The 53829-nt window shown below is 31.9% G+C and overlaps 2 protein-coding genes across 2 annotated transcripts; one reads left to right on the top strand and one right to left on the bottom strand.

Annotated features, from left to right (window-relative positions):
• The first annotated feature begins 1351 nt into the window (after positions 1-1351).
• On the top strand, positions 1352-38531 carry LOC130903611 (insulin-like growth factor-binding protein 7). Its single transcript, XM_057815825.1, has 4 exons — positions 1352-1508; positions 7037-7354; positions 29531-29718; positions 38200-38531. The coding sequence occupies exons 2-3, from the start codon at positions 7203-7205 to the stop codon at positions 29688-29690; spliced, it is 312 nt and encodes a 103-aa protein (XP_057671808.1). The 5' UTR covers positions 1352-1508; positions 7037-7202; the 3' UTR covers positions 29691-29718; positions 38200-38531.
• On the bottom strand, positions 21977-24191 carry LOC130903610 (uncharacterized). Its single transcript, XM_057815823.1, has 2 exons — positions 23023-24191; positions 21977-22242 (listed from the first exon to the last, which is right to left on the bottom strand). Exons 1-2 carry the CDS (start codon positions 24018-24020, stop codon positions 22029-22031), a joined length of 1212 nt encoding a protein of 403 aa, XP_057671806.1. The 5' UTR covers positions 24021-24191; the 3' UTR covers positions 21977-22028.
• Positions 38532-53829: the final 15298 nt, after the last annotated feature.

The raw sequence follows: 53829 nt of genomic DNA, 5'->3' as shown, positions 1-53829 counted from the left end.
GAATCAATAGATATACAAACCTCTGGATTAATTTTAAGGTACAAATAAACTACAAGGTTTTCTTTATTTCCAAAGCTATCAACACCTTAATAAACCAAAGCCTCCACAACTTAAGAGCTTAAAGAAAATCATATTTTATTAGATTGCTCTAAAAAGCTTGATTAATTGTTGTGAAACTTCGAACTACGTGAATATTTATTTACATTATCGAATAACTAGAAATTGCATATAGTTAAGTCAGATGGATAGGGTGGATGATCAATAACTATTGAACCGCTTCCTGTAAACGTTTTGTAGTGTTATATTTTGATGTAACTCCACGTGGATCTCAAGCTTAAACCTTTTCTCTAATCCTGTCCTACGAAAGAAACAGAAACAGATATTTGCTTTTTCGCCATTGCTATTTGTAAATGGGATACATTTACAACGGCTTTCACAAATTACGATATCTCTTTAACATGAAATAGATGTCGTAAGAAATCACATAGCCAAGAAGAGCTTCCTGGAGCTTCAAACTATCATCGGAATTTGTAATCATCTAATTGGTGGTAAATAGATAGTCAGTGTTAGCTAAAACACCACAAGCAGAAGTTATAGTTTGTTAATCACAATCTTCTTGTGGTTATCAGTGTTTATAATTTGATGTTGGATAGCTATTATAATACCTTCGGTCTCTTGAAAGAAGGTTCCGTTAGTTTCTTGGTGTCAATACTATGTCAATGTAGGTTTCTGATTTCTCGTGAAAAACTTTTCGAGAGTGTAGGTAGACAAGGTTAATCAACCCTCTTCCGCTCTATTTTCGGGGTAATGCTGTTCTAATAGTGGATGACTTCAGATGGTGGTTGTTATTTTTACTGCAAGTGCGCAAATCTTAAGATGGAATTAACCTCATCCTCATCGAAAGATATCTTGATACAAGAGAAAAGCTAAAAGTCAGTTAGTAGTAAATCTTCGTTACTCAGCTAGAAGATTTCATATTCCTTCTTGTTTAAACATGTCAGAACAAGTTTAAAACTGTTCCAGTTACGATTTGTATACATTGAGGTAACTTTTTGTGTTATTTGCAACGGTAATTTTATTTTTATGTGATGAACTTTATCAATTTTTTAAGAACGTTCAAAGCTTCAAGATTTCAATCAATTGAAGTCCTGGTATTATGTACAAAATAGTATTTTCCAAGACAATACAGTGTATTATCACTTTGTATGTTATAGATGTTGAAAAATGTAATAAACCATGATCCAGTGGGTTAAACTCATCATCAGCCATCACGTACGCACGCGCTTTTACCCATTCTCCTATAGAGCTTGAACCACACTCAATATTAGAACAAGAAAGTCCAGTAGAGCAACGTTTTTCTCGGCAAGCGCTTTACTGTGAAAATCTCCGGTCGAAAACACGTGAAAAACTATCAAAAATCGGCAACTCGGAGTGTACATGAATGTTTAAGATGTATTTTTAAAATAATTAATGTTTGGGGGGTATTTAGAGGATGAAATAGATATTAGGTGAGATCCATTAAGATATTATTTACATTTAAGGTATATAATGTGTCTCTAAAAAATTTCTTAAATTGATACAGTTCGTAGTATATATTTGACGCATGACAAATATCTTTTTTCTTTTTGAGGAAATTATTTGAAAAAAATACTTCATAAGTTTATATAAAACGAATACCTAGTAATAAATTTAACTTTATGCTATGTTGTCAAACTTAAATATACTTCAGAAATGTTTGGAAATAAATTTGTACAACAAAAGTTTTCCAATAAAATTTTGATTACAAAAAAATAATCGTGGAATGAGGACATTATAACACATAATCGAATGCAAATTAAACAATTTTTTTTTCTTAATAATTAATAATAAAATGTGTACAAAAAGTAGTATGTATGTAAAAATAAAGTTTTGATTTGCGATCTTATCAATTGGAAGTGAATTGTGCGTTTACCAAAGTAAAAAAAATGAGTCACCAAAGACATGTGTCATTGAATGAAGCATCAATTGTCTCTAATGAAGGTTGGGCTACATATGGTGATAAGATTTAATGAAACAAGATCATAAAATCTAAGACAAGATATAAAACGTTGTACCAATCAAATTATTGATTATTTTAAAGACATAGCTAGATAAATCATCAGCGATCTGTTGAAAAATAGATTTACTGATCATTGAATTGTTAAAAGAAGACTTGAAGCAGGATTAAGTGACAGGAGACAGGGGAAAAACCTTTATTTACCATACCATAATCTCTTGCACCATAAATATGCCACAAACCTTGATATTTGTTACCAAACCAAAGTCTATCTAACAAGGACACTTTTAAACGATCTTACCCTTAGCCTTAGAACGTGAGTGCGTCTCCTATAGTTGAAAGAAAAGATCTGTCACCTCTATTAATTCGTCTAAAGTGCCTTTTGGAGAGGAATTTACTTTGATACACGTACAGACTACATTAATGCACATTTGGTTATAATTTTTCATTCATACAAGATGTTTTTTCATAAGTAGATACGTAAATCCTGTTAATGTTTATTATAGAAGCCACCCAACAGCTCAGATTTGGATACTATGGAATATATTATGTAGAACGAGTTCAAAACTCTCTGATGTCAATCATATTTAATTCTTAACGGCCATAATTGAAGAGTGTTGTGAGTTTTCTTGAACCGTGTTGTTTTAGTTCAAACAATGAGCACATTGACCGCATGACAGAAGAACGAATTGTGAAAATATCAAGGGACAAATCACCAGCAGGACAAAGAAGCATTGGAAGACCTAGGAAAAGATGGAGTGACAACCTCCCAGGTGACTGAGCAAGGCAATGACGTGAAGAGAAACAGGCCATGATGCTTATACACAGCAGGAAGAAGAAGAAGAAATTTCGTAGATCAGCACAGAAAACATTTTTAATCTTAAAATAGGCTCAATTTCTTTGATCTTCATCGAGTGAAATTTATGTCCATCGATCATTATTTTGAGGTATGTTAACAGGAAAAAATCACTGGTGGCCTTATCTGAAGAATACGTTGGATTTACTTCCCAAAATACGTTTTGGAGTCGATTAATCACGTGCAGAGCTCTGTTGATTGAATTACTGTGTGACATTATAGAGCCAATACTTTCAAGCACTGCTCAGAATCGTCAATTTGTTCGCTCGTTCGGAAGCTACTTTGAACAGAGCTTTCGCATGCCCAAATATTCACTCCCGATATATCCAGCACGATCCTTTGATATTTTTAGGGTCTCAGCTATCTAAATCAGCTTCACAATTCAGTTATTCGATATTATTTTGTTAACTTTATTGATGTTTTTGTCAGTGATAACGTGCATCTTCCTCGGTGCTAATTTTAACTCATTTAAACTTGGTAAACGGTTGATTTTCATTGGCATAGTTCAAATAATGTTTATTAGACCAAGTTTTGTCTTCAATGGTATTTTTTTGTCTGCAATGTTTTATTCACTCACAAAGTTCTTGTTTAACCATTTTTTCAAATTTCCCTCAAAATTCTTAAACTGACAGGTGTCAAATTTATATACGTGTCTTTTGAAGGTTAGAGCGATCTTAAAATCATATGGATTCCATACTAGTAGGTTTATCTATGTGGCCTACGAGATTTTCAGTGGATTCATGATTTCTTTTAATTCTTATAATGATTAAAGACGCAATACCACAAAATTAATGCTAATGACGACTGATGCTCTGGTTTTCATTATAATTTCAGTGTAAATTATTTTCATTTCATATTCAATTTCGATTAATATTTAGTTTTCATGAAGTAGTGTATTAATTCTGTCCAAAAGTTTAGTTTCCAAGTCGATACAATGTTTTAATTTATTTTCTCAATTGAAAAGGCATAACAGGTATTTATGAAACTTCGAAAATTATTTTTGATCTTAATCTATGGCTGGACATTGAAGAAGGATGAAATTAATAAATTGAAGTACCTAACCTAACCTAACTTTCGATCGAGACACTTTATCTATACTGCTCATGCTTGAGAGTGCGCAGAATCTAGCTTGAGTCTCGGAGGATTGAAAAATCGTTGGCATTCTGTCTTCCTTTAATCGGAGCAGTTTCCACTTATAGAAACTGTTCAATCAACAACTGTTAACAAACAATGAGAACTCTTTGAAATGGATGGAAAGAAAAAAAATGCTGCGACATATCAATGGATATACAGTCTGTATACAGTGGTTACTGCACATAGCAAATAATGGAGAAATAATGGAAAATATGATAGAAAACTTCTATTAATAGATTGCATTAGAAGAAGAGGTTTATCATTTTTTTTTATTCGTTAAATAGTATAAAATTTTTCTAATATCTTTATCCTTTTGCAGGCTTCGTTTACTGCTTTATCAAATTAAAAATAAATCATTGTTTCGCTTCCAAATTAATTCTATTCAATTTTCTATTTGAAAAGTCTTTCATCCACTTCGTTTCTCATAAATTAATTTTTTTTTGTCACATTAATCATGGAAAGGACGAAAAAATATTTATAACGAAGTCCGAAATTAACCTCGGAAAAAAGAATAACGAATCTAATTATGAGTGAAGAAAAATGGACGCAATACTTTTCGAGCGAATTTTAGAATTAAAAATATATGAGGCTCCAGTGAAATAGCCAGACCCGTATTTATCTTCTTAAATAAAAACACGGAAAATACATTAAAGTTATATTTAAACCAATAAAATTCGAATCAGTTTTTAACAAGCTTTTATTTGTTTCACCTGTATATTTGGAACTGACTTTTTGGCTTCGAATTTGACCTTTATCTCCTATTTATTTATTTTGTTACCTTTTCAAATAGTTTTTGTTCTATTTATAAATATTACGTCATCTGCTATTTTAAATCATCCCCTTTTTAAGATCATTTCTAGTACAGGGTGGGCAACTAATAAATATCGTCAGCTATATCTCAGGAACGGATTATACATACATTGATAAATATAAAATTTAATCCTTTTTATAATAAGAATCGCCAAGCTTCTCAAAATAGTCGTTAATTGCCGATATTACCTCTTAATTGTTGAAAAATCTTTGACAAATAATTGTATATGAAGTTCACCCTCTAGGGGTCTTATCCCTTGATATAACTCTGGATTTATTAGAAGCTACGCATTTTTCATTGAAAGTAAATACTCGATTCCACGATTTATAATTGTTGTTTCTTAATTACTGATAACGAACTATTTGAAAAACATATTTATATTTTCAAAATTGAAATACTTGGATATTCTGTTTAAAAAACAATGTTTATATTTGTAAATATTTTGAATATCATTCATATTTCTTTATTAGATTCATTACTAAAACGAATTCGAAAAGAAATTTTCATAATTCTTGTTTTGTTGTATTAATAATAAAAATAGCAAAGAAAATATTGAAAACATTAGTAAATTGATGGAAAATTTAATTATAAAAAAGAAAAAACAATAAATGGGTATGGTAATTTTGAAAAATTCAATCTTCATCTTCTAGATTTAGTAAATTCACCCTCAAATAGATATAACTAAGTTGGGATTTCTGAAACCGTTGATGATGTTCATACTGAACACACTGTGTACTCTACCACTACACCAACACTCACAATAACACTGTCTGATATGAGTATTTCGATAACCAAGCTAACATCTTCAGAGACTGAAATTTACAGTCTACTTTCAGTCTCTGAAGACGATAACTTGGTTATGGAAGAACTCATGTCAAACAATGTAATTGTGAGTGTTGGTGAAGTGGTGGTGTATTATCATTTAGATTTCGTCGATTTTTTGTCTTCTTCTCTTCCTGTTCTCCTGTGTCCATACCTCACCATCTAACTTTGACGTTTTGAAGATCTTATCATTCAGATTTCGTCGGTTTTTTGTCTTCTTCTCTTCCTGTTCTCCTGTGCCCATACCTCACCATCTAATTTTGACGTTTTGAAGATCTTATAATTCAGATTTCGTCGGTTTTTTGTCTTCTTCTCTTCCTGTTCTCCTGTGCCCATACCTCACCATCTAACTTTGACGTTTTGAAGATCTTATAATTCAGATTTCGTCGATTGTTTGTCTTCTTCTCTTTCTGTTCTCCTGTGCCCATATCTCACCATCTAACTTTGACGTTTTGAAGATCTTATCATTCAGATTTCGTCGGTTTTTTGTCTTCTTCTCTTCCTGTTCTCCTGTGCCCATATCTCACCATCTAACTTTGACGTTCTGAAGATCTTATCATTCAGATTTCGTAGATTTTTTGTCTTCTTCTCTTCCTGTTCTCCTGTGTCCCTACCTTACCATCTAACTTTGACGTTTTATTTGTTCTATTTAAGGCGACGATTTCCGTTGCTCCTAATCATTGTATTGTAGAACCTCAATTTTCATTGTTTTCCAATTTCAGTATTCCATATCACTTTAATTTCGTTGTTTTTTAGTTGTATCCCCTCCTAAACACGAGAATTGTCTTTTATTTGTTCATCTGCAGCGGATTTTCCATATTCTTCGTCATTTCTGTCGTTTGCACATACAATCTGATCGTCTGCATTTTAGAAAATGTATAACCAGGTTTCATCGATTCGGATCCCCAACCCTTTGACGTTCTTTTTACAAATTATTAGAGCTTTAGAAAGATATATTTTGTATTGGGGGATTCAGCACCCTTAAGTCAGACCTTTATTGAACATTCGATACTTTATTTCCGATTATACGTTCTGGACAGCCTTTGTGAAAGTATGATTGATGCTGGTATTTTCCATTTTGATATTGGTATGTTATGATAAGCCTTTTAAGTTCACTGGTCTATTTCTTTCTGCTTTCTTCTCTATCAATTGCTTTGAATAGAATACTTTGTCTATAGAGGACCTTCCAGCTCTAAGCCTCTTTATCTACGTAATTAATAAACATATTTTCGATTGATCGATTGAAGAAATGATAGATGTCATTGCTCGTGTTTCTGTACAAACAGATCCCTGTCAAAAGAAACTGATAGTATTAAACAATATTAAAAATAAAACATACAAACATAGTTTACTAATTTTCATTGCTTTTTATTTTCAGCTTTACTTGTGTCGTATTTAATGTGTAGTAATTTAATGTGATTGTGATCAAGTGTTTGTGTGTACATTTCAAACATATCAATCGTGTTAACTTCAAAATTGTTGTGAAACCGAAAACATCGAGTCGAAATTATGTAAACTTCATCTGACAATCGCCCTAGGACAAGATGAATAGTGTATTTGCTTTGGCGTTTGTGGCTATCATCGCTTTTTGTGGCGGTCTGACCGCTCCCGCTTGCGTGTGCGACAAAAGAGAGTGTGAAATCATCAACGAAATTGACTGTCCTGGATTGGGAATTGTTGTATGGGATCCTTGCAAGTGAGTAGAAGTTTTTTTTATATGTCGACACAAAGATAATATAAATGCGAATTGATCAGTTGTAGAATTCGAAAAAAAGATGACAAAAAAGGCGTTTATTTTCTTAAAAAGTTTATATTTTTGCCAAATTATTATATACAATTAGTTCATCAAACTAAAAAGTTAAAAATATTCTATTATTGTAAAAAAAGCGTCGGGCGCTGATGTCTCATCTCGTCGAAACTTATATTGAGCCGTAACGGTGTAGTTGGTAAGGTTGTCGAAGTGCCCAGCACGGAGATCAGAGATTTGCATCCTCTGCCGAAAAATTTTTATTCGATAAGTCACTTGATCTTAACTATTAAGATTTTATAATTAAAAAGAGAGAAATTCTGAACTTGAATCAGTGGAAAAATCAACAACAGTGCTAGGGTGTTAAATGGGCCTGAAATGGGAAAGATAATTCAATAGGGATCTCTGTGGTAGATAATTACCTTTATAGATGGTTAATAGTTATATTCTATAACATAAAACAACTGAATATACTGGGTTTTATTTGTCTTTTATGTTCTAATAAAACCTAACCTAAAATTTACGTTGATATTTTCCGAATCGGGACTCGAAATCATGTAGAAATCGCGACCCCGTTTCGGTTTTTTCTGTCACTTTGTATAATACTTTATAAATATCACTACAAGGATACTTTGAGGTTATGTTCTGGAATAATCAATTGACAATCTAAAAAAACAGCTGATCTACATCAAAATGGTGGACGTGAGAGAAGCAATCGATTTTCTCGTTGGCTTTTCTTAGTTTTTCGAGAGAGTTATTTTGAATTGTTTTTTGCTTTGTGGTGTGAAAAAGTTTCAGTTTCAGCTAATACTGAGTGTTTGGGCAGTTTTTTAGTCAATCTGCTAGTAAATTTTACAAGCAGTGCACAAAATTTGGAACTCAAGTTTTATTATTATATTTCGAAACGTTTTCCGTGGTAATATTTTATTCTGTTTAAAAAGTACATCGCGTGTTTACGAACGACAAGAGGGCAATCACTCTTTTCCATTTATTTTCACAAAAATATCAAGAATATCTAACTTAGTGACTTTGTCGAACACAAACAATGAAAGGTAAATATATGAAAGCACGTAAAAGTTTGTTATTCAAAATTTTTTTTTTGTTTCTACGTCTTTTTAGAAATGTATTTATTAATCCTTTTTCTAAATCAATAAATCTAGACCTAAATAACTGTACAATCTATTAATTTCTTTAGAAGGTTTTTGGAAATTATTCTTTTTTCAAAGTATTTGACTTTATTCCTAAGTTTTTATTAGAATTTGCTTATTTATATTGATAATAGATCAACTTCATAGTGAATATGAAAATAAGAATAAAATCGCTGTTTACATAGGACAGACATCTCAGTATACAGAAAATAAACTAAGAGATCATCAATACGATAAAAAAAAATAGAACTGCATTAACGAACCTTGTAATATCAAAAAAACCTAAATAAAGATTCAAGGGAAAAGTCGAAACGTCAATTTTATCTATCTTTCAAAAATTATTTTAAAAAAATTTATTTTGAAACAGAACAGACCTGAAATCAAGATTAAGAAACATAAACATATCAAAAGGTCTAAGAAATAAAAAATTAAAGAAATTTATATTTGTAATATGGGGCCTTTTGACTAATTTCAAGCTGTTTGTATATTGGCCCAGAAAATCCTCTAAAGCCCGTAGTCTTTTCATCCAGATATTGAAATAGGTGCCTTGAAAGAAGTTAATTGGTATGTAGTAGACAAATTATTCATTACAGTGCAATTAATAATAAAATTATGTTATTTTCAGTGCTTTGCGATACCATTAGTTTTTATTTTAAAATTGATAATATTTTCGTTCTTAAATTCCAACCCACTGTGCCTTGGATGATAAAAACAATGAAAGGTTTTTTTTTATTTACCAAATTTAATTACAATCTGTGGATAAATAAGTAAATCGAAGGTGAATATGGTATTTAGAAGATATTGTAGTGGACCCAAAACGCTACATTGGGGATCACCTGTTTTGATTACACGAATGGTTAAATATTTGTTTTTGGTCCTGATTTACGTCGAGGAATAAAATATCCGGACCTCATACACCAATTTGGCCCTTTCTACTCAGTCCTGACTCAGATATTATCAATTTAAGTACTAATTTGAAAACATAAAATGATACTTAATTACGTTTACTTACTAATTGGCACCAAAGCTCGTAGTGACCCTTAACCTCAAACTATTTGTTTTAGTTATTAAATAATTCACTTAAAATTAATAATTCAACTTTCTTTTATTTTAAAAATTCGTATGTTGTGAATTTTTTCAACCGAGATGTTGTAACGAGCCTCATTCTTCAACTTTAGAATGACTGTCATCGACTCAAAAAGGAAATAGACCCTTGCAATTTTTCATCATATATAAACTTTCATTTTACATCATTTTTCCCGAAAGAAAATCTGGCGACGCTGAAGATTCCGAATGTTTTAGGATTCTAAGGAGTTCATTATTCACCGAGAGTCTCCATCCTGGAGTCCATTGTCTCTTTTTGATAAATGACCCTTACATCTATATACATCTATTAATCTGTGTTGAGGGGATACGTTCGATCTTAAGTACGAAGTATTTTTATCTACATACAGTGAAAAAAATTAAAAAATTGACAAATTCAGATAAAGAGTTAAGGTTCAAGTTCATCAGGAGTTTACTTTGAAGGGAATTTCTTACTAATTACCATAATATACACTACTGTGCCGAAACGAATTCTGTTTGATGCAGAAAATCCAACATCAGAGTCGTTGGTATGTAAATGTGCGGCGCGGTATTCTAGGCGGACAAATAGTTAGACCAAGAAACGAATTGCCACTCATTTTAGAAGACATACCATAAGCTACTCATCGTAATATGTTTTTACAATATGGCTGCCGAGACGGCTCAGTGCTTAGCGTCCCTCAGGGGGACAAAATCTGGAGCTGGCCGTGAGTCGAGCTGCTGGATTTTAGTGACTGCCACTTCGGTTGGTTAAGGATAGTCCAAATTCGTCAAAAAGTTCAAGCCAATAATCTCTTATACTATAATATAGCGTGGTAAACCATTATATATCTGATTCCATAATATTCGACATTCGTGATTAAGGGTTGTAGTCCCCTAGGAACCGATTGAGAACTATCGTGCCTGAGGGGACGAAACTTTCGTTCGTGCGTGTAGCGAGGCCAGACACGTAATATTGGGGGAATCACACTACCTTTTATGTAAGCTAATTGCCGACGTTCTCCTTTATAATGAAATAGTGTTTGGTTGGATAGATAACGAAAATCGGAGAAATGCGGAAACGGATATCTCGGTATTATATAATCGGCGAAGTAAGTTTTGTTCTTTTAAATATACAATTACATATACGACAGACAGCCGTCCGACATATTGATGTATATGTAAAAATCTTGTGTTTCCACTTGATAGTTGGTGTCAAATCCTAAATCCCTTAACACCAAGTGCTTCTTTGACAATGAATACGGAAGGTAGTGGATGCCAGCCAAAAGGTAGACCTTAAACACACTGGAAACAACAAGTTATGCAGGATATTGCATCGGTGGGGTCAGGAACTGAAGATAAATCGTGGAGGATAAAGAGGAGTGGATCAGAATAGTAAGAAAAGCTGTTACCTCATAGAAGGGCGAAGTTTTTACCATCAAACATTATGTTTGCCACTACGAAAGCACCTGGTGATAAATCTGGACTACAAGGTGGATGATCAAGTGTTTATTTTCATTCCAACAACGCTGTACTAGGTTGAGTTGATCCATACCTCTACGGTTTGATTAGAAGATGTAATGTCTCGAAATTTTATATAAAAAAGCTTCTCCTTTTTGTTTGAAGTATTTTTTCTCAATCTCAATCGCTCTCTGATGATCATTTGGATACTTCCATAACGAAATGAATTACTCTTCGGACACTTATACACAAAATTATATCAATCCTGAGTTCATAGAAGTGCTCTAGTCTCCAGAAGTCTGCGTCATATATTTCTCATATTGAGCTTGGTGCTTCCCTATTCCTACTATGGCATGCTCCAGGGTTAATATACGTCGCTACTGAATCTGTGTTATCTTTTTGATTTCCTCTTTATCACTATATTGTCCTTTAGTTTCTATTGAACTTCCTTTCCATGAATTTTGTTCCATTTGAGAATGATTTTGGATTTGCTAGTAAACTATTTGTCTTAACTTAATTATTGTCACCTTACTTTATGGAAATTGACTTTCAGTTGAGGTAGATGCGTTGAAAATACATGTTTTGGTAGTACCTCAAGCGGAATTGAAAAAATCAACTATATTTCTTTATATTTGTTAATCTTAAAACATGAGCAGCAACCTAAATCAATAAGTTAACAACAAAAAGCATTCCCTCGACTACATTGCTAATGGTATGTTCCTGAATTCTTCAAAAGCGAGTTTTCTCAAAGAGAAGAATCTAATTATAAAAAGCGGATACTAAAGCCTGGGTAGCTACGGCTATGAGACGTCTGAGATTGTGAATTATATTTATAAGGACTATTATGTTTGATACGTACTCACAGATCCATCCATCATTACTTTGAGTTAATCCCACTAAGGTTTTTGTTCCTTTTCCAATTAAATGGAGACTTATAAGGAGAAAAATGAGAAGAAAAGAGAACTCATACATCGATATTTTATAGAGCTTAAAGCTTGATGGATTGGTAAAATAAAGGATTAGAAAATATTTCAACCCTTATATTATAGATCAGTGGGAACTCAAGGTAAAAAAATTTAGGTATTTTGTAATGTTTTTATGAAATTTCCATTAATTTTTTCGACTTTTATGCTGAACAACTTCACGTCTTTACAAGTTCTTTAATATACTTTTTTAACAATGTTTCAATTTTCAAAAATGTCAACGACATATTCCATAATCATTTTTATTTTTTGACTTAGTCTTCTTGTTGGATAGAAATATCTCTCTTGTAAGTTAAACTTTGAGGTTATGAAACAGAAAAAAGTCGCTGGGGGTCAGATCTGGGCAGGTTGTCGACCAATTCGAAGCGCCATTCGTCAATTACTTTTTCAGCGTTTCAAATCGATTTTGTCTTTTTCAGAGAAGGTTCTCTCTTTGAAATACATTGTCTTGAACGTGTTTTTATATCAGGAGTCTAATGGTGGATCCAGATTTCATCTACAGTATGAATCGATACCAAAAGCCCAGCAAGGAATCTAGGCGAATAAGGTAGAATTTCATTCAAGTTTGGCCATTGCAATAACGGATTGGAATGACTACTATGTCTGATTTTTTCCATGTTTATAAATTCACTTTTGATGGTTGCCAAACAAATACTATGCAATGTGATATAGATTGTGTACTTTCTAATATTGGGATATTTTCCAAGCAACTACCGCCATCTCTAGGTCAGCTCAGGTACTTCTAGGACCATCCTCGAGCATTTGTTTTACTAATTTCGTAGGAAACTTTAACTAGAAATTTGAAAAATTGAATTAATGTATCAAAATGTTGTTTTCATTTAGTTTGAGCATTTTATTTAGAGTTGAGTTGAATTCTAATTTAATGATGGAAGTGGAGATTTCAGTGAATATATATCGGGTCAAAAAATTATACACTGATTATTTGATAATGTTGTAAATTGAAATTTGTTTCAATCATTCGAGATACCTCCCAATGAACAAGACGCTATGCCTAAGCTAAACTTTCAATTCCACATTTTCTTTTTTCGAGTTATTTGGAAAATGATACTCGAAATTTCATTTATTTCTTAACAGTTGTTTCTAATTCGTGAGAATTTCAAGTAATCACTCATTTACTTAATTTGATTCCTTTAGAAATGTCAATAATTCCTGAAGGATTCAAGCTTTTATGAGTATACAATTCGAATTTTGAAAATTCGGGTAATGAATTCGATATTTCGTTTAAAAGCATTGTATAAAAAAACGTTTTTCAAAAGAGAAATTTTTGTTTAAAGAGGATAAAGAAAACTTGAATAAAACTCGATCTGACATGTCCGACAAAAGATATTTTAGGTTTTAAACAAAGAGGATTCTATCAGTAAAAATCCACTTTGAACTAGAAGATAATACATAAAAACACGTTTTTTGCCTCGACGTTGTTTCAAAAGAAAATTGACGAGAAATAACATCAACAAAAATAAATCAATTTCAATCACTATCTACAGAGTGAGTTATCTAAACTTATTATCATTCCAAATTGGTTACCACGCAATGTACGTATAAATAATTGACTTTTTGAACGATAAGTTTTTATTTAAACTTTTGAAACTTGTCAACGACCGACTTTAATGCAATAATTCGATCAAAAGATCTAATTATCCTGATTAGATTCCACAGGATTTAGAAATTCAGATACAATCATTAACACATTTGATTACATTAAAATAACAAAAAATTAAACAGAAAAGTCCATGAAAATGATGATTCAATTTTCGATATTTCCTAGAATTAATTACGAGGGGAGAAAAAAATATTTATGAATATTCAACGTAAATATTTAATATATAAACAAAGTCGATAGAATTTTTTATAGATTTTAAAAAGCTTATGATTTTGTAACTAGTAGAAAAATAAATAGATTAAAGAACAATGTTTTTAAGAAGTGAAAATTGATTTAAACTACAATAAAACAAGTAATATCCGAAAAAAAACTTATCGTGCTATTTTTAAATTAATTGCACCTATTACAATTAGGGGGATCCATTTTAGGTAAGTATTTTAAGTAAAAAAAGGATTTGAGGTATTTCAATACAGTATTTCTAAGATTATGAGAAATAATTTTTACTCTTGGAACCTAAGGGGAAGATTTGGGGTGAAATGGTAAGGCAAACAGTCATAAGCCGTCCGAGATCCGAGTTTACAATGGAGCGTTGGACGGGGGAGCATCGCGGTTACGCAATTAAGGCTTATTATTAAAATACCGAGAGTTTAGCAATAAACAGCCTCGAGCAACTGGATCGATGAATAGAAGTCTTCCTCCTGAACTTCACCGCTTCACTGCAATAATTTCAATGAATGCTTTGTTTCCAAGGCGTGTAGTTTCTCGAAACGTGGGTATCTCTTGGTCCCCTCGGTCTCCTTATCTTAATGTCTACGACTTCTTTTTATTGGGTTATCTAAAAACGAAGTGATCCATCCAGGACAATTCTCAAACAAACGAATTCGTGAGGAGATTGCACTCATACCTGTTGATATGTTGCGAAGAGTTTTGCTGAACATTCAGGCTCGACTCGACTCGACATTTGATTTACGAAATCTTCCAGTTTCATTGCCGATATTCAGATAATTCTATCTGAATATAAGACTCAATAGTCTTAATAGTTTTTGTATAATTCCAAGCTACTTGCTGTATATTTATCACTAGTTTCTTCGTCTAGCTGTTTATTAGTTCAAATTGATACGTTCAAGTTAATTCTGTGTTTTTATTTTTTTCAAAACTTTCCTAATCAGGCCCGTTCTTAATGAGAGACTTTAACTTTAACTTTAACCCGATGTTATACAACAAGATCGAGTGAAATACTTTAAGAATGCCCTTGTACATTCTTTCATTGATTTTTTTTGAAACAAAAAGTGTATTTAAAACTTAATTATAAATAATTTCAACTGATGAATTAATTAATGTGAAGATAATGTCATCCCGAGAAACCGATTCTGTACATTAGAGCAATTGTGATCAAAGCAAAACGAGAAATGTACCTAAAACCTCAACCCTGCATTTTTCATGAGGTTTGCACATTTTACTACTATACATCTAGTTTGAAATAATGCGTCTCTCTGCTTTCAGAGAAAATACCTGCAACTTGTTTCTGTAACAGGCAAAATTTGCATATGAATTCACAGAGAATACAGAGTGAGTTTTAAATGTAAAACGCGACGTTAGCACGAATTTTGTGAATCTTTATTTATTTATATATTTGCATTTATACAATGTTGTCATGTTTTCAATTTCAAGGACAAAAAAACTGTCAAAATCTTCAAGGTAACGAATTTCATTCGAAAAAACAAGACTAACGGTCAATAAATCCTGTAAGCATTGAAATTTGTTACAACTTAGTGCTAAACGAATTCAAAAATCAGTCTAGTAGGAACTTAGGACAAAAATGACCCAAAGAAAGACGAAAGAAGTGCTAAAATTTCCGAGAAAACGATTTGCAATTTCAAAAAACGAGACAAACGGCAAAGAAACCCTGTTAGGATGGATAGGTATTTCTATGCAGGTGGATCCTCAAAATCAATGAAGTAGGGATTTAGGACAACAACGACTCCAGAAAATACGAAAAAAGTGCTAATATCTTCTGGGAAACGAGCTTAGATTCCAAAGAAAAAAACAAGATAAACAGTCAAAAAACCTTGCCGAGATGTAAAATGATTGTAACTTAAATCGATGTAAAAAATCAGTTGAGTGACGATTTAGGACAAAAAAGTCCCCAAGAAGGATGAAAGAAGTGCTAAAATTTCCGAGGAAACAATTTTCAATTTGAAAAAACGATACAAACGGTCAAAAAACCTTGTCGGGATGTAAAATGATTGTAGCTTACTTCGAATCGATTTAAAAAATCAGTAGAGTGATGATTTAGGACAAAAAAGACCCCAAGAAGGACGAAAAAAGTGTCAAAATCTTCGAGGTAACTAATTTCATCACAAAAAAACGAGACAAACGGTCAATGAATCTTGTAAGCATTGAAAATTGTTACAACTTAGTCCTAATCGAATTCAAAACTGAGTCTAGTAGAAATTTAGAATAAAAATGACCCCAACAGAGACGAAAGAAGTGCTAAAATTTCCGAGAAAAAGATTTTTAATTTTAAAAAAAGAGACGATTTCAGCTTCTGCTCCTATTTGTGTTCTTCTACGCCAATCGTTTTTGTCAATCCTTCAGAAGCAACAATTGTACGAAAATACATATTCTCCAAGATTTTCCTTGGAAATTTACATCAAAACATATAGCAAACGTTTTGTTTTCAAGCTCACAAAGCAATAGTTTCAACAATAAGTAATTAAATCAATGCAATTACGCAGTGTATGACCTCTTTGAGTTTTAATCTACGCCGTTTTCTCTAAACGACCTACCCGACGTAATTAATGATTTTCAAAAGGCTATTGAAACATTCCCTTTTATGTAGCTACTATAAAAATGAAATTTTCATAGGGATACTATACCTTAACGGTATATTCACTTTCAGGGAGTGTTTTTTTAAAGCTGTTTTGACAAGATGAGTGATTAAGAGCTAATTTCCTTAAAGTATACTTTTTTAAGACACTCGTATCGGTACTTATCGTTATTAAGCGTTGAAGATAATCTAAAATGTCCGAGAAAGTTTTATAGATTTAGTTCTTTTAAAAATTTTTCACAGCTTGTTGCTTCTTTACCTTCCCAATTCATCAAACGTGTATTATAATGTTTTTCGTATTTATTTACACTCTTTCTGTTATTGGGGTGAATGAATAAACACAGTCTCTTACATTTTCAGTATATTTACACAGTATAATTACACTAAACTTATTATAATTCACTTGTCACTATCACTTAAGTAATTTATTTAAACCCTATTTTGCTAATTCGTTTACACAAATCATTTATATACCTAAATAAAATTCTACAAAGTTCTAGAACCAAAAGAAACATAAGAAAATAAATAAATAGCTTTTCCTAGAAATTATTTGGAAGAAATACTGTAAATAAACCGTTTGCTGTTAGAAAAAAACATCAAACGAATTTCGCCATTTATAAAAAATGAGAAAGACGCCGCCCAAAAAGCGCCGCGCGGATTCTATAGTAGCTGAACAGGGCACCCCTAGGGAACCATTGTTAGTAACAGTATAAATATAACAGGAAGGGAGTTTACCCTTAAACATGGTGATTTTAGATAACAAAGCTCCGAATTACCATAAACAGGAGATAGAACATTCACCAGTGGTTCGAAAAAATGTTTGACGAGAAAGGATATGAATTTTTTTTCGTTCTTGATTCATGAAATATTCATGGTAATTCAAAAATAAGGATTTACATATAAAAAAATTGATTCATTATATTTTTTATTTCTTAAACGTCGAAATAAGTGATACTGACGAAGCCGAATATATCCATGATGAAATTACAAATTTATGATGATACGAAATTACGAAACTAGGAATATTTAAACTGGATTCTAATTGAACTGGATGTTTAGAATTTCAGCCATGTACCCGGGCGTTTATTGAGGATATTTCATGGGCCGAAGGACAATTTATGAAGATACATTTCATGTTTTAAGCGAAAAATTCTACATATATCTGGTCCATTGGTTTCGCACTACTCGCAAAAAACGCAGTTGAATAATATAATGTTTGGAGTTTCATACTGAAATTTGTACCTTGGACATTAAACCTTTTGTATGATGCCCAAGGAACCTTGTTAGAATGGACAATGATTGCTATGCTGCCCATATGGATCCTGAAAATTAATGAAGTAGGGATTTTGGACAAAAACGACACCAAGAAAGACAAAAAAAGGGCTAAAATCTTCGAGTTCACGAATTTCATTCCAAAAAACGGTCGATAAATCCTGTAAGCATTGAAAATTGTTACAACTCAGTCCTGATCGAGTTCAAAAATGAATCTAGAAGTAACTTAGGACAAAAATGACCAAAAAAAAACGAAAAAAGTGTTAATGTTTTCTAGGAAACGAACTTAGATTTCAAAAAACGATACAAACGGTCATAAAACCTTGTCGGGATGTAAAATGATTGTAACTTAGTTCTAATTGATCTAAAAAATCAGTTGAGTGAGGATTTAGGACAAAAAGACCCCAAGAAGAACGAAAAAAGTGCTAATATCTTCGAGGTAACGAATTTCATTCCAAAAAATGAGACAAACGGTCAATAAATCCTGTATGCATAGAAAATCATTACAACTTGGCCCTAATCGAATTCAAAAATAAATCTAGTAGGAACTTAAGACAAAAATGACCCCAAGAAAAACGAAAAAAGTGCTAATGTTTTCTAGGAAATGAACTTAGATTTCAAAAAACGAGTCAAACGGTTAAAAAGCCTTGTCAGGATGAAAAATGATTGTAGCTTAGTTCGAATTGATTTAGAAAATCAGTTGAGTGATGTTTAGGACAAAAAAGACCTCAAGAAGGATAATAAAACTGTCAAAATCTTCAAGGCAACTATTTTTATTTCCAAAAAACGATACAAACGTTTAATAAATCCTATATGCATAGAAAATGATTAAAAGTTAGCCCTAATCGAATTCAAAAATAAATCTAGTAGGAACTTAAGACAAAAATGTCTCCAAGAAAAACGAAAAAAGTGCTAATACGAACTTAGATTCCAAAAAACGAGTCAAACGGTCAAAAAACCTTGTCAGGATGTAAAATGATTGTAACTTAGCACGAATCGATTTAAAAAAATCAGTTGAGTGAGGATTTAGGACAAAAAAAGACACCAAGAAGGACGAAAGAAGTGCTAAAATCTTCGAGGTAACGAATTTCATTTCAAAAAAATATACAAACGTTCAATAAATCCTGTATGCATAGAAAATGATTACAACAGCCCAAATTGAATTAAAAAATCAGTCTAGTAGAATCTTAGGACAAAAATAACCCTAAGAAAGACGAAAGAAGTACTAAAATTTCCGAGGTAACGATTTTCAATTTTAACAAACGAGACAAACAAATTATTACAATCCAGCCTGAACGAATCCTGAAAAACAATCGAGTGGGGATATAGCTGTGAATCAATGATCCTTGAACAGCCTTAGGTGATTTCTTTCGAATTAAATTAAACTGTCCTTTAGTACATTGGACGTTAATAATAATTTTGCTCAGCATTTTAACCATGTTCCAGGGCCTTTATTAAGGACGTTTCAAGTGCTGAAGGATAATTCAATTGGACAAGAAGGATTTGGTGGTATGCATTTATTCAGACAACTGTTTTTATCTTCTATACTGTACTATTTTAGAGATAATACCCATCGAGAGATTTTATTTATTGATATGCTTCAGCATTTTATTACAACAATTACAAATAATAATTATATATTAAAATTATAAATATCTGCGTTTGAATTTGCACATTATTGTTGTTTTGCGTGATTGTAAAGGTTTAGTTTTTGACTAACAAAACCCAATTAGTGGTGTGTATATCCGAGGCCGTATACATAAATTATTTTTCAATTTCCGTCCAGTTGGTATTAAAAAAATACCCGAACTTGCTTAATAATCGTTAAGCGATTTTTAATGTTTCCTATTTTGCTTGTAAACTTTTAAAAATTATTCAACCGGGTAAACTAGTTTGTAGGTTTTCACTGGAAAACGATAAAAAATAATAATTAGAAGAGTTTGGTATTGAAACTTTCGAAAAATCTCATTATAACTAGACAGACTAAATGAAATAACCACCATGACAATAATTTATAATACAACTTTTAGACTAGATGAGATTTTATCAAAAAACGAATTTTTTGTTTCGGATTTAGCTTCAAAGTTTTTCAGAATATTCGTTTGAACCAACTGTCCATTCCAATTGAGGTACCTCCAAAACATGTAATTTTAACGCATAACTCGCTACTTCAGGCGTAAAAAAAACGTTTGACTCGTGATTTATTTCTGATCTGCGATAATAAGAATCATTATTGGGTGCCAAACAAGGTCTGTACGGCGGATGATCCATCAATTCGATGTTTGGACTATTCAAAAACGTTTTTGTTTGGACTGACGTGTGAGACTTTCTTGGTGGAGAATGATTTGCCTTCTGCGATTGGTTTGCTTGATATTTTCCAACAATTTTTGCAAACAAATGCCTGTGAACCAATCCGAATAACCAAACTAATATAATTCTTGTAATTTCTAGTCGATTTTTCATTAATCGAAATGATAATTTAAAAATGTAAATATTTGAAATAACCGAGTTCTTTTTCAGTAGTCGAAAAGTGAAAATTGATATAAGCTTTACAGACTGCTATCTCTTCATTCTTCATTTAATTTAGGACCTTTTTAGGCTCATCACGTTCTGGCAAGAGCGCGCAAATGATGTCGTTAGACTCGATTTTTTTAATGGCTGAAATTAGATTGGACGCCAAGAATTTGTTTTACGTTACGAGAATTTTTAAAGACATAACCCAAAAAAAGTATACAGCATTTGATATATAAGATATTAGATTTTTTGCGAGTGAGATGTTTAAAAAACACTGAGACTTCCAACTATTTATTAATAATAATAATATGAAGTCGAAGAGTTTATTTAATACCGCTTAATTTGGAAATCACTCAAAAAAGCTCGTGTCATTTGGTGCTGAAAAAATTCTCTAGGCGACTAATCATGGAACTGTACATATGAACCCCAAAAAAATAAATAAAAATCGACTGTATTGGTCTTTCAAGAGGAATCAAATCAAACAAAACCAATCGTAGAAGACGAATCATTCTCCAACAAGAAAATCTCACACATCAATCAAAACAAAAACGTTTTTGAATAGTCCAAACATCGAATTGATGGATCAACCGCCGTACAGTTTTAGTTTGGTTTCCAATGATTTCTTTTTTATTACCGCAGATCAAAAATATCAATAAATCACAGATATGTTGACTTTCGGAGAAAGGATAAGGAAAAGTAAGTTTTAAATCTTCATAGCTGCTCTAGAAACAAATAATGGAACATCCAGAAGTCGTATAGAATCAAAGCTAAACTTGCTTTTGAGGGACTAGTGAATGAAGAAGAAACGAAAGCATTACAAAAAGTGAAACCAGTGTACTAGTAAGTCTAAGAGTAATAGAGAAAAAGGGTGAGCAGTCTCTGAGAAACATCGTCAATTGCTGGGAGACGATTAAGAAGATAATATCGAAGAAACATCAGAATTCGATGAAGAATAAGTGAAAAAATATATTCTGGTATACTAATGCTCAAAAATAAGATATGAAAACGAAAATTTTAAGAAAGAGATAGTTGACTAAGCTTCAAAATTGTGGTAATAGGGGGATATACACTAGGCCCCGGGCTTCTGAGTGAACTACGATCAATCCAGAATCACGTTGCCCTTATCAATCTAACCTAACCTACAAAAATGTTTCACTGAGATTCGATAGAACCATATATTCCGGGATATTCGTTTTCAATATCGTTAGCTCCTTAAAAGACTTAATCTAATGAAAAGATACAATACAGTGTTGTTACAGATGATAGCAAATTGAGAAAATTTCCTTTTCTGCAAAATATCTTTGTAGTATACTGACTACATTCTGACCTTATTTTGATTGGAACTGAAAGAAATTGTTTGAGAATACATTATTTTATGTGAAGTTCTGAATAATCAATGAAAATTACACCATTGGAATCCCAGAAAACTGCGATCCTAACATTCTTGGGAACACTTTCTTGGAAGCGAGGTTCGTTGTTTCGAGTATATTTTCGTTTAATATATCACTTGCATATCGAAATATGCTAGCTCAGGCTGCTCACGTCAACTTATATTTGTGTTGTAAACTAAGTTTGAGTTGTAATTAGAGTCAAATAAAGAAAATACTCACAAAAAAAACAACAAAAAAGAATGTTAGAAGATTCATTGTATAGATAATTTTTTACGGATTTATAAACTAGTTTTTCGACTACTCATTTATTAAAAATTCACACAACAGCTTTTACATACAACCTATTTTTTCTTCAAACTCCTATTGGAAGTCGTATGTGTTTTCTTGTTGATGGATATTTCATTCATCAAACTTTTAATTTCTTTAATTGGTTTCGTTGATACTTTCGCCTTGACTGGTATTAAAACTGGCTGTTTTTTATTATTATTTTTATTAGACGATGGCGTTTCTTCAGTTTTCTTACTGTCTGCGTTGTCAATATTAACTTTTGAGGACCTATAAAAAATATTCTTTCTCGTTATTGGTTAAGAGCGATGTCTTTGGGATTGTCGAAAGATCAGAGATATTTTTTTATAAAAATATTTGTCTGTACCGTAACTGATACCGTTTTCAGTAACTACGTTTTTTGTTTTATACAGGGATAAACAATATACAAGAAAAGTAAACTTATACGAGGTGTGGCTATTAAGTAACGAGAATAGGTTTGAAGACTATCAGCTGTTTAACCTATTGTGGAATTTACCAAAACTGAAACTTATAATTTATTGAAACAAGTGTATGGTAATGAAGATTAATCATGCTCTGGACGCCTTTCCATGTCAAAAAATGTATCAGTTAAGTGACCTTAAAAGTCCTGAAAGCTATTGAGCGCACGTCGAAACTAGTATGGGAGTGTAAACAAAATTTAAAAGTATTAGCTAACAAAAACTATTGCGGCTTCCAGGTCACCAGCGTATACCAGGAAATGATGAAGCAGATAGTGTTGTCAAAAAAGAGGCAACGACTCCATACCTTGGACCAGAACCTTACGAGTTGCCACATCAATAACCAACTAAACGAATGGCTTAAGAATCAGATAGAATCTTACTGTTGAAACATTTTAGTCTTAAGACAATTCAAAAGTTTGGAAAATTTCTCATGATCACCAGAAATTAGATCTGTGATTGAAATTTACCGGCAAATCTGCGAGGCTATGTAAAAAATGAGTTTAACATTTGTAGACTTACTTTGTGGATCTACCTCGTATAACTAACTAACTGTATGTTGTATACAAACCTCTCTTTGATTGTAGATGTGCTGGCGAAGCTCTGACTACTTTTCGAAGCGGTCTGTGATACCTCGCCGCTGGTAGTTTCTGTTTGACTAGTTTTTGATTTATTAATTGTACTTATACTTTTCGAGTCACTGTCACTTGTCATAGACGTTTTCGATTGCTCGGTTTTACTATCGATTGCACTTTCTTTTTGTTCGTTTTCCCTTTTTATTGTTCTAATTCTTTTTAAAAATCTTTTGGGCTTGGGTATTTTCGATTCGAAAGACGACCTCTTTTGGATCCCTTCCGGATTACATTTCGGGGATTCGCAAATTGGAGGTTGGGTAATTGTTGATGATGGTTTGTTGATAATGTTTGGAACCGCCGGTTTATCTTTAAGTTTTTCTATTTGTAGTAATTGCGATTTCGATTTTTGTCCTTTTATCATCAGTAAAACGTCATTGTCTTTAAATAAATCGTTTGAATTGTATTTTTGTTGTACTATAGTATCACTTGCGAATCTTTGTGCGTTTTTTATCGAGTATTTCGTACGCATCGTTTCTTCTTTAATAATTTTTTGATCGTCTGTTTTTATTTCGGCGTTTAAAAATGTTACGCTTTTTCCTTCGCGTTTTATTTCTTTATTCGATTCATTTGATACTACAATTTTATTACCGGATGGTATCTGCTTATCTAAATTGATTATTTTTCGTAGAATCTTCTTTTTTAATGGTAATTTAGAAGGTTTCTTTTTCGGGTATACCACAGCCCGTTCTAAACCTAATACCGGCATTTCTAACTTTATAGTTTTTATATTTCTGTTGAAGATTCGTACGTTATTATTTCTGAAATCAGCTGGTAATCGTGATTCTTTTTTACCATAAATAGCAGCTCGAAACGGAAACTCACTGTCAATAATACCATGTACTGATGTAACTACCCCTTTGTCTTCTATATCTTCAAATTTTTTCGTCGAAGGTGTCAATAATCTCAATGATTTTATAGGAGTCATAGACTGCATTATGTTTTGGTTAATTTTTTTCTTTTTTTCATTTCATCATTAAAAAGATTCGTGTTATTGTCACTTGAATTTTGTTAAATGTCATTCTAATTAATTTGACAATTCTGTCATAGATGACAAATTACTTAGTCAAGACTAAGGAGTGTAGACGTGAAGACAACCATCTCAGTGTGCTGTTATAAAGTGATTCCAGATATTGAAGTTGGCGCTTAATATTTTTTATGTTTTACATAAAAAACTCCTTTGGAAAGTGACATGGTCAAGAAAAAATCAGCTGACAAACCAAAATGCCTGCCGAATGTCAAATGGTTGTTTTATACAGATTTTGATAGTATTCTTTGCAATTCTGTAAATCCTTGAATCGGTTAATTATAGTCTTTGGGATATAAAATGGTCCTGGAATCGAGGACTTAGGATCTAATCATTATAAATATTCATATTTTTGTCCAGAAATTATATATTAGAATCAAATTCCTAGTATATATAGCGTACGTGTAATTTAGTTTCTAACTCTACAGAACGCAATTATACTGCTCAAACTTAAAATTAGGGTAGGTAAGTGACAAAGGTCATCTAGTTTAATCAGGGATTGTCGGGGTAAATACTAGCTTTGGGCATTGTAAACACATAGAAACTTTAACAAGATACAGACACTTCTCTATTAGTCCAGTGAGTACAGCCCAATTAGAGCCAAAATCCACGAAAATTAGTTATATCGCTGATTTTCTTGATTTAGGTAGTTCTATCGACACAGTTAACATCAAAATTTTGGCCGCTAAACGATATATTTTTATTAAATTCTCAAAATTCCGAATTTGGCAAATAACTCGGAATCTATGTCGAATTTCGAAAAAAGTGAAGGGATCAAAATGTATTTCCTACATTAAAGGTTATCTGTGATTTTTTCCTAATCACAAAATTACTCAAACAAAAAAAATTGCCGAGCAGGAACTTATTTGGGGAGGAAATTGAAGCTCGACAACTCATATACAAAATGTATACTTTAGTTTTTCCAATATGTTGCGAAAATGGCTGGCATTCAACAATTCATAAAAAAGTAACCAAATTTGTCAACTAAGAAAAAATCTAGCATTAGTAAAAGTAGTTTTTTATCTATAACAGGGTGAGTTCGAGGGTATAATTGATCTCATTTTGAAGGTAATCGTCTAATTGACGACCTTAAGCAAGGGTTTACTGCTGGGTGTAGCGGAATCACAGACACATGTGTTTTAAGTTCACCCAGGCAACCAGCATAAAACAATCACTTTCGTGTTGTTTTCCAAGAAAATTTTACAAATCTGAATTTTTTTGCAACTTGAAAAATAGAGAGTAAAATGTACTTTCTTTCATTCCAAAATGATTTTTAGAGAAGATACAGGAGTCTCTTCTTCAGCCGGGGACGTAATTTCCCTCAGACTCTACGTGGCGCGAAAACTTTTTAGAAAAATGCGACCTCGAAGCTTAAGCGAATTTCACAAATGACAGCTCTTGTTGAAAAATTACAAGGGACCATTTTTGTAGAAAATTTCTTAAACTACATTTTTGGTCTCTTCACTTTTTCCGAAATTTGGCATAGTGTTGCGGCCACAGCTTTGATGTTAACTTTCACTGTATCGATAAAGCCACCTAAATCCAGAAAATCAGTGACATAACTAATTTTCGTGGGTCAGGAACTGTGATCACTGGACTACGTTGGAACTAAGAATATGCAAATTCACTTATAATGGCTGTTTGTTGGAGATAAGACGCTTAAAAGGTTTTAATACGTTTTGTGATGTTATGAGATTGAGTTATTTTGATAACTTCATGTGAGAAATATAAGGAATCATCAAATATCAATCACAATCATTTTACTTCGAACTTAATTACTATTAGATATATAATGAAGATACAATTTTTGAGAAACCAACGAGTTACATACAAGAATGACAACACAAATTTTTTTATTTCCATCTGTTTTTACTATTGACCTTGAATATAGATTGATCTATCATCGAATAATCGAACGGAGCCAGATCAGTGCTGTATTGTGGGTGTTTAATCTATGTGAAGTCACATTTATGTACAGTAGTCTTGGAGGACCGAGATATTCAACTCTCAAGCTCAAACTGACGGGAAAGATCGACGGAGACGGAGATGACCAGGATGTAAACGACATTCCTGGTGTGGCAAAGTTCTAAAAACCCTTCCTATTCGACGCTGATTTCTCACTGAGCTTTAAGAATTCGAAGCACTCAACTTGCAGTGGTTTTTGACATATTCAAATGATCATATTGGATCCTTACAACGATTAGACCAATTTTCGATTGTTGAAAATGATGTGGGTGTGATAATTTTCAACGTAAAACTTAATTTGAGACATTTAGGTTGTTCGAGCTTCGCTATAATGAAATTTATCGAAACAACTAGCTGGAATTTTGTATAAAAGTTTGCTGAAGGAATCGTGTACCTTATAACAAGCTTTGCTATTAAATTTTCTTTGTTATCTAACTTTTCATTATGAGTATGACTATAATTTTCATTTGTACTCGTATAATACTAATTTATAAGTTTCACTTATATGGTTATGACAGACTTTTTGGCTTCGATTTTATTTTTCTATGAGCGATCAGATTTTTTATATCAATCAATCAATACATGGTGTAATTTTATGTGTTTTCTCATTACTTTTTTTATGGATTTCGCTTTGCCGCAACCGCCCTTCGAAATACGAGTGAGAGTCTAAATTTAGAACGAATATTATGAGAAATAACTCGCGTTTTATTAAATTATATTCAGAAATAACAAAAAGTGTATTTTCTCAAGAAATAAGGCGAGAAAGCAAACTTCTGAGGTTATAATTTAGCTTCTCAGTCATTCTGTGTAGATTTTGACACCATTAAGGGATATCGCTGTTTATTAGAACTCAACAGCGGATGCTAGAGAAGGTATTCATGTAATTTGTAGTTAAAATTTGTATATCATTTGCCTTTCAAATTCATTTAAAAAATGAAAAAGATTTTCTAAACGAGAATTGCTTCCGAAGTCTCTCATTAATTTTAATCAGGTGTACGCGATGCTCTTCATAAATAAATCCCATATAATACCTAACCGACATTGGAGATAATTAATTCCTCCTTACCAATATTTTGACGCAGAACGCTTTCGTATTTTCAGCTCGTTCAATATATAATATAATGACTGAAAAATAAGTTCCGGTACAATTTGAATAGATATTTACGTAGTTTCGCGTCTTTCTTTATCGAAAATAGATTTATTGATGCGTAAAAAACGAAATAAGACTAAAAAACAGTTAGTTAATGTGAAACAAATGTCGAAATTTGGAAAAAATTAATGGAAAAGTACCAAAATCCTGAAATACCAACTTTTGGCGCTCCAAATATACAGTTGTAGTACTATTTCCGAATTTTTTACATAATCTTCTCTGGAAGGATCAGAGGTGACCATTTGGTTTAAAATATTCTTTCTGCTCGTTTCAATATGATTATGGGATTACCAAAATCGTTTATAATCATTTTTGAACATTTTTTTCATCAAATATATAGCTGCTGATGTAGAAAATTGGAGTAGGAAGACTTTTAGATACTGACATTTTTAAAAGGTAATTCAGAAAATTAAAATGAACTAATTTGGCATATTCTATCTACGAAATTGGTTAGCAAATCATGAATTGTACAAAATCTTGACATTTTCATATGTAGTACCACGTTCTGGAGCTCCAAATATACAGTTGTAGTACTATTTTCGAAATTTCAACATAATCTTCTTTGGAAGGATCAGAGGTGACCATTTGGTCTCAAATATTTGTTCTGCTCGCTCCAATATGACTATAGGATTACCAAAATCGTTTATAATCATTTTTGAACATTTGTTTCATTAATTATATAGCTGCTGATGTAGAAAATTGGAGTAGGAAGACTTTTAGGTACTGACATTTTTAAAAGGTAATTCAGAAAATCAAAATTAACTAGTTTGGCATATTCTATCTACGAAATTGGTTAGCAAATCATGAATTGTACAAAATCTTGACATTTTCATATGTAGTACCACGTTCTGGAGCTCCAAATATACAGTTGTAGTACTATTTTCGAAATTTCAACATAATCTTCTTTGGAAGGATCAGAGGTGACCATTTGGTCTCAAATATTTGTTCTGCTCGCTCCAATATGACTATAGGATTACCAAAATCGTTTATAATCATTTTTGAACATTTGTTTCATTAATTATATAGCTGCTGATGTAGAAAATTGGAGTAGGAAGACTTTTAGGTACTGACATTTTTAAAAGGTAATTCAGAAAATCAAAATGAACTAGTTTGGCATATTCTATCTACGAAATTGGTTAGCAAATCATGAATTGTACAAAATCTTGACATTTTCATATGTAGTACCACGTTCTGGAGCTCCAAATATACAGTTGTAGTACTATTTTCGAAATTTCAACATAATCTTCTTTGGAAGGATCAGAGGTGACTATTTGGTCTCAAATATTTGTTCTGCTCGCTCCAATATGACTATAGGATTACCAAAATCGTTTATAATCATTTTTGAACATTTGTTTCATTAATTATATAGCTGCTGATGTAGAAAATTGGAGTAGGAAGACTTTTAGGTACTGACATTTTTAAAAGGTAATTCAGAAAATCAAAATGAACTAGTTTGGCATATTCTATCTACGAAATTGGTTAGCAAATCATGAATTGTACAAAATCTTGACATTTTCATATGTAGTACCACGTTCTGGAGCTCCAAATATACAGTTGTAGTACTATTTTCGAAATTTCAACATAATCTTCTTTGGAAGGATCAGAGGTGACCATTTGGTCTCAAATATTTGTTCTGCTCGCTCCAATATGACTATAGGATTACCAAAATCGTTTATAATCATTTTTGAACATTTGTTTCATTAATTATATAGCTGCTGATGTAGAAAATTGGAGTAGGAAGACTTTTAGGTACTGACATTTTTAAAAGGTAATTCAGAAAATCAAAATGAACTAGTTTGGCATATTCTATCTACGAAATTGGTTAGCAAATCATGAATTGTACAAAATCTTGACATTTTCATATGTAGTACCACGTTCTGGAGCTCCAAATATACAGTTGTAGTACTATTTTCGAATTTTCAACACAATCTTTTCTGGAATGATCAGAGGTAACCATTCACACTCAAATATTAGACGCTAATCTTCGGAGTTGTGTATATCTTGATTGAAGTTAAGAGGCTTCCAATTAGTGAGAATTCAACCTCCGACAAGATGTCGGTCACTCTTCGTTTATCATGATGAATAAAGTATTTATACTAAATAAACATGTATGAGTTACAAAGTAATAATCGTCAAGGCGATTATGTAGAGAGTATAAGGTTTCATTAGTTAGCATAACGGACTTAGATCTATCAGCGATGTCCGTCTCCAAGGACCTTTTGTTTTACCAAATAAGAATAATAAATTATCAATAATGCAATTCTAATATGTAAATTCGTAATTATGTTTGTATTTGTACTTGCAGATGTTGTCAAGAATGCGCAAAGACCGAAGGTGAACCCTGCGGGGGCGATTTAGGTTTTAGTGGGACTTGCGAGCCTGGATTATCTTGCCAACAACCTGGACCATCTCCTAGCGAAGGAACCTGCAGACCAATCATTTTTGACAACCACGAAGATACGTGAAATATGTTTTACCGTTTTTTATTTTCTTGTAAGTATAATTTACTACAATAATATACGTGGTTTGATAGAAAAAATAATGAGAGCAACGATTTACCTCGTAATTTCTTGTTATTAAGTTAGCTGTAATATTTTTCTTATGTGAAAAAAAAATATAAGAGGGTAAACCCCATTAAACTCGAGTAGTTCGAGTGGTGTCTGCCTTAAATTTCTGTAGATTGTGGTGCTCGGGAAAGACGTAGCTGATTCCACAGGCCCGCACTTCTCCAAAGAAAGGAGTCCAAATAAATTGATTTTCTGGGGGTCTTTAGACCAGCTCGATGCTCATGAATCATGTCTGCCTATCGAGTAGATATTGCAAAAGCAAGCTCAGCAAAATTAGTTCGAATGGTGAAGACGCCTTGAACTTCTGTAGTGAAAGACGTACCTTGGTAGCTGATTCCACAGGCTTGCATTTCTCCAAAGAAATAAGTCCGTAAAATTGGCGGGATTATGTTAGACAGTGCGGGAAAGATCATTTACAGTGGTAGTATCGGTAAAACAGAGTCAGGTCTCCTCTTAGCTCTAAGCTGTCCAGGTTCTAGTCAAATCTGGATCTAGATTATTCGGCAATTTCGATGTCTAGGTACCACTAAAAATATGTGTTCGTAAGGTATTTTGTTAAGCTTCTCTTTTGAGACATGTACTTGATTTTGTTATTGCGAAAGTTCATTCAGGATGTCCTGACTGACTGACTGATTCATTCACTCATCAACGCCCAGCCAAGGCTATTAAAGATAGAGACATGAAATTTTGAGGGTATGTTTGTATCGGTGTGTAGAGGTGCACTAAGAAATAATTTTGCGAAACTTCGATTTTAAAGGGATAAAACGGGGTATGTTTGTAAATTCGATTTTTTCGTTTTTCTCGGCCACTAGTTGAGATTTCGCCTCCGTTTTTGCACTAAAACATTCTCTGTACAAATACTTAAAAACCAATTTCTGCGATTTTAAAAATTCGACTTGGAAAGGGTTCAAAGAGTTGAACAAAAATTTTTATTAGGGAACCATATACTTAGCGGTATGGCTATACATGGCGAAATGAGATATCAAAGCGATTCTTTTTTAGAAATGGGTCTAATATCTAACTAACGGGTATTGCTAGTATATTATATATTTAAATACGTCGAGATAATATTAGTCACTGCTTTTTGATTATAAGAAGAAATCGCGGCACTTTTCACCCAAAGAAAAGTCGGTAAACTGAAAAATTATGGACAAACACAACTTCACATCTTTCTTACTAATTAATGATTCTCAACAGGTTCGTGTTGCGATGACATTCAACTTTTAGCATATCTGAAGTAAGTGCATGTTTGTATGGAAGTAATTAAGACAAAATTAGTGTCCGAAGGCGCATAAAAGTGTTGAGTTAAATGAAGTGACTAGATAAGTGATTTTGATGCTGTTTTTAAGAAGATCCGTTCAATTACGGATAAAACAAGAAGCGACGATGTCAGATGTACCTCGAAATTTTAGTTTTTTCCAACTAAATATATGGTATGCTGTTTAAAATATAATTGAAAGATTTTAGCCTAGTTTCTGACCTTCAGATATGTATGTATACAAAAGAAACGCGTTTTTGATATGTAAACTTTAGAAAATGATGTATAAGTGACTAATAATACTCTGAAATCAAAATCGTATCTCCAACATCCATTCTCTCTGTTCTTCACTCGTATCTTCTAAATTTTCTGGAAACCTCTCCAGGTGATTATAGAGGAAGTCGAGTTTTATTCTCACATTTCATCCCATATTTTTTAATTGCAGCAGAAGGTTTTCTACAAGTCCGTACTCTAGCTCAACCATAGAATTTCTAGATTTTTTCGTAAGTTGTCTTGGTGGCCATAAAAAACAACGATTTTGATCTTTTCCATAGTAAGCTGGAGAAATTTTTGACAAATGCTAGATAATTACTGATTTAACTGTTTAATGATACCCAATTTTATATATAATGGTGGTGAAACAAGTTTGTCACGAACTACTGATGAATTCTGGACTATATTTTATCTTTTTCTATTAACAACCAGTTTCTTTGTACCCAATGCTCGTATATAGTCCCAAAGACATATAAAACAGAAAAAACTTATTATAACCACTTTGTTGACCTTGAAAAATGTCGATCATTCTTCCAACCTCAACACCCAATAAACGAATTCGCGATGATGGTGATATTTCATGCCCAGACAGGACCAAATTCTGAGCTGTAGCTCCAGCCGTTTTAGAAAAACAATAACCTGGGTATATGCTGTCTTAAAATCAATCAAATCGCTTCTACTCAATTCCAGAATGTTTAAAACATCGACGGCGAAACTATAGATCGGATCTGCATTTTTCTCGAGTAGATCGTTGATGTACATCTTTCTGAGGAGTGTCCATCGATAGCAAATTGGTTGGATTGGTTTTTGAGAAGCTACTAAACCATCTGATAAATGAAGAAATTGATTTTTTTCTTTCAAGCTTGATTTTAACAATTCCGAAGCTTGTTTAGAACGATTCAAATCTCTTTTAAGATCATTTTATTATAAGATTTGTCCTTCAATTTTTTTTCTAAGGGATCAGATATATTTTAAGGCACTAAAGAGGAAATTGAGTGCTTCGTTTGCCAACAGCTACAGTGTTGGAGATGATTCTGTGGTTGTCGCTAAATAGTTTGTGTCCAAAATTTGATAGCACTTATTTTACCACTTTACCAAAATCTTCTACAATCTTTAAGCATATAACCTGGATTTTTGACACAATATTTGACAAAAACAAGTCATAAGTGTTTCCAAATAACATTTTCTTTCAGACAAATTGTTGTTCATAATTTTCCAGCTCAAATATTTCCTCTTGATGCATTTTTAGTATTTGAAAATTCAGTGTTTAAGTTATGATCAGCCGATATAAAAAATGCGTGTTTGTTTATCGGAATGTACGTTTTGTAAACGTCTTCTGCGCATTTAAAAAATAATAAAACGTTTCCACCCTTCATAAACTACCCTTAATAATGTATATTTTTTTTCCGATCCCCCAGCATCTCGGTGAGGAAACAAATTGATCTCATATATTCGAGCCCTCGGCTTTCGACTCCAATGACCTTTAAAATAACGATCATCCTGCTACCCATTTTTTTCTTTCTTTCTCTCTTTGCTGTGAAAAGACTATATCCTCAGGTCGGGTAGCAAAGACTCTTTGTAATCTCTTATACGTCGAGAGAAAAAAGGGGAAACGGTTAGTTTGAGAAATGAGAAGAATGAATCAAAATTTTGATCTGCGACTATAACAATTTTGACGTTTTTATAAATTTCTATAAAGTTTAGTTTACAATAGATAGTTTATCTGAAAGTCAATACATCAAAATTTTCGTATCAAAATATTGTGATTTGTTGTGAAGAAATACCAGCTACGATTTGTCATTTTCACATCAAAAGACTTATGTAGTCGGTACTTTAAGGGCCACTACATACTTAATTAAACAATTTACGTTTAGTTTTTCGTATTTAACAAAAAAAAAAATGATTGGTTTCTCCTTAATATAAACCAAATCTGTATTTTAGGGTGGCTTGTCTTCAATGCCATCTAAATTTGATTTTTCGTAATTTCGATTGGGTTACATAATCGGATTTTTCACTAAAAAAATAATATTTGAAGACTTCTAATCAATAAATATAAATATATATATATATATATATATATATATATATATATATATATATATATATATATATAATAACCAAATTTGACCCCAATGTAAATCTTATCATACAACTTTTATTCAAAATTGGAAATAGTTGATTCCGTTCCAAAATTATAATTTAAAAATATTTATAGCAGCTTCTCCTTTGGGACGAGTAGTAATTTATCGATCCAAAAAAGTTTCGTAAACCTCGAAAAAGTTTAACGGTGCTAAAACAAACACTTCCTTATTGTATACGAACTTATACGAAAAAATTAAAAAATGCTAAACAAAAACCCAGAGGTGATCTCGGAGGATGTTGAGGGATTCCCACGGGGACATCCTTTCCATTCTGGTTATTAAATATTTCGGTCAAACAGGGACGTAGATAATAGCTTATAAAATAATCACAAACTTCAGGAAATTTTGATAATACATTGAGTGGTAATAGAACTTCGTTTTTTAAAAAATTTACTTGAATTGTATGATTCAAAATGTTTCCTTGGAGGGTTCGCAAGGAAACCGGGTTGGCCATTGCAAATCGCTTTTAACTCATAAAAATATTGCATTTTCTCAAGTGGTTTAATCCACGTCGTGGAAAATCATCGCGTTCTAATTCAATTATTTCCCCCAGATAGCAATCGAATGACAACACGTTCTGAGGACGTTCACTATTAAAAATGTCAAACTTCAAATGTCAGATTTGACATATTCAGTGTTACCAAAATTAAAGTTCTTGTCTATGTAAAATAGTAATAATTGTTAAACGTGGAAATATATGGAGAAATTCGATACGACATCATGTAGAAATCGAACTTTATCTAAAGAAATCTCCCAGTAGTTTCCTCACTTTTATGCCGGAAAAGAAAGTAGTAGTTTCGCGTTGACGTCCAATAGAATCACGTTTGACGACGCTTTTTGATGAAAAATAGTTGCGACGATACATTGTTTATTTTTCAATTGAAAAGGAAGCGCACACTGCATTACTGGTGGATGAAAATACTTTTCAAAGAAATTGACTTCTCCAGCGTTGAACGTATCAATTCGATATAATCATTTTGAATAGAAAGGTTAAGTGATTGAAAATGTTTCTAACGGCACTAAATCTGGGGATTTTAGTAGGTCACAGGCTCGTAAACAAGTCCAAACCTGTCTGATTTTTTCTTTTCTATGAAATCTAGGTCTAGGTTTAGATGTTGTTTGTAGGCAATAGACACGTGTCGCGCTAATTACTAACTGCGTTTTTTTGTGCTTTGCTCGGAATTACCAAGTTTGCTGTTCATAATTTTATTTTACGATTTTTTGCCCTTCAAAAACTAAAATTATGTCTCATCAATATTGAATAACCTACAAGCAATTGTCACAGTATCGATACTGTAGAAAGAAGAGCAAAATATGGCAGTAAAAAAGAAAAGACGAAAGATTTTCTACAAAATATTCATGACTGCAATATACGAGGAAGGTCCCAAAAGTACCTGGCGGAACAAAGAAAAGCTGGGAACAGATAATAATTCGAGGGGGCTAAATCTGGAATATAGGGTGCATGAGATAGCAATTCAAAACTCTTTTTGTTTGATTTTTGCTCTCAAACGTTGCATAAAGTTCGCATAATACTTGCCAATGATATTTTCTTATTTTTTAAGATAATCATCTCAAAATAACGACGCCATGATGTTCTTTTAATAAATGATCCACTTTTGAAGTTTTATAATATACAATATAAAAAGAAAAGAGTAGAAAATATATATTCGATAAATCGTAGTTTGAGTCACGTGATGGAAATGAAAATTTGAGGTTAGGAAACAATGAGGAACAACTAAGGGAATAATATGGTACGGTAAATTCTTACTTATAATCTTTGTTTTCGTTAATATTGTCTGCAGTCGATTATAAAGTGCTTCTCGACGAATTCGAAGATAGTTTTCAGAATTTAAGATGGTTTCCAAGCTAGAGTAGAATTTCTGAAGAATTATGGAGATCATATGATTGGTAGATGTTTTGGGCTTATAAACAGACTGCTACAAATACTGGTACAAAGTTTTTTTAAAACGAAATATCATTAATAAATATTTAACACTTTTGTTGTTGTGCAGGGGTGTATTCAGTCGTTTTTTAGGTGAATTTTTTATAAATTATGATCATTTACACAATTTTATTATCCAGAAATCAAATTTATTATCTTTTATGTACATACCGACTACAAAACATTTAAATCAGTTGAGACGTTAGTATGCCCAAAATATCCTTTTCTCGGAATAGAGAAATTCCATTTTCTGCACATTATTTCGTGTATTATTTCTCCAAGGATTCCAACTTCGATACTGTTTTTGTAATCGTATGAAATTTACATTTCATAATGGAGTCCACGGTGTATGTCGATGGAAATCCTTTCTGATCCGATTGGGAAAAGGTAAAATCAATCGCATTTCTAGAGAATATGAATGCAAATCAAACAATGAAATTAAAAAGCCAGTGAAGTGCAGATTTACCGGGTGGAATAAAAATTAATGAAAGATCAACAATACGGGTCAGCGCAAAAAGGATTTTCGTTCGTACGATAAAAAAATTACTCAAAAAATTGAATGTTGTACAAATAATAACGAAAATGTGAAAAAAACTGCAATAGTAAGTTTATACATATATGTATGTATGTGAATTAGAACGAGGTGTCAGCTAGATTATGAGCGTTTTCGTATTGAAATTTTTCAATCAATTTATTCTATCAAGCATCAATTTTGAATATTGAATTATGAAATATACGAATTTAATGTTTTTACAAGAAATAACACAATTTAAAACCACCAAAAATCTTAATTAATTATTTCCTAGACAATGAATACAGAATTAGCTCGGAATATATTAAAGTTAGTACACTTACCTGTGGGTCCGAAGTTTTGTTCAATTCATAATGCATTAAATTTCAAAATAAGATACTTCAACGAATTTTTATTTCATATTTTACTGTAGATATATTTCAAAATATTATCTGCCTATGACAACTTATTAATTAATAGATCAAAATACAAATAATAAGAACCATAGCCTCGAAAGTATTAGAATATAATTAAATTTATTTTTTTTACTGCTGGCGTTTTCTATTTTCAATCTATTGATGAGTATATAATCTATTTCCCAAATATTGAGATGTTTGTCCTATGTAAATACGAGAAAAAGCTTTGTGCAATTCGTATAGACGAATATAGCGAATGGTAAATAGTTGAGGATTTTAAGAAAACACAAATGTCAACTACAGAACGTGTCTCCCTACATTTCGCCTCCACCTCCAATCTCGATGTTCCTTGTAAGTTTTATTGAAAGCTCTACGAAGTAGGAAATTACTCAGGACTGGATTTAGAAAATAAACTCGAAGGTTTATGTTATAAATATATATTATAGAATATTTATCTGTTATTTGATGTCTTTTCTTACATTTCGTTTCTTTTCCTATTGCTTTTGTTGTCTTTATTTATCTATTGTATTTTAATATTATCCTTTGCTGTCTTTTATTGTTTCTATCACTATTCTATCTATATTTATTCGTTACTTGCTGTTTTTCTTTACATTTTTTTTGTATTTTGTTGTGTTTTAAGATATTTATTGTCTTTCCCTATCTTTCGATATGTTTCGATGTCCTAGCTGTTTGACTATTACCAATTACACACTCTGGTCGTTTCTTTTCTCAGTCGTTCTCTCTCTTTTGCTGTTTTTTCATCGCCTTTCTTTTTCTTTATACTTTACAGTCATTCGTTGCCTTCATTTATCTTCTGTTCTTTAATGTTGTTTTATGTTACCTTCCATTGTTTCAATTTCTTTATATTCCATTATTATTTGTTGTTTTCCTCATATTTTATCGTCTTTTATTGTCTTTTAAAAATTCCATTGTCTTTTCTCTATTTTGCTGTTTTTCGTCGCCCTTCTTTTCCTTTCTATTTTGTAGTCATTCGTTGCCTTTATTTATCTTTTCTTCTCCAAAGTTATGTTGTGTTGCCATTGATTGTGTTTCTTTATATTTCCTTGTTATTTGCTGTCTTCCGCTTTCATGTTATTTGCTGTCTTTCGCCTACTTTTTCGTCTTCTGCTGTGCTTTGACTTACTTCATTGTTTCTCTTTCTCCTTGTCTTCTCTCTATGCTTCAGCATCTTAGTAGGTTTTTGTTTCTAATCCGACTTTTTATTTGTCCTTTCTCTTTGTGTTTTTTCCTTTTTTATCTTAACTTTGAACTCAACATTCGATGTGTTTTTCACTGTTTATTTGTTTTTTTGTTTCTCCTTTGTCCTAACTGTTCGTATGTCTAATTTTTTTATCTCGTTCTTCACATTCCCGTTGGGTTACTAATTTTTATTGTCTTTTGTTATGTTTTTATATTATTATTAATCTATCTTTATCTTTAATACTTTTTATGTTTGTTATTTAGTTTTCAATACTATTTTTTCTAATTAATAACTTTCTCTATAAAGTCAATTTTCGTTTTGCTCTTCTTAAGTTATTATTTCAAGCACAAAGTTTTGGAAGCTTAAAACTTTGCGGCCAACAGAAGTTGCTGCTGTTTCACATGATGCAAGACTACTTAAAATATAAAATAAAACAGTATAATTAGTTTAATTAATATCCTGTGAAACTTTTCCAAGAAATAGAAGAACGAAAACGTTATAATTATAAGGTGGATAACGTTGTCAAAAGGACAATCAACGTTAATTTTTCAGGTCTCATGTTAAAAGTACATTTTTTGAGAAAATATAATATTTGATAAAAAAAACAAGTAATTTTTGATATATTGTGTTATAATTATGATAATTACTATTTGTTTTTGTTCCAGATTTCCGGAGAGCGTTGGGAAGATGGAGAAGAAACCCCCGAAATTTTATTTTGTAACGACTCGTAAAAGTGTGTACAAAAAAACTGATAGACTTTAGAGTGTTATGAAGAGTGTTCAGAGAACTTTTTATCGGCTTTAAGCAAAAAAATTGTGGATAATAAGTATTTATTTGAGCCAATTAAGGCTTCGTATTAATTTAAACGCTATATGTGACTGCTATCCAAAAATTTAATGTGTACATTTGTGACAATACGATCAAAAATTTGATTTCTGTTAATTGTAATGTAATATAAATATTGTATAATTAATTTTTTTTTGTGAGAAAGTATATAACCAATAAAATTGTTTTATTTATTTACATTTTCGTTTTATTTTTGGTCAAGCGTCATTTAGAAATACATTTTTTTGTATTTTTTCGAGACTACTAAAATTCCTGTGGAAATATCATCGGTTTTTACGATAAACTTTAATACAAAATGAGAAAAAGGCAAAGAAATTACATTTTACAAGAAATATATTTATTTATGTATTCATATACATTGACATTTTCCCCAATTTTTCATTAGATTCCTTCAATTAAGGAAGAAAATATAAAAAAAATTGATTATGGCGTTGTATAAATAGGGCAGACATCTCAGTATCTAAAAAATAGAACAAGAGGTTATCAATAAGATAAAAAAAAATAAAACTGCATCAACGAACAACGAAATATCAAAGAAACATACATTCGATTATAAAAAAAAACATTATTATAGGCAAAAAATTGGATTTTCCTAAAATTTGATTCACTAGTCACCAACAAACCATTTTTTGCACAAACTTTGCCCCTTTTAAACGTTTACTATCAACAAATTGTCACCGCAGTAACAAACGTCAATGTCAAATACAGTGATGTCACAACTAATTAACGCCACCTATTGTTTGATTGTAAAAACTTCCTCGTAGCGCTTGGATTCAATAACCAAACTTTTAATTAATGAAATATCTCTCTATGCCAATACAGTTAATTATAAGAAAACAATTTTTTTTAATGCGAATATAGTGAAAATCGACATCACAGCGTTGGTAATATGTAAATTTCCCTTAAAAATTATCATAATTCACTTCGTATAGAAAATGGGGAGGGCTTTTGGATTCTACGCATTCCAAGGTAATTAGAAGTTTATAGCTTTATATTTTCGGAACCAAATTCCTTTATTGTTATTCATTAAAATGATCTTCTAACTCCTTTTTCTTTAGTACTTCTATAAAAACGTTACCGTGTTGAAAAACATTTACTACGCGAAATGACCCAAAACTTGAAACAGTAGGGTCTGAATTGAGTTTAATGTGAAACGGTATGTAGATGTTTCCCCCTTAACTTCTCTTTGAAACAATATTTCCTCGACTGATTTAATAATTTCACAACAACAGCTGGTCATAAAAAATAACAAGACAAATGAAGTTCATTTGAAAAAAGAAATTATTCATCAAGGGAATACCATTTCTTTTTCAATTGATAATATTTATTCATCTGTTAGAGCATAATTCTCAATGTAGTTCAAAGTATGGTCTTGAAATAGAGGGTATTAGCAAAAATCTCAATGAACGTGACAAGTCTCAACAAGCTTCACGCCATTTTTTTAACTAGCTGCCTGGATCCATTTTATTATAGTAAAACTTACAACGACAAATCAAGCATTTTGAAAAATATCTGCAATTGAGTTTCGTGCTGTTTTTTACATACAATATTCGTACTATTTTTAAATTAAAATATTGCATAATATACAGGGTGTTTCTATATTCGATCGACAACGCTCTACCACAGAGAAATCTCAGAAATCCAGTGATTTTCGGTAGATTTAGGCAAGAATTTCGGATAATCGAAATACACAGCTATAAAGTCATTTAAACTTGTTCATTTAACATCCTAAAACTCCTCTCAAAACTCACATATAATTCGATGTGAGCAGCTTTAAAAATCCTGGGTCAAAAATCAAAAAAATTTTTTTTTGCACATTTTTGCCAATAACTCTTTTCCGATAGGTTTTACGCTATTTGTATCTCTTATCAATATTGTAGAGCATTACATTCTCTACAACTTTTGTTTTAAAAATTTTTTCATACGGTGAATCGTTTCTGAGATAAAGGGCGGTTAGAATCCCGTTTGAAATCAACTGGTAATCCCGATCAAAATAATCTCTTAATTATCTGCCGACTTTTATTAGAAGGCAAATTTCTACAACATACAACACCGTTCATTTTAGCTTTATAAAAGGTTATTAGTTTTTAACTGAACAATTAAATAAGAGTTTGTTCCAGTGGCGTAAAAAATATGGCGATAAAAGTGACAACTAACCCTGACAGCGCACCACTGGTTTAAAGTTTCCAAAGTTTGTTTATGTCAAATTATTACTTTATCAAGTAGCATATTGGGAACGAAATTTGAAAAAAAATTATAGGCGTTCTTGATTTATGGCAAATTTGTGATTTTGATTTAAAATTTTGAATCTCAGCAACTAGGCCCAGTAAAGGTTCGCTTTCCTATATCAAAATTAATCATTGATTGAGATCTCTCTGTGGCAGAGCGTTGTCGGTCGAATATAGAAGCACCCTGTAATAATGTAAAATGTTTTCGTTACGAAACCAAGTCTCAATTTTCTACAGTCTCAAACTGTCATGTTAAACAAACATTATCTGTCAGTCCAGTACGTGTTATTTCTTAATGGAATCTCGTAATGGAATGCCTGTTGGTCGTCGAAAAACAAAACCATTTTATGTAGAATGTCTTTGTCACAAAACGGATAATATAATATAACGTAAAATCGGAAAAACTGACTATTTTAATGACAAAAGCTCTTAGTTGATATTTTATTTAAAATTATAATTATCGCTGTCGTTGTCAAATCCATATGACGTTTATGAAGTACCAACTTTCAAAAAGTTATGTGTAAAATAACATGACATTTTGATAAGTCAAATAAAAGTGACAGCCATTTGAGTGAAGCTCAAGTGTTATTTTCAAAACAATGGATTCAAAATACACGATTGTTGTGGTATAGGATATAAAACACTAGTTGAACTTTCTTCAGACGACAATTATTTTGTTTCGGATTGATTAACAAAGTTCTAATCGTTTTTGTAATGTTTGAGGACAGTTTATATTTTCTAAAAAGAGATGACATATTGTAGATTCGTTAAAAAGTGCATATCTTTATTACTTTGGATTTCTTATTGCAAATCAAGATAAAACCTAACCTAACCTAACTTAGTAATCACGAAAATGATTATTATTAATAAAACCTAACCTAACATAGTAAATACGAAAATTATTATTACTTTTGGGTTACGAAGATATTGGGATATAATCAAATTGGGTTTCATGGGAAAAATTTGTGAAGGCGATGCTTTCCGGTATTTACAAATAATATTTCCAAACAATACAGAGGAAAAACTGGAAGAGGGTGTATATCTTGGCCAACAAATTCGTAAAATTATGAAAGATTTTCAGTTTGAAATCCTTTTATTTGTAAATGAAAAATCTGCATGGAAGTTATTCAAAATGGTTGTGGAAAATTTTTTAGCGAATAAAAAAAGTGGAAGTCACGAAGAAGTTGCTAGATTTATTAGAAATTTTTCATAAGATGATTCATTTTCTGCACTCGCATCTGAGTTTTTTCCTTAAAACTCGGGAAATATGAGTGACGTACGAGATTTTGGGATTTGGGATTTTGGGATGAAAATATATTGAAGTATTACTGTTCGAGAGGAAGGAAGAAAATATATATATATAGTATACAATTTGCTGCAAGGAAATCCAGATGGTAGGAAAATACGCGGCAGTCCTAGGAAAAAAATAGTTAAAAGATGACCTAAGTAGAATAGGAGTTAGTAAATAGTAGGAAATGAAAAGAAACAAGAAGTTGTGGCTGGTGAAAAGCGGGAAGGTATATTGTAGAAACTGATCCACCTCAACAAGAGGATCTAGAGAGTTTTTTCGCTGAGCAACCCCACTAGGAGTGGTGAGCTATTATTATTATATTATAAGTACATATATACATCACTTAATAAATCATGTGATTGACAAACAGATAACGTTTATGTAGTACCAACTTTCTAAAGACTATCTTTGAAATTTTATGACATTTCGATTGGTCAGACAAAAGTGACAGCTATTTAAGCGAAGCTATTTCGTGTGTTAATGTATGACTGCTTCTTGATAAAAAAAATTGGTTACATCTAATCGTAAATTGAAATTGCTTGAGATAGCTGAGGTCGTGAAGAAATCAGTTTACAATTTTGCATGCACATTTGACCATTTTTTCAAAATGGGTGCCGCGTTTACTCACATCCGATCAACAACGTTTTGATGATTCTGAACAGTGTTTGGTCATGTTAATACGTAATAAATCAGATTTTTTGCGTAAATATGTGACAATGGATCCATCACTTCACTCCAAAAGCACAACAGTCAGTTGGTAAGGTTATGGATTCAGTATTTTGGGATGCGCAGCGATTATTGTTCATCGACTATCTCCAAAATGGAAAGACAATTAAAAGTGAATACTTAATAGAGTTATTTGATAATTTGTTTGCAAAAATCAAGGAAAAACGGCCTTATATGTCGAAGAAAAAACCACTGTTTCACCAAGACAATGCATCGATTCACATTTCGATAGTAACGATGGTTGAATTGAATGAATTGCTTCTTCATCTACCGTATAGTCTAGATCTGATCCCCAGTGACTACTGATCTCAAAATAATGCTCACCCATGAGAAATTTAGCTCAAATGAAGAAGAGATTGCTGGAACTGAAGCCTATTTTGAGGCAAAAGACAAATCTTTCTACAAGCATGACATCGAGTAGTTAGAGAAGCCTTGGAATGATTGTATTGTTCTTGAAGGAGTTTAAATTGATGAATAAAATCGATTTTTGCGACAAAAAATGTGTCTTAGTCACACGAATTACTGAGTAATGAAATATAAAGGGCAGTATAGGGCATATAATGATAAGTTGAAAAATCATTCGTTGAATGATATTTTTTATATTGATAATACTATTACGGTAAATTTGGACAGGGGCGGATTAGGATTAAGTGATTTGTTAACAGTATAATTTTCCCATTAAATTCCAGTTGCGAATTATTATGTTATTTATAACAAGCTATATCAACTGATTGAAATATAAGGTTAATCAGTTAACTTGGTAAAATTAGATGTGATTAAATACATTCTCTTTACATATGGGTCGACTCACCTACATGTATATCTCCATCTAAAGTTATACCAAACAATATTAGATTAAGAAAGTTTGTACTTAGAACTTAGAACTCGAGGAGTAATTCAATGTTGATAACATTAGGATGTTATGGGCTGCCACTAACGTTTTGAGTTTCTCAACTTGAGTTACAACATCTGCAGGTGTATTTACAATTCGCGAAATGGAATATTATTGCATCGGCAGAAATTGTTCAAAGTGAAATAGATGATTTGCATTTGACGTAATTCGAATCAATTTATTTTTAATTTATAGATAAAGTGTCAAAAGTTGCTAGATTTTCATAAGAAGTTTCAATGCTTTTCTAGGTTTACAATTTTTCGGTTAGCTTTAGCATTTTTTTAGATTTTTTTTAAAAAAATTTTAGAGTTTTCTAAGGAATTCGTCGATTTATGAAAATTTTCTGAAAAATTCTTGATTTTCTTGATAATATAAGTTTAAACCTTTTAGACTACAAGAAATTGGTTTTTTAAGCATTTTCTAGAAAATTTTACAATGCTATGTTCAAAAAGTTTATCTCTTTAGAAAAAAATAAACTTATACAACATCTGATCCACTTAAAAGATCCTTGCTTCAAATCTTTTAGAAATTTTTAATTTATTAAGAAATTTTTTGTGTAAGAAATACCCTTGGTTTCCAGAAAAATGAATCACATTCATCAAATTTCTAAAAGATGCTGGAAGATTCTCAACTTTTTGAAAATTCACTAGAATTTTTGAGGAAATGCAAAATTGTGCTACAAAATAATTCGGCTTTCATAAAATATTTCGAATTTTCTTGATATTTCCAAAATGGCTACAATATTCCTGGGTTTCCAAAAAAATGTTTGGAATTTTTCAAAAAATTTCTTGATTTTCGAGGAGTTACTGGATTTTTTCATGATGTTTCAGCAAATTTCTGTTTTCTATGAAATTTTCTATAACTTATCTGGAATTTTCTAAAAAATTTCCATATTCTTCGATAAATTGCTTAAATTATCCTAGAAGTTATCGAAAATTGTTAGTTTCCAGAAATTTCTATTTAAATCCATATTAGATCTTGGTTTGAAAATTGCTGGTAATTTTCAAAATTTCTCCAATTTTTTGGAAAGTTTACCAATTTTTCGAGGAATTGCTTGATTTGACCAAAAAGTCCTAGAAATACCTCAGTTTCTAGAAATTTTCATAATTAGTTTTAGAAATTGATGAATTCTCCAAAATATCCAAGAAAATGTTTCAGTTTTCAAAAAATATTCTGACTTTTCCAAAATATCTCTTCAATTTTCAATATATCTAAATTTTTCGAAAAATTGCTTAAATTTTTCTAGAAGTTCTACCGAAAATTTTTAGTTTCCAGATATTTCTGTGAGTTTTTTAGATCTGGGTTTGGAAATTGCTAGTAACTTCCAAAATATCGCGGTTTTCAAAAAATGTAAGGAATTTTCGAGGAAATTTACCACTTTGCCACCTAACCTAACCAAAAAGCACCAGAAATATCTCAGTTTCTAGAAATTTTAATTATTAGATTTAGAAATTGATGAATTCTCCAGAAGAAGAAAATTATTAGATTCCAGAAATTTCTATAAGTTTTTTGATCTAGGTTTGGAAATTGCTGGTAACTTTCAAAATTTTTAAAAAATTTTGTAAAACATTACTTCAATTTTCTATATTGTTTCCAGATTTTTCGAAAAATTGCTTGATTTTTTTAGAAATTCAAAGAAATTTTGGACTTTCCATATAGTTCTATAAAACTTTCCAGAATTTTTTTAGGAAATTCTAGAAAATACTAAATAATTATTCGGTTCCCAAAAAATTCATATTGTTAGCGGATTTTTAAGTTTCAAAATTTTTCAAAGAATTCCAAAAAATTCTTTGAACCTGATGCTGAAATCTGAAATTCTGGTTTTCAAAAAATTTCCCAAATTGCTAATAATGCTTCGAATTTTTCAGAAAATATTTCGATTCAATAAAATTTTTATAAAACTTTCCACTTGGACCTAGAAATTTTTCTATAATTGCTTAGAAAATACCAGAAAATTGTTTCCCAATGATTGCCTCAAATTTTCTAAAAACTTCCAGAAAGTTTGCAAAAATCATCAAAAAATTCTCATATTTCTAGTTAATCTTGTAAACTGTAAAGTTGCTCGACTTTTTTATAACGTTTTTGAGATTTCGTATTAGCAAACATCGAGATAATTATAAATCTTTTTAATTGTTCCAAAAAACTCAAAACGTACTTACAAAAGTCTTTAAAATGATCCAAAAGTATTCAGAACTTACTTTAATTATCATAGAAAGTGATAATAATATAAACAAGGAAACTTCCCTATAATATATCTATTCCTTTGATGAGGTATTTTATTGTAAGCTCAAGTTATAAGGCACCTACTTTAATTGATCTATAAAATATATTCGTTTCCCTAAAATTTCACAACGAAACTGTTTAACATCAAATTTATTTTACTAGCGAAATTCACTTGGAAAATAGAACTTGAAGCAACTAAATTATATTATAGGGAAGTTAATTTCACTTAGAATTAAAATTCTTTACACTCGCAATATCTTTCAAAATAATTCTGTATATACAATATAATTTGGCGAGAAAGATCTTCCACTTTAACTGGACCATTGTGGAATTAACATAAAATTCAATAAACACATCAAATTTAATTTATTTATATGTACAGAGTGTTTCGGGACTGTTTTCCGTAAACTACGATCAACCCTAACAAATGTTCTAAAGTCTTCTTCAAACCTCTGGCTTCTGACGAGTTACCAGAAGCCAAATCATACGTCAAATACAATGTGATGATAATTAATGATAATTTTGAAAATATTGACAGCAAATTGCCATTTAAAAATAAAGTCGCTTGCAATTTTCTATTGATTATCACATAGCAGCCTACTTACTACTTAAATAATTACAATTTATGATATTTTTTTTTCATAATGTCTCTTTATGGCGAACGGCTTCCTTGTACAACGAACTAAAGTTTAGGAGATATGTTATATGTTAGATAGGTTTAGGACCTAAACCATAAATTTGATTAAGTTAAGCAAAGAAAACCCTTTTGTTAAAAAATGGATCAAAAATCTCATTTTTGTTATCTTTAGATTGTATAGGTTGTCCTTGTAAAAGTTACGGATTGTTAACCATTGAACAAGAGCCGACACTGGTTTTTAGATAGTAGTGTGGAATTATTTACTCCGTCTAATTCACTACATGAAAATACGTAATTAACCATCAAAAATTCATAATGTTTGGATGTATAATTTAGAAAATATATTTAAATATGAGTTTATGACAAAAAATTATTTTCATATCATCTACTCAGTACGGAATTTTTTGTATCGAGTCTCTGAACCCCCGTACATTGATATATCAATATTTCTATGGAGTTATTTCTGCAACTAACTTAACTCGTTATTTTTTTTTCTCAAATGAAACGCAGAGCTAAAAAAGTAATCAAACTTCGTAATGAAAACCGCAATCTCTATCCCCCAAAATAAATGAAATACACCAGGAGTAAACTAAAGCGTGAGGTGATGGAAGAAGAGTTCCCCGTTCAAAGAAAAGCATCAATTTGCTTCGGAATTGTCTACTTTAGCAATTTAATCAAACAATCCCCATCGGCATATATATCTGGCAAGTTGAAAAAGCAGTTTTGGCAACCGCATCCCCCGCAAACTATGGATAATTGGAAAAACGAAATTCTTGGCAAAAAAGGCTCTAGAAGTGATCGTTGTATTTATGAAAACTCAGTAATCTTTATATAGTGAATAACACAGATTAAATGAAAGAAAACGTAATTGAATTTATGAATAATTGAATGAATGAGGATTCAAACGATGAATAAAATTAATTGAAAAATCGATAGAAAAATTTAAACTCTAAAAGAGCATCTAGCCGTCCAATACCTTTATTTTACCTCGTCACCCTTCTTCAATCATCTTCATAAGTATTTATGAAGATTCTCCAAAGTCCTTGATTTGTTTTCGATCCTTCGTTTTTAATATACCCTTCTATTAAAACCACAAATTTGCCAAGCACCTCATATTTTGTTTTATCTTTGTTTATTTTGTTGCAAATTCTTTTATTTTGAGGACATAATTTAAAAAAAAAATTAATGCAGAATAAAGAAAGATATAGAGAAATGTAATAAGGTGGGAAAATATTGAAATAAATCTCAAAAAATATAAAAGATAGTGAGAATTAAAAACTAAGGAAGAAGGGATGAAATTGACGCCGATTGAGGTCGAATCACATCAATTCTTATATATTTAGGTGTATTGGCGTTTACTTTTGTCAGATATATTCGATTTACATCCATTGAAGCCGATTGAGGTCGATTGTCACATCAATTCTTATATATTTGGGTGTATTGGCGTTTACTTTTGTCAGATATATTCGATTTACATCCATTGAAGTCCATTAAAGTCGAATCACATCAATTCTTATATATTTGGGTGTATTGGGATTTATTTTTGTCAGATATACTCGATTTACATCCATTGAAGACGATTGAGGTCTATTGTCACAAAGAAAAATAAAGAAAGATATAGAAAAGCGGAAGAAATGAAGAAACTATAAGTGATGAAGTAATAAAAACAGACGATTGAATGATGTAGTAACAAAGAAAGACAATTGAAAGACCAAAAAGACCGAAAAGTACAGAAAAATATGAATAAAAAACAAAAGGAAGATAGAAAAGGCAAAAAAATAAATGAAGGAAAGTTAGGTGGTTAAGAAAAAGAAATTAGAGAGAACGGAAGGAAAAAAGAAGGTATGTAGAAATAAAGAGGAAAAGAAATAAATACGAAAAGAAGGGGGACATAAAAAATGGCAGGAATATAGGCTGAATAAACGTAAAATAGAAGAAAAAAGCGGGAAATAAAAAATTACAATATAAATTTAATTTTTCTGTGTGTATTTTCCTCTTCTTTACTTTATTATTCATATAAAGTATATTTATATATGTGAAGTGCTGATTTCGAATTTTCCGACCCTTTGGTACGTTAATGTTTTCGTAGTATTCGAAGGACTGGCACGTACCGGTTAACAAGGGCTCCCGCGGGCTCAGCTATCTTTCGGAATATCCACATAAGAATCTCTTTTACTTGGGCTTTATCTCTGCTCACTTGATTATTTTTCAAATATGCACTAGTAACGACAGAAAATGGCTTTCAGGCCATTCCGTATCCTGCGTACTCGGCACTGAAAAATGAAATATTTCCTTCGCGAGTCTCGACTTAATTTAGTTGTAGTGGGGATGATGTAGTCTCGGGGATGATCGTATGAAAAATGGACTATGAAAAACGTGTTTATAAAATACATTTCTGACACATCCGTATTTTCATGATATTAAATTATGAAGATAACCTTATTTTTTTCCTGAACTTTATACTGTTTATAAAGTCTGGCAACGTCCTTAAAACGTTCAATTATGTTTAACGCAGTTCCAGCTATTCCTCTTCTAACTGATAATGACCATCTACGGATATACGAGGACCTTATTTGCCATATACGCGGTTAGTTTCACGTAATGGCACGTTTCACGATTAAAGTACAAATAAACTTTCCCATTAGCTATATTACGAGGCGCGTAGTGAAAAAAATTATTTCGTGAAGGGAATAGAGAACTAGAACTTTCATACATACATTGTTACCTTATGAATATGGCGAATTAGTGATGCTCCGATTCCTAATCTAGACCCGAAGGCAATGCTTAAAATCCATTTCCCCATTTCGACAATATACTTTTCCCTTAAAAAAATGCGAACCCGAGCACCAGATGTAGAAGTATGTGTACTCCAGTCATTTAAGCTTAAATTAGGTATTCGAGATACCCAGCTGTAAGTCTGTAAATACTGACTGTCTCAAAACCTATATATGGTAGGGTGTACGCAACTATTAAATTTTAAGGTCAAAGGTCACAAAAATCAGTTTTTTGCGCTTTTTTCGTAAATATCTCATTTCCTATGGGTTTTTTGCTATTTGTATTTCTCATCAATATTGTAGAATACAAAATTCTCTACAAATTTTATTTAAAAAAATTTTTCATACGGTGAACCGTTTTCGAGATAGAGGGCGGAGAGCGTGCAGTCACAGCATCACTTCAGGTAAACCGGTGCCTCCGGTCGAAAACGCGAGACAAATTTTAGAGTGTCAATATACAAGTATTTACAGACTTACAGCTGGGTATCTCGAATTACGAGGTGAACTTACTATAATGACTGGACTAGTGCAGCAATCTCGGTCAGGGGAATGATTCCTGGAAAGTGGAAGGTTTTTTGGTTCCAGAACTCAAGAACAGAAAATTTCGAGAATAGTATTACTCGGTTTCAACTAGATAAAGCTACAAATCACATGTTAAATGATGTTCCCAGGCATGTTGATTTCGAATCTAACGATTAGTCCAGTCATTATATACATTTGAAAATGCAAATGCACCAAGAAAGCCAAATTTTGGATAGTACGGGGGGGGGAAGGGGGGCTAGAAAAGCTTAAATTGTCGTGGGTTTTATGCAAACTTGAAAAAAGGGTTAAATTCAGTTTTATCATCATAACTCGTTTCCCCGTTAAGATACGAAAATTTTTACAAAATACTTCTTTGTTGCGCTTTATATGTTCTACAATTAAGTTCCTATAGATTTTTCACGTACCGATCATCGTTATCGAGATATCGATAAAAAAACCATAAATTTGGGGAGAAAAAGTTGTTTTTCCCCGTTTCCTTTTTTTTCGTTACAGAAATCGAAAAATGTCCAGTATAAAACTTGTATAGCGTGTTCAGACCTATAAATTCGTTTTTTTATTTTTCATTTTCGATGAAAATTACGACCTCTAGCGCGCTGCAAAGATTGGTTGTTCAGGTTTCCTGTGTAGTCCGAAAACCTATAATATAAGGTAAACCAATACCATCCTAAATGTAGTCACCTATCTAATACCGTCATTGATCTTTGATTCTTATTTGTACAAACAAAGTAAAAAGCTATATAGATATTTCTCAGTCTGTAACTTATTCCAAAAAACAAATTTCATACATTAAAATATTTGGCGGGTAATAATAAGAATTTAAAATCAATGGTGTTAGGTAAGTGATCGTAATTAATTAGGGCGGTTTACCTTAGAGTTTTTGGGAATGGGTTGAGTTTGTTGTTGAATCAAAACTAGAGTTATTTATTTTCTTCCAATTTATTGTTCCCACTGTAGATAAAACTTATAGTTTGCATTCAATTATTTAGTAATATTTGTAACTTTGGCTACACATGGAAAGTCTGTTGAGTTAAAAACTTTGTTTGTCTGTTGGATCCCCTAGTCTGTTTGAGGGTCCAGCCTGCTCATCAGATTTATCTTTATCATACCAAAATTACTTTTAGGAAGAACTTATTTCTCTCAATACATTTTTGTTTTTCACAAGCATCTCGTAAAACTGGTCACAAGTGTATTTAAAATTTACTCGAACCATCAACATTGAACTCATTGTCATAACATCAAGACGTGATTTTTCAGATGTCCACAAATTGTTCATAATAGAAAAAACTCTTTCTACGGGAGTACTGGTTCCTGGCAAACACATCTACTATCAAAATAGCATCATATGCAATGTCCTCACTATTAAGGATTGAAAATATTTGCTTCCATCTCTCGTCAACAGGAGTTTTAGCCTTTGTTTTGTCCACTCTGTTCCATTCCTTTATGTTTTCAGACACAATCTCATTTACACACTGCCACTGGTCAAAGAGTTTGGTTTCTTCACCTTGATCCTCAGATATTTCCTTTATCTGCTCAGCATTTAGATTAGACAGGCTGGATATCAATTTCATGACGGAACTGTTTGTAGTAAAATCCACTGCAACACATGTATTGTAAAACTTTCTCACAGTTGTTTTAAAGCCTTGGACATTCAGTTCTCCTTCCTTCTCTAAGTCTAATATTAGTGTTATCACATTAGTTGGAATAAATTCCTCTTCCTCTCTAGATTTCATCACACTTTTGAGTGAGCTTATGTTCCAAGCAACTTCAGTAGCTGAGATATTATCTTTCTCTATCTTCAAAATGGTTTCTTCGAAAGTTGAAATCTGGGATGTCACAAACATCAGCCATGGCTTAAAACATGGATTGTCAAAAAGCTGGCTTATAAAGTATGGACATTTGTCCTGGGAGAGAAAGTAGGACTTCAGGCCTTCAAATATCTTCAGAATACGTGTAATAGCTGGGCCAAGGGACAGAAAACGAGTGTTTCCATGCTCTAGTAACTTTGAGTATTCCACTCCAACAAACTGACAAAATACATACATACACACATAACCGTTTTTGCTGTTTTGAGAAAGACATTATTCACATTACTATATGACACTTACAAATCACAAGTTTACACAGACGAAGTTCACAAAACCGAGCACACGTATACGACTGTACTTGTATACACAGAGTTAATACATCAGACCAGACTGGCGACTGCTGGTGAGTAGCGAGAACTCTTCACTGGCAATGGCGGCTGTCACCGACTTGCGCAGGCGCGGTGGTACAGTCAGTAAAAAAAACTATGCTCTTGGCGAAGTACAGTCGCTGCACGCAAATATGCCCGAAGCAGCACAGAAACTATGAATACTTGTACACTTTTTAATACTGTACTGACTGTATTCCAATTGCTGTAAGCTTTTATGAGATACGATGAAACTGTTGATAAGTAACTTAGATTTGTAAAAATATTTATTTTTAGCATTATTTCATTGAAACCGGGACATTGTAGATTATTTTCGGAAACCGACGGGACGGCCAAAAAAGTGATCTAAAACGGGACTGTCCCGGCCAAACCGGGACGTATGGCCAGCCTGTTTTATAGCATTATTATTTTAAATGAAACGTCAAACTGACAGTTTATTATCGAAAATTGTAAGGGTGGTAAGATGAATAACGAACCGTTGGGTGGGCAATCGATACCTTTTTGGTAATTGTTATTAACGTCCTTCAGAACACGGTCAAAATGCTTTATTCACAATATAGGGAGAAAAAATTTAAATTTTCAAAATTTTTTTTTAGAAGACTTTTGTGATAAACCTCGTTTATTTGATATTAGGAGAGAAATAATAACTCATAACTTCATTGTATACAAGGTGAAGTTATAAACTAATATACAAAGAGATCCAACTTCATGTTATTGACGTCTTTACCATTTTTTTAAAAGGAACAGCCAATTTTATAATTTCTAGTTCTACTTCGATGGAAAAATGTATCACAAGTTATTTAAAATTGATATAGGGTGGAAATTTGTTTTCTAGAGTCACTACCGAAAGAAAAAATTCTTAAACAATGGCAGAACCAGGTATTACGTTCTTTACCAACATTCTTAAACTCTTAGCTGACGAATAATTGCAGATATATTAGTGTAGGACTAAGATTTTAAATTCCTCCATCAATAAAGTCCAGTGCGCTCAAATCAGGCGATTTAGCAGGCGATGCCACTATTACTTTTTTTCCCAGCGACAGTTACAGTTAAAACTAGATTCTTTGGTATAAAGCAGCGGATATTTGGAAATTCAAATATAAAAAACCTGTTTATACATCAATACAATGAATTTCTGACAATACCAGCCCAGGATTTTTTATGTTTGACACTTGTTCAAATAAAACCATTTTATATCGTTAACAATACAAAAGTGGCATGAATCAACCGCGAGTGTATCAATCACCCCCACGAGTATTTATCGATCAACTTGTTGATTTATAAAGTGGCGAGACCTTTTAACATCGTATCCTATTTATTTTCTCATAAAACCTCAACTTTCGAATCCCCGCATTTAACTTCTATGAACTTCTCGCAACTATCCAAGTTCCAGTGGCTTTATAATTAACTTCAACTCTTTGCCGCACTAATCTAACTCTTCATACTACTAATCAACCTCCGAAACAGACCTTTACGAACCAGAGACGTTTTGGAAGGGATCGTGAGATTAAATTAACTTTAAAGGTGGAATTCTAACATAGTTTTTCAATTAAACCGAAACCGGCGTACAAAAATGCCCGGTAAATTAAATAATTGATAGCCTTTCATACGCATCTTAACACGTTAACTGCCGCTAATACCATATATGAATACATTAGATTTTATTTAAGGTGACGCTATGTATTTTGAGATATAATAAATAATTGGGTTCCAAACTAGGTGGTTGACCAATTAGTTCGATGTTTTGACTGTTCAACAGCGATTTTGGACGACCTTCGCGAAATTCTCTTGTAGCGAAGTGTGACCACGATTGAAAACGGGAAACGATTCGCTGGAGATGATACTTTATCACCAAAAGGTCGAAGCGAGTTAATTCGTAAACTGTTGTTGGTTTAATTGACGTCTAAGGTCGAAAATGTCAATGTCAGATTTGACATATTCACA

Source organism: Diorhabda carinulata, chromosome 2 (assembly GCF_026250575.1).
Source record: "Diorhabda carinulata isolate Delta chromosome 2, icDioCari1.1, whole genome shotgun sequence".
In the NCBI taxonomy this organism is placed as follows: Eukaryota; Metazoa; Arthropoda; class Insecta; order Coleoptera; family Chrysomelidae; genus Diorhabda; species Diorhabda carinulata.
The sequence above is the reverse complement of the archived record's forward strand: the minus strand, read 5'-3'. Positions and strand labels throughout refer to the sequence as shown.

What these genes read in the sequence shown, in the direction of transcription:
- LOC130903610 (XM_057815823.1), bottom strand. Translation starts at nt 24,020, where the DNA reads ATGCAGTCTATGACTCCTATAAAATCATTGAGATTATTGACACCTTCG. An exon ending in ACATCTACAATCAAAGAGAG is followed by an intron (nt 22,243 to 23,022) that starts GTTTGTATACAA and finishes TATTTTTTATAG; the next exon opens with GTCCTCAAAAGTTAATATTG.
- LOC130903611 (XM_057815825.1), top strand. Translation starts at nt 7,203, where the DNA reads ATGAATAGTGTATTTGCTTTGGCGTTTGTGGCTATCATCGCTTTTTGT. An exon ending in GTTGTATGGGATCCTTGCAA is followed by an intron (nt 7,355 to 29,530) that starts GTGAGTAGAAGT and finishes TTGTACTTGCAG; the next exon opens with ATGTTGTCAAGAATGCGCAA.